This window comes from Rattus norvegicus, chromosome 16 (genome assembly GCF_036323735.1).
Source record: "Rattus norvegicus strain BN/NHsdMcwi chromosome 16, GRCr8, whole genome shotgun sequence".
NCBI classification, from domain to species: Eukaryota; Metazoa; Chordata; class Mammalia; order Rodentia; family Muridae; genus Rattus; species Rattus norvegicus.
In genome coordinates, this window is record NC_086034.1 from 85,189,755 (window position 1) to 85,261,440 (window position 71,686).

Consider the following 71,686-nt stretch of genomic DNA (forward strand, 5'->3'; position numbering starts at 1 on the left):
GTGCCTGCGTAACGCAGAGTCACGTGTTGTTTTGCTCTTAGTTCAGTCACTCGGTGCGCGATGTGTTACTCACTGTGCGGCGGGGACCGCGACAAACCCAGGTCGTCGTTGGTGGCAGCAGCAGCAGCGGCAGCGGCGGCAGCGGCCCCAGTGGCGGCGTGGGCCCCGAGTGTCCGGACGCAGACCGGTGTCGCGCCGTGCAGAACGGTGGCAGCAGGCCGGCCGCGCGCGTTCTAAGCTCGGCCCCGCGGCTCGGGGACCCCGACTCTCGGCCCAGCCAGTCCCCGGGCGCCGCCCGAGAGCCTGGAAGGCAGCGGCCGCGGACAGTCGAAGCGGGGGGTGGCCATCGCCCGCGCCGAACATCCTTCCGAGCGGCGGAGGGCCCTGCGCCACCGAGTGGCGCGCGCCTTCTAGCCCACCTCCTGGGCCCGGGGGACGCGCGCGCGTGGCCGGGCGGCCGGGCGACGGGTGGCGGGGAGCCGCCCCCGCCCGCGCCCCTCGGCCCTCGCCATCCCCTGTTTGCCCAGCCGGGCGGAGAGAGCTGAACCGGTGGTGATGGCTAGCGCGCCCCTGCCTGGGCCCCCCGCGTCGGCGGGCGGGGACGGCCCGAACCTCAATAACAACAACAACAACAACAACAACCACAGCGTGCGCAAGTGCGGCTACCTGCGCAAGCAGAAGCACGGCCACAAGCGCTTCTTCGTGCTGCGCGGCCCGGGCACCGGCGGCGAGGAGGCAGCCGCGGCTGGGGGGTCGCCGCCGCAGCCTCCGCGGCTGGAGTACTATGAGAGCGAGAAGAAGTGGAAGAGCAAGGCGGGCGCGCCGAAGCGAGTGATCGCGCTCGACTGCTGTCTGAACATCAACAAGCGCGCGGACGCCAAGCACAAGTACCTGATCGCCCTCTACACCAAGGACGAGTACTTCGCCGTAGCGGCGGAGAACGAGCAGGAGCAGGAGGGCTGGTACCGCGCACTCACCGACTTGGTCAGCGAAGGCCGCTCTGGCGATGGGGGCTCCGGCACCACGGGCGGCTCTTGCAGCGCCTCTCTCCCGGGGGCCCTGGGCGGCTCGGCGGGCGCCGCTGGCTGCGATGACAACTACGGGCTCGTGACGCCCGCCACGGCAGTCTACCGCGAGGTGTGGCAGGTGAACCTGAAGCCTAAGGGACTGGGCCAGAGCAAGAACCTGACCGGTGTATACCGCCTATGCCTGTCTGCGCGCACCATCGGCTTCGTGAAGCTCAATTGCGAACAGCCGTCGGTGACGCTGCAGCTTATGAACATTCGCCGCTGCGGCCACTCGGACAGCTTCTTCTTCATCGAGGTGGGCCGTTCAGCCGTCACCGGTCCCGGCGAGCTGTGGATGCAAGCCGATGACTCGGTGGTGGCGCAGAACATCCATGAGACCATCCTGGAGGCCATGAAGGCACTCAAGGAGCTCTTCGAGTTCCGGCCTCGCAGCAAGAGTCAGTCGTCTGGGTCGTCTGCCACGCACCCCATCAGCGTACCGGGCGCGCGCCGCCACCACCACCTAGTCAACCTACCCCCTAGCCAGACGGGCCTGGTGCGCCGCTCTCGCACTGATAGCCTGGCGGCCACCCCGCCAGCAGCCAAGTGCACTTCGTGCCGGGTTCGTACAGCCAGCGAGGGTGACGGCGGCGCGGCAGGCGGAGCCGGGACGGCAGGAGGCAGGCCGATGTCGGTGGCAGGGAGCCCCCTGAGTCCCGGGCCGGTGCGCGCGCCCCTTAGCCGCTCGCACACCCTGAGCGCCGGCTGCGGAGGCCGCCCGAGCAAAGTGGCTCTGGCGCCGGCAGGGGGAGCCCTACAACACAGCCGCTCCATGTCCATGCCCGTGGCGCACTCGCCGCCTGCAGCCACCAGCCCAGGCAGCCTGTCCTCCAGCAGTGGGCATGGCTCAGGCTCCTACCCGCTGCCTCCTGGTTCCCACCCGCACCTGCCTCATCCGCTCCATCACCCCCAATGCCAACGTCCGTCCAGCGGAAGTGCCTCCGCCTCGGGCTCCCCCAGCGACCCGGGTTTCATGTCCCTTGACGAGTATGGCTCCAGCCCTGGTGACCTGAGAGCCTTCAGTAGCCACAGGAGCAACACACCTGAGTCCATCGCGGAGACCCCGCCAGCCAGGGACGGCAGTGGGGGCGAGCTCTATGGGTATATGAGCATGGATAGGCCCCTGAGCCACTGTGGCCGCCCTTACCGTAGGGTCTCTGGGGATGGGGCCCAGGATCTGGACAGAGGACTGAGGAAGAGGACTTACTCCCTAACCACGCCTGCCCGGCAGCGGCAGGTTCCTCAGCCTTCCTCTGCCTCTCTAGACGAATACACTCTCATGCGGGCCACCTTCTCTGGCAGTTCAGGTCGCCTCTGCCCATCCCTCCCTGCGTCCTCTCCCAAAGTGGCCTACAACCCTTACCCAGAGGACTATGGAGACATTGAGATTGGTTCTCACAAGAGTTCCAGCAGTAACCTGGGGGCAGATGATGGCTACATGCCCATGACCCCTGGGGCAGCCCTCAGGAGTGGTGGCCCCAATAGCTGCAAGAGCGATGACTACATGCCCATGAGCCCCACCAGCGTGTCTGCCCCTAAGCAGATCCTGCAACCACGTTCGGCAGCGGCCTTGCCCCCCTCTGGAGCAGCCGTGCCAGCACCCCCTTCAGGGGCGGGCAGGACTTTCCCAGTGAACGGAGGCGGCTACAAAGCCAGCTCCCCAGCGGAGAGCTCCCCAGAAGATAGCGGGTACATGCGAATGTGGTGTGGCTCCAAGCTGTCCATGGAGAACCCAGACCCTAAGCTGCTCCCCAATGGGGACTACCTCAACATGTCCCCCAGTGAGGCAGGCACCGCAGGGACCCCACCTGACTTCTTCTCAGCAGCTTTGCGTCCAGGCGGTGAGGCCCTCAAAGGCGTCCCTGGCCACTGCTACAGCTCTTTGCCCCGCTCTTACAAGGCTCCCTGTACTTGCGGTGGTGGAGACAACGACCAGTACGTGCTCATGAGCTCCCCTGTGGGTCGGATTTTGGAAGAGGAGAGACTGGAGCCCCAGGCCACCCCAGGGGCTGGCACATTTGGGGCAGCTGGTGGTAGTCATACCCAGCCTCATCACTCAGCAGTGCCTTCCTCCATGAGACCAAGTGGCATCGTTGGCCGACCTGAGGGCTTCCTGGGCCAGCGCTGTCGGGCAGTGCGGCCCACACGCCTTTCGCTAGAGGGACTGCAGACCCTTCCCAGCATGCAAGAGTACCCTCTACCCACTGAGCCCAAGAGCCCTGGCGAGTACATCAACATTGACTTTGGTGAAGGGGGTACCCGTCTGTCTCCGCCTGCTCCCCCACTACTGGCATCAGCGGCCTCCTCCTCTTCACTGCTCTCAGCCAGTAGTCCTGCTTCATCCCTGGGTTCAGGTACCCCAGGCACCAGCAGTGACAGCCGGCAGCGCTCTCCGCTCTCTGACTATATGAACCTGGACTTCAGTTCTCCCAAGTCCCCTAAGCCTAGCACCCGCAGTGGGGACACAGTGGGCTCCATCGATGGCCTTCTCTCTCCAGAAGCCTCATCCCCATACCCACCGCTGCCCCCGCGTCCTTCTGCTTCCCCTTCCTCCTTACAGCAGCCTCTGCCACCTGCCCCAGGAGACCTATACCGCCTGCCTCCAGCAACAGCTGCCACATCCCAGGGTCCCACTGCTGGCTCCTCAATGTCCTCTGAGCCTGGGGATAATGGTGACTATACCGAGATGGCCTTTGGTGTGGCTGCTACCCCGCCACAACCTATTGCGGCACCCCCGAAGCCAGAAGGTGCCCGAGTGACCAGTCCCACATCAGGCTTGAAGCGGCTAAGTCTCATGGATCAGGTATCTGGGGTAGAGGCCTTCCTTCAAGTCAGCCAGCCCCCTGATCCCCACCGGGGCGCTAAGGTCATCCGTGCAGACCCGCAGGGGGGACGTCGTCGCCACAGTTCAGAGACCTTCTCCTCTACCACCACTGTCACCCCAGTGTCCCCATCCTTTGCTCACAATTCCAAGCGCCACAATTCGGCCTCTGTGGAAAACGTCTCTCTCAGGAAAAGCAGTGAAGGCAACAGCATCCTGGGAGGAAGTGATGAGCCATCCACATCCCCAGGACAGGCACAGCCCTCGGCAGGTGTGCCCCCAGCGCCACAGGCTAGGCCATGGAACCCCGGTCAGCCTGGAGCTTTGATTGGCTGTCCTGGAGGCAGCAGTTCTCCCATGCGCAGAGAGACCTCCGTGGGTTTCCAGAACGGCCTCAACTATATCGCCATCGATGTGAGAGGTGAGCAGGGGTCCTTGGCGCAGTCTCAGCCTCAGCATCCACAGCCAGGAGACAAGAACTCCTGGGGCCGGACCCGTAGCCTTGGGGGGCTCCTCGGTACCGTTGGAGGCTCTGGCACCAGTGGAGTGTGTGGGGGTCCAGGCACTGGAGCCTTACCCTCTGCCAGCACCTACGCAAGCATCGACTTCTTGTCCCATCACTTGAAAGAAGCCACCGTGGTGAAAGGTAAGGTCCTTCGACCTTGAGGATGGGAGGGAGGGTGGAGAATTGGGTGGCTTTGGATGCTACTCCTAGTGCTTGCTTGGTTTAATTGCCAACGTGCTGGCTGGGCCTCCTCCCTCTTGGCTACCGTGTCATTGTTGTCTTTCTCCAAAGAGCTTGGCAGGAACGTTGACTTGGCTTTTGAGTAGAATTGGGTGGGAGACTTTGACCTTGTTTTAGGTCCAGCCATCTCTTGCCTTGGTTCCTGCGGTCCTGCCGTAACCTTCTGTCTCAGTGTAGGTTCTACAGAGTGGAGAATTGTTTCAGATCTTTACAGTTGAAGGTGCAGAAGGTACCGACTACTGGTTCTGTGTGAATGGCCGGTCCCCAGGTCATTGCTGCTCAGGTACAAGGCTCACTTAAACACACCCAAGAGCCCTTCAAAGTGAGCACAAGTCTCTGTGGCTGCTCGACTGTGACAAACCTGTCCATCAGAGGCACCGTAGTTCTCACAGGGGAAATGGTGGTAGTGTGGCTTGGCTTACATACCCTGATGACAGACAACAGTTCTCACCTGTGCATAACTGGGAGCTTCTGGAGGATTTCCTACCTGTGGGTACTAGACAAGTAAACCTGGGGTTTCTGGTGCTGCAGGACCAGGACCTGGAGAAATGGCATGGTTAATAAGTCCCCGAGTAGTGCTGGAGTTGTTGATGTGGATATGCCAGGTAGCAGAGCCAGCCCTGGGAGGTTTGAGAACTCCAGAGCCTTTGGAAGGTCCTCCCAGGTGGAGTAAAGTTGGGGGTTGGCACAGAGACAGGATAGCTCCACTTCCCAGAGCACCCCAGGCACTAATACTCAGCGGCGACTCAGGATCAGAGATTGGAAGAGCGTGTGAAAGATGAATGTTCTGGTCTTTTTCAGGGACAGAGGGTCTGGAGGGTGCCCAGTGCTGTCCCCCGCCCCTTATCAAGTATCCATGAACATAGAGATGAGGTTGCTGTGCAGCTTGCAAAGCTTTCTCAGAAGTGGCTGGGGGTGTGTAGGGAGGCAAGGGAGCTGGGGTGCTCAGTTCTGTTCTTCTTGTCTGTGTTTCCACATGGGGTTGCTAGCAGGATAGACGGCATGCCACAGTGGAGTCAGTGGTGTGGTCTGGAAGCAAGGTCGTGGTCTCAAAGGGACCTGTATACCTTTGGTTGTTAAAGTAAGCAGGCCAGTTGAATGCTATCCACATCGAGACTGTGTTCTAGTATATTTGGAGCCATTAAGTTCTTGGATCCAGGCTTACAGCTTCGGACAAATCCCGGGAAATCGTAGGGTAATGGATGAAAAGCTAATTCTTATTATAATTAAAAGTGGAACCGAGGAAGAGGAGTATCTAGGAATTACCAGTAGTACAGCACTTCAGCAGCTAATTAAATCAACAGGAAGTTGACAGAATGTCTCTTCCGTGGTGAATCTCTCAGCTAAAGGTCACTTCGTCAAGGTCTTATTAAACAGTACAAATTTCTGGTGCTAGGGGGTTGAGGATGGCTGAGCCACAGGCCATATAAACACAACTGTGTGTGACTGAATAGGGGAATTCTATCTGTCTGCCTCACCCCCATACTTATTTAGCAACTTCCATGTCCCTGGTGGAGGAGGGGAGTAAACATGGAGAGTTGAGGCTGGGTGGGTGGTCTCCTACTTTGGGAATGCAGTCTGAAGTCCATGCTTTGAAGTTTGAGGCTGTGGTATAGTCACTGCATTCAGAAAAGGGATTCCCTGGCAGATCAGAAAGAATGCTGACCTGTGGGAGTAAGTTTGTTTAGACACCTGGCTCATCTAGTCCTGCTTAAGGTTTCCCACAAGGATAAAATTCCCACCAGTCTTCGAGATTTGCATGTGTAAAATCTAAATGGCTCTCCGTACAAGCAGACAAGGGAGCATTTTTGGTTAGTTATTCTGAATTCTGTGGGTATCATGTTTAAAAACACTCCTTCCTGAAAGGGGGTATTTTAAAGGGAAAACAGATAACTAAAAATTCATCTGCCGTGCCAAAAGCCACATGTTCAAGGGGAGGCGTACAAGCCAAATTAGATTTCTAGCAAATTGATTTGAGCAGAGAGCAGCCTCAGAGTGGGGGAAGTGCACATGCAATCTCAGCGTGCCGAGCTGGGTCCTTGATGTCTGATGAGCCACAAAGGGCCATCGGGAATCCGAGGGGTTGGACAGCTCTCTGTGAATAGCTCACGTGCAGGTGGACCTTGGTGGCGTGCACAGATTAAAAGTTCTCCGCAGAGCGGTGTGCTTTACAGAAGCCTGAGTTGCTGAAATGCGGACTGTCCTCTCTGTTCGCTTAGGCTTAGCAGTGCTCTGTGCTTCCGTCCCACTCATTCTCCTCGGGCAGACCTCATTGGTTACACAGGCAGGAAGTAACTGAACTCAATCTGGATAGTGTGTAGTACTTCAGTTATATAGACACAATGTCCCGGCAGTGTCCTGTAGTCCACTGCAGTTGAATTGGAAAGGGTGGGGAGGGGTGTCTTAAACTCAGCTGATTAAGAAGCTAGTAAACACCAGGTATGTGTGCGTGTAAAGAAAGTCTGGTTAACCCATTAGAATGGGAACTGAGTATTAATTGGGTTAGCTATACTTTAAAACTACTTCTGGTAAGACTGCACATTATTCTCAATGGATTGATATGGTTCTCCCTCAGAGAGGGATTTTAGAAACCCACGGGGGTTTCTAAAGTGTAAGAGGCCGATTGGATAGCTAAGTACTGTGGAAAACACCTACATTTTAGTTCTCTTTGATCAAAAGTCTATCCACATGTCCAGCTTCTGCAAGACTGGCAAGTGTGTGAGGTGTTTGCAAAGGAGCAGGGGAAGGGAGCTGATTCAGTCTGGGAGGTTCTGCCTTGGGAAGTGCTTCATCCCCGAGCCAGGGCAGCAGCTTTGCCAGCCTCTTATCTCCCAGTGGGTACCACCTGGGCATGGTGCTGTGCAGGGTGGCTCCCAGCTCCTCAGGGAGAAGCAGCCGAGGTGGAGGTGCTGAGGAAAGAAAGCACTCAGGCTTTGGTGAATGAAAGTCACGTGGCCAGTTCTGCTTCCTCTATTGAAAGAAAAGCCTTTAGTGAAGTTGTTCTGGAGAAGAAAGGAGGGTGGGGCCAGGAAGCCGGGGTTCTGGTTGCTAATCTTCTCCAGAGAGCCACATAACCGTGCTGTCTGCCTCGCAGTTGGTCCCTGTCCTTCCCTTGCTGCTCACAAGGAGAGGAAAGAGAGGTGTCCTAAGCCCTTACAGGGGGAGTGCTAAGAAAACAGCAGCTCCATGCTGTCAGGAATGTGGGCAGTGAAGGTGCTTCTGGAAATAAGCACTCTTAAATGAAAAATTAGTAAGTGAAACCCAAACGTGCAGTACGGGGAGACTGGGGAGACTGGAGAACCGCTCACCTTCCTGCCCCATTGTTGGCCGTTGCTCCTTTCTCCAAGGACCACACCTCCTTTCTCTAAGAATTCAGCCAGGTGGGTAGCTCAGCCCTAGAGCAATGGCAGGAGAGCAAAACAAAACAAGAAAAGATTCACACCAGAATTTAAAAAAAAAAAAGTAACAATGTAGAGATTCAAATTACATAGTAGCAGAACAATTAAGAAAAACAGACCTGTCTGCCCTGGCTTCAAAGCACACTTTACATTCCCCTCTGTGATGTCTTCAGGTATTAAAAGCTGTTGACAAGGTGAGGATGTATAATTAGAATATACATTTTAGAAAACTGACTCTTACTGTTGGAAGCTCTAATCTAGCAGCCAAGCCCTTAAACTTCCGATGTTTAATTAGCCAGCATTCTGTTCAGCAGGGATTCAGCTCTGTTTGTTGATTTTACTGGGGGGGGAGGGTCACTCCTGAAGTTTTGATTTCTGTCTGTAGGTTAGGAAAGTGCAGGATTCTTGTTGTTCACTCCTCCCCGCCAAAGAGCAATTTTAATAGCAGCACCTGTGCATAAAGGCGTTCTGTTAGACTCCTACTAACAGCTTTTCTTTGGAAGCATATTCTAAGAGCTAGGTAACTTTGCTATCAGATTTGGCAAGCAGGCCAGCTTTTTGTTTTGGGAGGGGGGGGTGTCTTGGATAGTACAGAATTGAATGTTCTCTGTTCTCCTTGGAAACAAGGGAAAATGTAACTTTATTCTTGTGCCCACATTGCCAAGTAGGTTGAGGGCCATTATGACTCAGAGGGGAAAGGAACCCCAGTTGTGGTAGGGATGGACACTGTGCAAGTCTCTCTAGACTAGCATAGAGTGTATGGTTTAACACAAGATGTGCCGAGCATTTTAATGTTGCCATTTTTAGTACACATTTTCTGCATCTCTACAGCGAATGGCTACAAAGGTTGTGTACCTTATCTAGCTATAGGTGTTTGTGGCAGCAATGCTTCCCAGATATAAACAGAGGACTCTGTATTCATTTTAGTGTTTTGAATGCATCAGTCATGACTACAGGGGGAGGAGGTAGTTGAGGTGGATAGCAAAAGGGAGGGTAGGTGTTTCTGGAGGGAGATGCTGACATCAGTGGCTGCCACTGGTCTCTGAGTGTCTTTTGGTGGTAGTTTCCTAGGCTCATACCGAGGATGGATGCCCTGAAGTAACACATGCAGAAGAAAGTTGGACTAGACAGGGAAGCAGGCTGTACACAGGAGCTGCTTGTTAGGTGCAGAATGTGCTAGACACTTCTGAGCTTGGCAGTCTTACTTCTTAATTTAATTCATTGTGTTAAAATGCTGAAATAGAGTTTGGTTTAAAATGTACAGGCGGTGTGTGGATGACAAAGCAGTTCATTTAATAATTGGAATTTCTTTTCCTGTTAAGCTAGAAAAAAATAGTTTTACCCATAGTTATTTGTCCAAAAGACGTGCTGAAAAAGAGCAGGCAAATTATTTAAGCCCTATTCCACTTTCCTGCGTGTGGCATTTATGCATTGATATTTGCAAAATATTTCTTACTTCTAGTGCTTTTACTGAAATCGGGTCAAACACTTGGACCCATGATATATCTTAAGGATAAGTCATCACATGAACTCTTTAAGTACCAAGCCTTTTAATATTTATTTGAAAAAGTATCAGGTTTTCCAGAAACACATGTTCAGAACTGATATTTGTGTGTATTTCCCATACTGTCTTTTTATTACTTCCTAATTGAGGCTAAATGCTAACATATTTTCTGAACACATTCAATCTTTATAAAATAGTCACTTCAAAAAATATTAGCCCTCTACTCTTTTAATCTACAGAGATTTAGTACAGGTTCTTAGTGATTTGCCATGATATTCAAGCTTTGTTTTGTTTTCTTCAATGCATAAATGTAAGCTCCATAGTTCATCCTAGGCTAAGGTTTTCATTATCTCTTCAAAAACCATTATGTTGACATTAGGGGTGACTCTGCTCTTTTTGCCTGGTCACAGTGCAGTGTTTAATATTTATTACTATAACACACTTTCTCTCCTCACTCTGTGGACTTCACTTGGGCCATCTTCAGGGACCAAAGTATATTAGTGTGTTACCAACAACCCAGAAACGAGCTCAACACAAAATGATGCTCAAAGAATCCTACCCATGGTGTGTTATGGAAATGAAACATATTCTAAGCAAAGCTGAAAGGAAATGTCCCAGGGCAGAAGTGGACGGAATTCAAAGATGTTGCTATGTAGTGCTTCGTTTCTCCACGTATAGTGTCATGTGGCACTTACACATCTTGTGATGTCTGCAGATTCAGCTTTTATAGGTATGAATGTTTTGCCTGTGTTTTATGTGTATACACCAACCATATTTGTGCCTGTTGACCACAGAGGCCAAAAGAAATAGTCAGAGCCTGTGGAACTGGATTTCCAAAGGGTCGATTGTTAGCTGCTTTGCGTGTGCTGGGAACCCAACCCAGGTTCTCAGAGGAGGAGCAAGTGCTTTTCAGAGCTGAGCCATCACTCTAGCCTAGGACTCTGGTGTTTGGGGTTTTGATGAAGTTAAAGAGTCTACAGGTCAGAGGGGCCAGGTGACCTATCCAAGGTCCTTAAGAAAATAGGAGGGGTAGTCTTAGCCTCTTAGGTCCTAAACCAGGCTCTTTACGTTGGATTATTAGCATGGACTCCACCTCAACATTTCCCCTGACCTTGTACTTCTCGTTCCGCTTGTGCGTCAATGAATTTCCACCTTGTTTTCCTCCTTATGATACTCGGAGTAAAATGGGGACAGTTAAGAGGAAGAACGGAAGTGCCTCTTTCTTCTTTTTCTTTCTCCCTCCCCGTCTCCCTTTTTGTATAAGTCCCCTTTTGTCCAAGGATTTTCAAACTTATCTTCTGGTGGTAACTTGGGGTCCAGCCTTGTCCCCGGACCTCTTGAGGTCTCTTGAGTGAAACATTTCTGTGCCTTCAGCAGTCTTTAAGTTTTAGTAAAGAGCACAGGAGATGGTACTTGATATAAAATTTTGCCTCCACATACATTAAGGCCCTTCAGCTCAGCTCAGTGTGGGAACAGGACTGGGTGAGGGTAGAATCACTAAGTGCCTTCGAGGACACAGAGCTGGGAACCACTGATTCCTCCTCAACAATGCGTTTACAGGCTGGTCGGGTTTAATTTGGGCAGAGTAGTTATTAAATACCATCAGGAGAGCATTGGAGAAGGTGGCCCAGAGGCTGGCACACGTCGAGTGATCATCTGAGCAATGTGCCTCTTTCCTGGGGGTCGCTCTCTTCACTGGAACAACTGAACGGGCGCAGCAGCAGCCCCCCACCCCCACCCTCCACTGTTGTGCTGTGTAGGGAACTGCTTGGGTGTAGACAAAGGATGTGTTTGAAGTAGAAAAGCAAAGTGCCCACTGAAAGGATCGCTCACACAAGAAGCAGAGGAGAGTGGGGAATGTTGTAAGGAAGACATTTTTTCTAGAATAGTTCATCGTGACGGCTGAGGCTACCTGGCACTGCTGAAGCCTCCATCCTTTGAGAACAGAGCCAGCCCTGCTGACCTGTGACGCAGGCTGGGTTAAGGTTCTTACCTCCTGTGTCTTTGTCCTATGCATGGAATATCACATACCCTTCACAACCCGTTAGCAGCTTCCAAAGAAATGTGTCATTAACTCAGTTAATGATGAATAGATCAGGAAATTCACCAATTTACAGTCAGCCTCAGGACCGGTTCATAGTCAGTCAGCTGTTGCAGGGTGGTTATCTTCCTAGGACCCAGTATCCCACAGTGTCTTATTGTTCTTAAGGTCCTTAAAAACATTGTGAGCAAGGTTATTTAGCTGGATTTTCACATGATGACAAATGGGTTTCATTCAAGTTGAACTGGCCACGAGCTGCCCCTTTTAGAGTAGCGTGATTATAAAAGTATATTTAGGCAGACACACCAAGAGTTCATTAGATGCTCACAGTTAAAAACCATAGCCTGCCATCATGAACAAGTGCCCACAGCAGGCTGATGGAGAGAAAGACTTCCAGTCAAACTAAACCAAGGCAGCTTCTCCGGGTTCAGGAGAGAGCTGGGTTCAAAGTTCACCATCTTGCCACTGTTGGGCAGTCTAGAAATGGAATATTCCAGAATGGAAGAGTGAACTCTGAGTGCCCTAACGGGCCACTCCTGACATGGAGTCTGTCACAGAAGAAGCAAATGGAGGCCATGTCCTCAAAGCATTGAGAGGGAGAATGGATAGGTGCTTCTTGGAGCCACAGGTCCATCTTGGGGCACTGACTTGGGTTTAGAGAGAGGAAGGATTTGGAAGGACGAGGGTGCTGTGTAATTGAGCGGCCCCTGGTGAGGTGTGGTTCCCTTCATTCTCACCTCAGTTCTGGGTCTTCAGGGTGGTCCACAGTGCTTCTTGCTTGAGGGGACAGCTGGCTTCTGCAGGATGGGCCTGCCCTAGTGTTCAGAGGTGATTGTCTTCATGGGGGTGGGGGCTGCCTTGGGAGGCTCTGCTGTTCCTGGAATCAAAAGTGACTGAGTCTAGAACAGCAACTTATCTCTGTGCCTTCAGCTTTGGAGGAGGATGAGATAGATTAGGCAGAATCAAGTGGCCTCTGAGACTACACACACACACACACACACACACACACACACACACACACACAGAGACACACACACATACACACACATACATATACACACACACACTCACACACAGACACACATACACACACAGACACACACACCACACACACAGACACACACACACATACACACTCACACACACAGACACACACACATATACACACACACAGACACACACACATATAGACACACACATACATATACACACACACTCACACACAGACACACATACACACACAGACACACACACCACACACACAGACACACACACACATACACACTCACACACACACAGACACACACACACATATACACACACACAGACACACACATATACACACACACTCACACACAGACACACAGACACACACAGACACACACACATATACACACACAGACACACATACATATACACACACAGACACACACAGACACACACAGACACACAACCACACACACAGACACACACATACACACACCACACAGACACACATACATATACACACACACACTCACACACAGACACACACACAGACACACATACATATATACACACACATACTCACACACAGACACACACACAGACACACACACACAGACACACATACATACACACACAGAGACACACACACTCACAGACACACATACATATACACACACACACACAGACACACACACACAGACACACATACATATACACACACACACTCACACACAGACACACACACAGACACACATACATATATACACACACATACTCACACACAGACACACACACAGACACACACACACAGACACACATACATACACACACACAGAGACACACACACTCACACAGACACACATACATATACACACACACACACAGACACACACACACACAGACACACAGACACACACACACACACACACACACACACACACACACACACAGGGGCAGGAGGAAGGCTAATATATCGGGCTTTTGCCCTCTTTTTAGTTACTTTGTGGGCTTGTATGAGAAGGCAATGTTTTTTACCAGAGTACCGCTAGATGTATTTAATTAAAAAGTTAGTTGTAAAACCTAGGGACCCCGCGTTCTGGTGTGCTGGGAAGGACCTCTTGCTATCACATGGAAGTCCTTTCTAAGTATGGTGTGTGTGGATTCCCCGAGCAAGGCGTGGGCCTCCCTGCGATTGAGTGCATTCCAGGAAGCCACTTGTCACTGCTGTGACCCTGCTGTCCTCTGCCTTCCTAGTTGTGAGAGAAGCAGGGGCACCTCTTCCCTCCTTCCCCTGGAGTTGCTACTGCCCTACCTTCTGCCATGTTCAGGATCTCAGCTCCCCCTGGCAGATGGGTATGGGCAGTGGATGAAAGGTCTTAGAAATAGACTGAGATGACTCCACTAAAATATAAAACCTTGCAAATGATGGTTTGGAGACTGGGAACATTAAGCAGGATCTGCCATGGCGTGGATTAGAGATCCCAGCTGAGACGCTGGTTTTTGTGTGACAGGGGGAGAAATGGTCTAAGTAGGACTATGTAGTACTGAGCAGGTATGGTGGACTCCTAGGCCTCAGTCCTTAGCAACACCTGGAAAGGAGGGTATAATGGCCACTTCGGATTCTGTTCCAGGTGTGGAGATCTGGCTTGCGTGGGGAAGTGGCTTCCCATGAGTGCAGGGATGAGGCCGAGGATGGCCAGTGTGAGTGCACGGTCTGTCAGTGTGCAGAACACATGACACATGTCTCCAGCCAACAGCATGCATAGCTTTAAAAGCTCGCTGGTGTCTGGAGCCAGTTCAGCCTCCCTCTGCTAAGTCACATTTTAACAAGTTACTACAGAGGCAATGCCTTAGAGAACTGTCCGTTTTGACAAGCTAGGAGTGAGATTCACCCTTCCGTGTCTCACTTCCACAGCTCTTACTCCTTCCAGAAGTCAAAGCACGGCTTGAAGGGAAATTGAGGCGAAGTTATTTCCCAACATTCATGTAGACCACGACTCACATGCGTAAACATGAACAATTCATCATAGCCAGATAGTCTCCTAAGATGAGGTTCTGAAGACACTCCCTTGAAAGAGAGTGCCTTAGTCTCTGCCTCTATCTCTCTTCCAGCCTTTCATAGTTTATTGTCCTCTGACCATGAGATGGGGACCCTTTCTCTGCAGACCTTCATCCTGAGTGGACATGCCCAGTTGCTGCTGGGTGTCCTCCCATGCCCCTCCCAGCTGCTGCAGAGGGCTTGGGAGAAGACAGAATTTCACAGGATGTCTGCTGGCTTCCTGATTGACCTACAGGTCTCTGGCTTCTGGGCCTGAATGACAAGAGCAGGTGACATGTCCTTGCTTTGGGTCTAGCTATCCAAGGGGATTGGGAGGACTGGGAAGGTTGCTTTGTCTTACTGTCCTCAGCCTAGCCTTTCATCCTCTATCACAAGCCTTGGTCCTTACCCCTACCCAGGAGCCTTGGACCTGAGTGCTCTAGTGTGGGTGGCTAGTAGAGGTCCTGCTTGAACTGAAGTAGTCTTTCTGGACATGTAGTACATATGGACTCGAGTGCTTTAGTCACCTGTAAGGTGCGCCTGTACTGCCCAAGTCCGTGTGGATCATGTGTATTTGACTCAACTAGGCGCTGGAGCAGCCCTGTGGTGGCTGAATGCTGTGCCACATTGTGGTATACTTACTGTATGCTTTGGCTTGGTTCTGTCCTGCCCTTGTTTGAGTGGAGCGGGGGCTTATGCAGGCTTCTGGCTTTCAGTGGTCTCGAGTAACCTCCAACTCGAATTCCCCTACTTCGGCAGTACCTTCTCAGATTTCAGCTGGGTGGGTTCTCTTTTTGCTAGGACTTGTTTACCTGTGGTTTTGCTTGCCTCCTAGTGGTCCCTCTGCTGCTAGAAATCATAGGTGTTAGCATTGTTGTTCCTGATGCACCTTAGGAGGGGAAGAGGCAGTGACAGCAGGTACTGTATATCCTACTGCTGTGACTCCCCAAACAGCCTGAGGAGCCTTCCTCAGCAGCTCAGGTGAGCAGGTCCGGAGAAGTCTTTGTAGTTCAAAACATGGCGTGTGGCTGCCTGCCTGCATGACTGAATATACTCAGAAAGGTGAAGGAGTCCGACCACAGAGTGTGAGTCATGCCCCAAGCATGTGCTTTTGATGTAAAAATCAATATTCATGTATGTTTTGTTTATAGACATTATGGTTTCTATACAGAAACTCCTTTGATGGTTTCACTGTGATACTTCTGAGGGTGTGGATGAGGTGGGGAGATACCTGCCTTCGGGAGTGGGTGGAATTGACCTAGCTGAGAAACTACCTGGTTGATGGTGGCCATGGTCCTGTGTCTGACTGACGGCATTGAGTCATCACACCTTCCACACATGCATCTCTCTGAAGCATGGAAAGCTGTGTAGGTTTCAGGGTGCAGGAACAGTTGCAGAGAATGACTTCTATGCCCCCCAGGGAGTGGCAGTGTGAGAGGTGGCTCATGGGTGCAAGCCGGGGCAGAGGCCCTGCCTGCTGAGCTCTCCATTTTAAGTTCCTTGTTGCTATGACGAAACATCTGACAAAAGCAAATCAGTAGGGTTTATTTTGACTCCCAAGTTTGAGAGTACAGTCCATCATGGTGGGAAGGCATAGCAGCAGATGCTGAGACAGAAGGTAACATTGTATCCTCAAAAAGGAAACAGAAAGAGATGAACAGTGTGCCTCAGCTTCTATCATGGTGGGAAGGCATGGCAGCAGGAGCTGACACAGAAGGTAACAATGTATCCTCAAAAAGGAAACAGAAAGAGATGAACAGTGTGCCTCAGCTTCTATCATGGTGGGAAGGCATGGCAGCAGGAGCTGAGACAGAAGGTAACATTGTATCCTCAAAAAGGAAACAGAAAGAGATGAACAGTGTGCCTCAGCTCAACTTCCCTTGTGTTTTACTCAGTCCAAGACTCTAGCCTACAGGATGGTGTCACCCACAGAAGGCTGATGCGTCTTCCCAGCTCTGTTAACCAGAGGTCTGTCCTCTGGGTGATTGAATATAGATCTTAGCAAGTTGATAATCAGTATTAGCCATCGCAGCTCCCAAGCAGATTGGCTATCAGCTGAAGGGAAACACGTGAATCTGCTCAGGATATTTATTCTATGCTCCCATAATTGGACAAGAAAAAAATAGAAGTTTTTATAACTAAAGTTGTAGGCATTTTTATAGTGAACATAAAACATAGTTCTTTACACCAGTGTATAAGTCATCATACAAAAAATGTGCTCAACCCGAGTAAAGAATTGGGCTTCTTAGAGGATATGTGTAATTTTAATGCTAGTTCTTGTACCAACTATACCTATCAGGGTAGAAGGGAAGCCCTTGAAGTCACATTTTCAAATGACCCAAGAAAGATTTGGGCTGATTACGAATTGCAGGTGTGGTGCATATCAGTTTCTCTTTGTGAAGCTGAGTATCAGCAAAGCTTGCATTTAGTAGTGATCAGATGGATTCTGAGCTGTGCTGTGCATTAAGAAGCCAGAGGATCGTTCTAAAGAGTGCTGGCTTCACAGTGAGTCTTATGACTCGCGGGGTCTGTAAGAGGATAGCGTGGCCTTTAGCAGACAGTATTGCATTTCTGAAGTGCGTAAGCTTGCAGATAATTTCCAAGGGTATCAGTTAGTCTCAGGTGCAACACGCAGGTGGAAAATGTGTGGTGCTGTTCTGACAAACCTGCTCCCATCTTCTCCTGGGCTCCTTGTTAAATGTCGGTGGGCTCATCTGCCTTGAAGGGTTGGCAGACTGGTTCTGTGAAAGATTGGACAGTGAAGGTTCCTGCTTGGTTACCATAGCTACCCAACTGTGCTTGAGGTGGAAACAGCTGTGCTATGAGAGTGACAGTGGCTGTGGCCCGGTAAAACTTTACTGGCAGAGAGACGGCTGGCCTCTGCTGTACACTACCATCTGTGAGATGGAGGTATTCTCCTCCCTGAGTATCAGACCACCTTCAGATTTTCGTTCCCATTTGGAGGTTGTTTCTCTTTTCTGCTCCAAGAAGTGACACAAAAGCTGTAAGGTTTGGTTTTGTTATAGTTAGTTGAACTTAGGCTGACTAAGGATCATTGCCCTGAGTGCAGGGGACATAAAGGCCATGAAGGCCATGGTCATGTGCAGTCTAGCAGGCAGGCTGGTTTCCCAAGGCATTATAAACATCACCTAGTCTCCCTCATTAAAAAGGATCAGATATGAGCGTGGTATTTAATGTCCTTTGAAGGGAGTTCTATAAAAAGCCAGTGGAAAAGTTTGCATGATCTCATACATAGAATATTAAAAAAAAAAAAAAAACCAGCAACAACTACAACAAACCCTCAGGTTAAATGTACAGAGAGCTAAATAATACTGGTTGTCAATGTGTCTGGGTGAGGTGTGGGGAGGGAGGAAAAAGAGGGGACAGACACAAAGAAACTAGCACTTAGGGACAGATGGCTCTGTGGAAGTCTGCAAGGTGTGACAAATATTAGGGATTTTTGTTTTGTTAAAAACGAGTAACCTTCATCTGCTCTTGCTACCAAAATGTAAGTAGAGAAGGTGACAGGAGGGAACTGGTTAATCCACTCTGGGTAACCTTTCTATTATGTAAATGTGGCCCTCAAATATGCACAGCACAAAACAAAACAACACAGAACAAATGGTGGGAACCAGAAGAGGAGACTGTTCTTCAGTTGACTGGTCTGATTCCCTTGCTTCCACTGGGTCCCTAAACATCTCTGCTGGAAGCCAGAGGGAGCCTCGCATTAGACAACTATAGGATGGAGCTGCCCCACCCCCACACAACCCCCTGGAAAGACCCTCTTCCTTCTGACTTTTTCCTCTGGTTTTAACCTGGGCTTAAAATGTCCTGGTTTGAGAGAAAGGGTCCCCTAGGATGTAGAAGGCTCTGTAGAATGGGGGTTGGGCTAGAGGGTGATCCCATCCTGCTGAATCTGCACCCGCAGGCAGCCAGGCGTCCCTGTAAGGGAGAAACTAGTTGGATGCCCACATTGGGAAACAGCCATTGGAATATTGGCTTCTAAAAGCCAGAGGTTGAGCTGGCAAGTTCCCATGGTGGAAGCTTTGTGTGTGTAGAGGAAGTTTGAAGTGAGGTGCTTGCTTCACAGGCTGGGAGGCCTCTGAGCACAGTGGCCAGCGATGAGGAGGCTGCCTTCTTTGAAGGCTTGAGCAGGAGCAGAGGGCAAACGCCTCTTACTCCCTCCAGCCCTGAGAAAGCTACATTGTCTCTTCAATCCGCCTGGGATTCATTGTGTCATTAGCATGTTACAACTCGAAGGTAGGGAGTTTGTTTAATAGTAAGCATTCAAAACGAAAGGATCTTAATTGTCAGTGGAAGTGTGAGGGCCATAAAAGGAAGTCAGACTCTCAAGCAGGTTGTCACAGGGAGCTTAATCAAATGTGTTTTCCGTTTGAATTATGTTTTTCCCCCAATTTAGATGAAAGGTTAAGTAACCGTTTTTCTTAGAATCTCTGGGTTTGTTATCACACCCAACCTTACATTTTTTTTTTCAAATGCTTTTAGCAAAGTAAGAAGATATTAAATTATCAGGCATATTTTTCTAGGAATTTCTCTTCCAACTGTAAAGCCTACTTTCCCAACTAGTTCTTTTTTTTTTTTAAACTAAACTGGGCATTGAGATGGGCTTGAAGGATGTGGGGACTTGCCAAAGGGTTCATTTCTTTCTTAATTTGATTTGTTACTAGAGATACAAAATATGTGGCCTCTGGTTTCCTTTTGTCATGCAAATCAACAGTACTAGTAATTCAGAGCCCTGAATATGTTATAAAGTCCACACCTGCTCTTTGCACTGCACAAAGCATCCTGGACTCCGAATGAGTGGGTCTACGTTGGGCTCTTTGTGCGAGAGAAGCCTTGCAGAAGTCTAGAGACAGAACCTGGGCTTCCTGGGGTGGAGCTGCCATAACCCAAGTGTATGCCTGGGATTCTGACCATGTACAAACCTAGGGTCTCATGAGACATCCCAGCAGAAGGGAAGGTATTAGACGGCCTGGCTCAGATGCCCCTGGGTATGTCTGTCTGATTTCTTGTTAATAGGCTCTGGGTTTGGTGCTCAACCTTCTGCAGCGTAGTGGTGTGGCACAGTCTTGCTGCTGGTCCTGTGTACTATGAAGATCTTCTCTCTGGCTTGCAGGGATGTGTCTTCTGTCTCTCCCTCCTTCCCCTGTCCCCTCATCCTTCCCTGGGGTCTGAGCAGAACTTTCAGAAGTGGAAACACAGGCTCATATGTGAAACTTTCTGCTCTTTAAGTGTGAGGGAAAAGATGATCCTCGGGGACTTAGGAGTCCTGGCCTGAGACCGGACCCCACTTGGTATATGGGCGACACACCCATCAGTGGCTGCTGAGCAAGGGATCGAAGGAGTTTCTCAAACTTGCTGATTTGTAGTCACGGCTCTGGCACTTGCTGTGCTGGAGGATCACTCTGCTCTTAGGGAGTTGGGTGTAGAACTGCGGGGAAATGTCAAATCCCATGGCTCAGGTCTCAACATGAGTTACCACCAGATGCAGGACAAGCATTGGTGGGCCTGTCCTGTGTGCAGGGCAGGATCCTTCCCGAGTCCTTCTACCACTGTGACTGGACAGACAGACAGCTCAGGGTTCCCCTTCTTAAGGCTCATGCAGAGCAGAGTGGCCATAAATTAATCATCCCTGTGTTGCCTCTAGTGGATTTGACATAGGTAATGAATAAATAAATGTGTACTGGCATCTCATCCTTAGGAACTATAAATATTTAAGGTTGAGCATGTCAGATTAGTAGTGTTAGAAAATATTTTCCTTCCTTGTATTCAACGTGAACCAGCCCAATGACAGCCTTGAAAGTAAACAGAAAGGCATAGAGCACACACGTCGTAGTTCACAGGCACAGGGCTTGCATATCCTAGTCTGCATCCAGGTCAGTTCTCAGCCCCATCTCCTTCCTTGATAGACAGGGAAGGGCAGGGGCTCTGGTGGGAGCAGAGGCCTATTCTTTGGCATTCACCCCAACCCCCACCCCATCCTCAAACCTGGGCCTGCCTTCAAAATGTGGCCCTCAGGCAAATATTCTGGCTATGGTAGGCCAGGACTCTGGCCAACATGCTCAACATGACTTTGCCACCTGCTCACATTGAAGAAAGGTGTTTTGTACATTGGTATAAAGAGAGCTGACCAAGCTCAGATACCTCTCAGGCCCAGATCCAGGACTTTGAGTTGGCCCACGCACATCTTGCCCCATCATTGAACTGCTGGAGGGCATGAAGGGGCCGGTCCTACAGATCTAAAACTGCAGAATCTCTGTGACCCCAGACAACAACAGAATTTCCCAGAGAAGCCCCAGCGAGGTTCCAATTATCTACAGAGTAGCAGAAGTCAGAGACCTTGTACCAGACCAGTGACTCGTTGCAGTGAACATTTGCAAGCAAAGTGTGTACAAGAGGGTATATACTGTGGGACACACTGTGACACACTACTGCTTCGACGATGAGAGTTTTTTCCTCTGTTGGGGGGATCAGGTATAAGGGGAGAAGGAGATGAGTGGGATTGGGGTTATTATCGACATGAAATTCACAAAGAACTGATAAAAAGGAAAAAAGAAAAGGATAGCCAGCTTCAGCCTTAGGCCTTCCTCGCAAAGAATATGAAAAAATAGAAGCTGCAACAGCAACTTTGTCTAGCCTGTGCTCTCCAGTACTGCTCCAGTTCTAAGTCTCCGTGCAGTTGGGCCCTTCTGTGGTGGGTCCACTGGGGCTTCCAGACTCTCCTTGATTTGTTTCTGCAGCACCGTCTTCCCCAGGATTACTTTCTGTGTATATTTTTAGTTGCCCCCCCGCCCCCCAGGGAGAGTAGAGAGATTGAGGTTCAAGAGTCAAAGATCAGAATTCTGTTGGCTGTTAGAGGTGTGTCTAGCTTTAGAGCTAAGAGATTTGACAGGTTTAAGGATCAGTGTGACCCTGTGGCAGTCATCATAGGGAGTGACTTGTAAGATAAAAAGGAGGGGTCATCATGATGTGGCATTATGTGTGTGTGGCACGCACACACACACACACACACACACACACACACACACACACAGAGGGGGAGGGACTTTAAACATTATAAACAGAAACCTGGGGGCAGAGTCACGCCACTCCTCCACTGAAGGGAGAATCACGTGTAGATGATCACATGATGTCTTCCTGCCACTCGCTGCTCCTCAGGTGCAGCTTTTGGCACTGAGGGTGTCGGAGGCACTCGAGGTGCTGGGAGCTGTGTGGTAGCAGAAGTGTGGCTATAGGAACTTTTAAAGTTGGGAGGGGGGCAGTTATTTGAGACAGAGCCTCACCTTGTAGCCATGGCTGACCCAGAGCTCACTGGGCAGACCAAGCTGACCTCAACCCACAGAGATCTGCCTTCTTCTGCCTCGTGAGTGCTGGGATAAAGGTGTGGACCACCACACCCAGCTAGGTGTGTGTATTTTTTAAGAAGAGTGGACTCCGGGCACCCCTTCCCTGGAGGGGTCAGAGGTTACAGCGGTAGTGCAGCCTTCGGCCAATGGGGAGAGCTGTAGTTGTCATATTCTTTCATGCTGGGGAGACATGCCTATGAAGGCAAGAACCCTCGCCTAAACCTCTGCGATTTCTTTTTTCTGGAGCTTTTGGCAAAGTGTGTGTGTGTGTGTGTGTGTGTGTGTGTGTGTGTGTGTCTGTATGTGTAGACTTTTTTTTCCTCTGTGTGTGTACCCTGCCGCCCCAACTCTAGGACGGCCATCTTGAGTTTGCATCTCCAAGTGCCTCATGTTAGAAGAAAGGCCCAAACCCTGATTGCAGGTTCATGGATTAGGGGAGATTCCCGGGTCACCGTGGTCCCTGCAGCATGGCTCACCAGTTTTCTGCTCTCCTTTTCAGAGTAAAGTGCTGCGGGCTCCTTCGCCACCTCGTCGAAGACTCTGAATCCATTCTGAGGAGATGCTTAGCATGTTTCCAACCAACGCTGCTCACTTTCCTTCCAACGGGAGCAATTCTACATTTTGAGACTTCTGTGAATTGTATTAGATAAGGAACCAAGAGGCAGGGCTTGCCTCTCCGCTGTCCCCACACACCTGTCCTCATTGCCCGGTTTGCGTTGCATTTCATTTCCTTTGTAAACTAACGGGCTGATGGAGTACACTCCGGGAGATTGGACGTTTCCGGCCTCGTCAGCCTTCATAAGTCCTGGCCATTGCTGTCATTTCTCCTGTTACTTTGATTTTGGCAAAGCGGATTAATCCCTCAGCATGCAAGGAAATGCTGTAATACACATGGAAGTGGTCAAATCTGGTATTTACTGGCTTACAGTCAAAACTACCACAGTCCTACCTCAGTTCAGGGTGAAGCCGGATTGTTCGGCAGGGTACAGGGCAGCTCTGCCCCAGGATCACATGCTGACCTCCGTCTCTCTGTTAAGTAGATGTGGACTCCAGTCCAGGTACCTAAAACGTTTACCTACGCACAGAGCCTGGTGTGGGACTGACAATTGTCCATGAGATTGGACTCAAAGATGGATTAATCCTGATAATTCCTAAATGTGACTGGAGCAGCCTCCTTTTAGAGATCATCAGCCGTATTTGGGGGTCTGGGTGGGGAAGGGTGGATCTTTCTTTGTATCTTTTAACAGGCTTGTTGACTCCTCTCTGTAGATGTTCATGTAAGTACTTCAGATTGCAAAAGCCTTTTCTCCCCTCCACAAGCCTCCTGTCTCTGAATCTTAGCTCGCATTCCTCAAACCAAAAACTCATCATAGGCATGCTCACAGCTCAAGTTTGGCTTGGGTTTTTGTTTTTTTAAATATATTATCTCTGACACAATGTTACTTCATTGGCCAACAAGGTTGCCCTGAACAGGAGGGGAGGCATTCCAGCAGTTGTACTATGAAGGGCAAAAGAAGAAAGCCATCTCTCTCCCCTACACTTGCTCCTCAACCGTTCTTGACAGAGACTGGTTCTGTTGTCAGTGTTCTGGAAATGTCAGTGTTGTGGAATTGTTTCCTATGTCACCTAGAAGGGCTGAGCTTGCCGGCAGAACCGCCATGACCTTGCTGCTCCGTCACAGGGCTGGAGGCCCTGCCTCCCTGACCCCTAACTTCCCAGTGCCTGTCTCCATAGTCCTGTAGAGGCTACACTAACTCTTGGAAATGTGAGTTGCTGGCTTATTTTTTAATCGTTGTTTTGTTTTTATTTGGGAGAATATATATATATATATATAAATATATAGATATATATCACTATAGAGTAATGCATTGGTAAGGTAAGAAGGGGCTTTTAGAGGACGACCAAAAAAATTCCATGTCTTAAAAAAATATATTTAATGGCAATGCAGCTGTCTTCCTGCTTCCATTGCTGAGCTTGTAGAAGAAGGTTGTATTGTAAGACACAGTTGAATGTAAATTGACCCCCACCCTGCGAGAACTCTCAAGGTTTCCCTTCCTGCAGCTACACATCCTAGCGGTCCACAGGCCACACAGCACTAGGGCGGAAGTCTGTTCGGGTGTGTGCTATACTTAGAGATGTTAAAGGGTCTCCTGAAACCTTACACAGTGTTGACGAGGAACCTGCACTGTGTTTGCTGTGTAACTGAATCCCCCAGGGACAGTAGGGCCGATCTGCTGACTGCAGCACACTGAGGCAGATGTGACACACCCTCCATGCTGGGAACGGTCACCACAGGACACAGATGCCACGTGTCCCTGATGCAGCTGACATGAGCAAAAAAGAGAAATGGAGAATACACTAAACTCCCCCTCCCCCATCCTGTACATTTCAAGAAGAGCAGGCATATGCAATATTTACGTCCTTAATTTAGTTTACAGAATGGAACCAAAATGTGTAAGTGTTACGTTTGCCACACTTCATGCTGTATATTGGGTCTTTGTACATTTTGCTTGACTTAATCTTAAATTTAAACTATTTTTTGCTATATAAACTTTAACAGTTATTAAACAGTGTTTTCTTTGGGTACATGTTTCCTGGATATCAAGATGTTAAATATATTTCTCGCTATTGTGTTTCAAAAAGAGACTCACCCTCCCTGTTGTCTTCCGCTGTGCGTGCTGTATATAGGGGTCACATGATGCCGCTGAAGACAAGAATAAACTGGAGTAGTTTAGTATGCTGTGTTTAGTCTGTATTGACCGTGGATGCCCTCCTTAATAGCCATATGCAATAAAATAAAATACATTATTTATGAAATGAATGCAGATTGGAGGATATTTTTCCTGCATAGATAACCAGTTTAACTTAGAGCAGGTCTCATCCTGGATTCTAGCATTAACAAGCACTGTGGGTTTTTTGTTTGTTTGTTTGGTTGGTTGGTTGGTTGGTTGGTTTGGTTTTGGTTTTGGTTTTTAAGACAGCATAGCCTGGGTATCCTGGAACACACCCTGGAGACCAGGCTGCCCTCAAACTCATAGAGGTCCACTTGCCTTTGCCTCTCCAGTTCTGGGGTTAAAGCGATTAGGTCACCACACTTGGGCCCACTTGGATGTCTTTTGACTTTGATTTTATTCTAAACTGAAAATGCCTCTCTGTCATAAAACTCAGTTTCTAACAAAAGCAATTTAAGGGGGAAAAGTGTTTATTTTGCCTCACAGGTACAGGGTCGGGTCTGCCATGACAAGAAGGTCAGAGCAGGAGGTTGAAGCCACAGGTCATAGCACAACTGGCCTCAGCCCACGCTCATGTTCTCCCCCAAACCCCCCTCTCATTTTATTTTGTTTTTTTGTTTGTTTGTTTGTTTGCTTTTTATTTTTTTTAATTGCGTGTGTGCGTGTGCCCCCATATGCCATAGTCCACTTCTGGGGATCAAGTTTTCTCCTTCCACTGTGTAGGTCCCAGAAATAGAACCCAGTTTGCCAAACTTGCTAGCAGGAGACTTTTACCCACTGAGCCATTTTGCAAGTCCCACTTTCTCTTATTAATACAGTCCAGGTTACCAGCCAGGGAATTGTGCCACCCATGGTGGACAGGTCTTCCGACCCCATTAACCTAATCAAGATAACCGCCCACAGAGATACTCAGAGGCCTGTCTCCCATGAGTTTCTAGATTCTGTCAAGTTAACAAAACTATATTAAGAGGGAAAATACTAAGACCTCGTGGTGGGCTGTGTGCTGTTCTAAGTATTATATTAATTACTTCCTAACTCACCAGCCTTTCTGTTTCATGGATGAAAAGTCAGGTCAGGGGGGAGGGAGGGAGAGAAGGGGGGGAGGGAGGGAGGAAGGGAGGGAGGGAGAGAGAGAGAGAGGCAGAGACACAGAGACACAGAGACAGAGAAGTAAGTTAATTGCCTAAGGCCATTCCCAGCAGCAAGTTTCAAAGTCTGCTGCTCAGGTCACTGTGTTCCCTCCAGACACATGAAGACACAGTGTAACAACTATCATACCTGAGGTGCAACTTAGGAGCAGAAGCTACTGAAATGATGCTCATTGATTTTATCAGAGGCAGTTTTGCCCCTGCCGGGATTGACTTTGTATCTGTGTATGTCCTCTTAGCTCTATTTATCTCTAGCAGTTAGTTATTAAGGTATAAACAAACCTTTCCAAAGGAAACTATTCACTTATATTAGAGTACACAGATGGGAATCAGATTCCGTGCCACAAGGCACATGCCCTGTCCTCAAGAACTGGGGAGACATTACCCATCACTTTTCCTGTACCAAATCTGCTTAGGTTTCTTGTTCTTGTTCTTGTTAGTATTTTGTCCTTTCTGTTTAAATCTATGGTTCTCAGCCTTCCTAATGCTGCAACCCTTTAAAACAGTTCCTCATTGTGGTGACCCCCCAACCATAAAATTACTTCTGTTGTTACCTTATAACTGTAATTTCGCTACAGTGATATGCAGGATATCGGATATGACCTCTGTGAAAGGGTCATAAAACCCACAAGTTGAGGACCACTGGTTTAAATGCTTGAAAATTTCTGCCTTTGGTTTGTTTTATTTTTGTTTTGTGGTGTGTGTGTGTTGCAGGGTGGGGGGGATTGGGTGGGTTTGTTTTGTTTGTTTGTGTTTGTTTTGTCTGGAGATGGATTCTCCTGCCTCAGCATCCCTAGTGCTGTGGTGCTGGGCATGTGCACCACATTCAGCTCTCTGTCTTTGCTATTGTGGCTCACCCAGCATGAACCTCAATCCTCAGCATGGTGTAACCGACTCAGAAGACTTGGAATTCCACAGAGTGCAGCATCCTTCCTGATGTGAAGGGACATCCTTTCATCTATGAATTTGTTTTTAATGTTTTGGATTCCCTGCCTTAGGGACCATTTACCCCATTTCCACAGGCTTTGTCTTGACACACCCATCCGTCCACATCTCTCTTGACATCTCTTTGTGTTTACTAGATTCCTAACCTGTCCTCTGTTAGCAGTGCCTGTCGGCCAGGCCTGCCGCTCCTTACCGTTGCCACTGTATTTATAAATGGTATACAACGTTGGTGCCCGTCCTAGCTTTAACTGTCAACTTGACACAGCTCAGAGTCACCTGAGAGAGGACTCTTAATTGAAAGATTGCATCAGCATGTGGGCAAGTCTCTGGGGAATGGTATTGGTTTTAAACTGATGTAGGAGGGCCAAGCTGGTTGTGGGTAACAGGATTCCCTGGACAGGTAGTCTGTGTGAGAAGCTAAGTCTAAGTCTGCAAGCCTCCGTGGTTTCTGCTTCAGGATCCTGCAGCAATGGGCTGTGTGGCCTGGGATTGTGAGCCATACCCTTTCATCCCCTAAGTTGCTTTGGTCTCAGCAACAGGATGAAACCGGAACAGTCTGGATTCTCACTCCGTTCCCTTAGGACTGTTTGCTTTTTATTTATTTTAACTAACTCGATTTAAGTGTCTGTTGTAAATTTAAGGAATACAGGACCTGGCACATACGAGCTGAGATTTCTACCACTCAACTACATCTCTAACCCTAATGAAGTGACTGGGTTAAACTGATACAATATAACCCCTCCCTTTCCTGTCTTCAGACTCAACCTTCGCCTCTCACCCCAGGGCCCAGTGGTAGTAAACTAGCTTTTTATGTTAATACCACCAGATCCGAATCCCTTTATAACTCTGTGCTTTGCATAAAGATCATTTAACAACTGTACCGCTGCCCTGGTGTGAGTCAGGATGGGCAGGAAAGGCTGCAGCAGTGTGCAACCTCTGACCCGGGACGCTTAACTTAGAACAGCACCCCCAGTGGGTGCTACCCATGGGAGAACGTTCTGCTTCACGGTGTTCCCAGAGTCCTGTGTGAAAGGAAGACACCATTATTAGCTACACGCTCCCTACAGTGAGTGGGAATTGTGATAAATTGACTGCCATGACTCATGACTTTCGGTCGGATGGGACCCCTGTCATTTCTGCTTGGTTTTCATTGGCCAGTGTTGAGCCCATGGAGACAGCTTCAAAGGCAGTAGAAGCAAATACTGTGTGCCCAGAGGAGGAAAACTGGGCTGTTCCCAGGCAGATGGTTTTAATGTCCACACTGCCGATGGTCTTCAATGCAGAGCTCGTGACTCACTGTTGGTTCCGGCATTCCATCTCTATCTTCTGGGTGTGAGAGCCCTTGGGGGAGAAGGGACGGGGCGCACACAGCAACTGGCAACATCATGTCCCTGTCCCATGGTCACTGTGTCACAAGGTCACTGTGCCAGAGACACTGCCACCCACGACCACCTCACGCTTGAAAAACCTTACAATTCCAAAACCAAAGTAAAGAGAGGTTCAACCTATCCAGTGTCCTGCTGGTGACCAGGGGCTCAGAACGGAAAGCATTCCAGGTCTTCCTCACGGTCACCCTGGATGGAGCACAGTCTGTGCCACACTGGGTTTCGACTCCGCTACTTTGTGTTCTGCTGCGGCACTCATACACTCAACAGCTTTTCTCTTTTCCTCCCTTCCTTCCTTTCATGTTTTGATATCAGGTCTCCTGTAGCACATGCCGTCTGCAGACTCACAGCACATTTCTGTTGTGCTTGAGGGTGGAGCCTTAGGCCTTCTCCGTGCCTACTGTGAACACTCTAGCAACTGCGCCATATCTCCACGCACTCGTATCTCATCTGTTGGCTTTGGAGGAGCATGACCTCACTCGGGGAATAAAGCCCTAAGTAAACATGGCCGAGTCCCGGTGACCCACTAGTGTCTTACATGTGTGGGACTCCCCCTTGACTACGTATAACTGAAAAGGCAAAATAATAATGATTCTGGCAGTTACAGCTGGATGGACTTGTGTGGTGTGACTCATTAAAACTGTGTGATCTTACGCCCTGGGACATCTCTCCCCCTTCTTCTTTTTTTTTTTTTTTTTTTTTTCTTCCTTTATTGGCGCAGGGTTTTTCTGTGTATCCCTGGCTATCCTGAAACTCGTTCTGTAGACCAAGCTGGGCCCTGGAACTCAGAGATTCACTTGCCTCTGTCTCCCTAGTGCTGGGATTAGAGGCATGTGCTACCACTGCCTTGGCGACGTTTCTCTTTTTCTATGAGGTCACAAGATTCACACGGCCACCTTAGTTAATGAAAAATTCACAAGAATCTGAAGTCTTTCAGGCTCTCCCACTGAAGGGAAGGAAGTGTGTTATGGGCCGCTGGCTGCAAATGGTGGTTGCCTTTAGATGCAAACAGGGTGAGTTTTGATGCTTGGTCTGCATCGGGCTCCCCCTCCCCCTCCCCCTTGTACAGAGTGGGTGGTAGAGCTGGGGTCCTGCGTTCTGGGCCGTGAGTCAAGGAACAGCGCTTGAGTAGAGGACAGAGACCACAGTAAGCCTGCTTGTCTGCTGTGCGCCTGAGAGGAAGGAAAGCATCATTGAGTGGGGCAGGAAGTGCCAAGGCCCTGAGGTAGGGACATGCTCGACAAATCAAAGAGGCAGGAAGGAGGTCAAGGACCAAGCTTCTGCTCTACCCCACCACTCTTCACAGCTGTCCAGTCTGAGCCTCCAAGTTCCGGTGAGAAGCAATTACGGACATAACTGGTTTGCCCTCCATGGGAGGAGTGCTCTCTGCTTTGTAACTCGGTGAGGATGAGGGGTGCTAGAGGAGGAAAGTCAATCCTAAGCAGAAAATAGGAGACATTTCCTGGGAGGGTTTTTCTTTGGAAGTGGGTCTCTCTTGTGGCTGAGGGCAGGCCACAGATGGACTCTGGCCTTTGAGTAGACAATGTGTTCCTTCCTCGGCAAAGCATACGTGTGGCATCTGGATCCTGTATACAGGTGGAGGGCCAGGCATCGGTGAGATCCTGGGACGGGCTTTCTCTGCTCTTCTGCTTGGTAAAGGGTTCGGTTACATTGACCCAGCACTGCTGGGTCAGAGACTGTGTAAGGCAGGAGCTGTCTGCCCCTCACCAAGGACAGCGTAGGAACTCGGGTCCCTCTAGGGCTGACCTGCTGAGCCTGAGCTTCAGCCTTGGTGCCTCAGGTACTGTGAGTGGCTAGCCGGGTCTTTGTGGCAGGATGCCACGTGTGAGCCCGTCACTGCGGATCTCTTGATGTCCTTGAGAGGAAAGGAGCTGGACCCAGGCTAATGGGATCTGATGCTGATGGAGCCACACCCCGATGCTGCCAATGTTCAGATGACCAGGCTGCATTCTTGTTACCTCCGGATGCAGATGTCACCAGTTTAGTCATCTGTCCCATTTCTGGAAAGGTCCATAATGCCTGAAGAAGGAGAAACCCCTTCGTAGTGAATGCTGAACACACACATGCTCCCTCAAGTCAGGAGGAAGTGAGGCTTCCCCTGCCAGCTTCTCTCCACCCCCCACCCTATCCCCCTTGCTTGATTCTGCAAACCTGAGACCTACCCCAGAGCTGTGGCACTGCAGTGGGTGAGCAGAGATTTAAGTGGCTGATGCCATTGTTCCCTCTTCACAAACCTCTTGTTTTTATAAGAATAAACTTACTCGGCCCTTTTGCTCCCGGGAAGGGGAAAACTTCAGAAGGGTCTGTTCTTGATGTCAGTGGGGACAGAACCATCTCCCGGGTACACACCCAGCTACAGGCTTGCTATGCGTGACTCCTGGGTGAAACCCATCGCTTTATTTCGCCTCCACCACTGGTCCTTGGGTGGTCCTTGCCCAAGTCATCCATCACTGGCTCTCTGTCCCCTGTCCTGCCCTCTCAGCCAGGCCTGGGCAGAGTCTGGCCTTGCTGTTGGTCACGTGCGGGGTTCGCTGCCATGGCTTCTCCAGGCCCACGGAGGGCAGCCTCGTGGATGCTCCTGGGCTTTCCAGGATCAGCTTAGAGTTGTTCCTGCCTGCAGCAGCTTGCTGGCCGGTGGCCAGGGTTTTGTTTACTGCTCTCAGAGCAGACATTCTCCTTCCTCCCGCCTGGGCCATTTTCTGAAGACATTAAGCTCTTGGCTCACTGTCCTCGCCTCCTGCTTCCGGCTGCGCTGCCTGGCACAACCACGTCCTGTCAAGTGGCTGAGCCAGCTCTGAGTTCCTCTGTCCTCCCAGCATAGCGGGGGCCCACGGCAAGGCCCGCTTCGGGTCCTCTGGCCAGGGCCCTTTCCCTTTATGTTGCTCTCCTCCTGAGAGTTATTAAAATGGGTACATTCCCCAAGGTTTTGAAGACAGGGTAGGCACATTGTAGCTTCTCCCTGGCAGTCAAAAGTTCAAATAATGACTTGAGTGTGAGTCCAGTGTGTGTCTGCCATCTTGTGTGGAGTCAGCTGGTGCCTGGGTTTGCCTTCCACAGTCTAAGTCCCAGCCTCTTCTGGAAGTGAACTTAACCCCCAGGCACCCCAGGCAGGCCAGCGAAAGACAAGGGCAGCTGACAAGGACTTTAGACTTCTTGCCTGGCATTCTCCTAGGACAGGACAACAAGCTTCCAGGATCAGGAGGGGACCCTCTCTTCCTGCTTCACCCTGCTCTGTACTCACATCCCCATCGCTCCACAGAAAGTTACCTGGAGGGAGCCAGGCGCCGCTGACAACCAGGCTCAAGCCTGAGTCAATAGCCACACCTGAGGCAGAGAGTCCGCAGGGAAGCAGCTTCCAGCCAGCTCCCTTCAAGAGCCTCCACTCGTGGATGTTTATCCGGTGACTCAGTCAGGATCCGGGGCCAGATGGTTAGCTTCTTGACTGTTTAAGGAAAGCTCCCACCCTAAAGGGGCCTCACGCTGCTGCTTCTACTCCGAAGCTCCAGCCTTTCGTTAAAGTGTTTTTACCAGCTATCTTGGGGGAGGAAAAAAGGAACGTTTCCTTTTTATTCAAGGACAGGTACAGATTCGTCAGACTTTTAATTGCAACATGGCCCATACTACAAGTTAATGAAGAACGAATGGAAGGAAGCCTATCAGTCTCTCTGTCTGTCTGTCTCTGTCCATCTCTCTCTCTGTCTCTGTCTCTCTCTCTGTGTGTGTATATGTGTGGTGTGTGTGCATGCGCATATGGTGTGTGTGTGTTTGTTTGTGTGTGTGCGCACGCGCACGTGTGCACTGACGGGTGCACCTATAGTGGTCAATTACTAAAGGTTATTTTTTGAGACAGAATCTTTTATTGAACTTGGGGCTCACAATTCAGCTGGGCTGGTTTGCCAGCATGCCCCAAGGATCTGTCTGCATGTCTCTGCTCCCCCAGTGCTGGGGTGACTGGCAATATGACCGCACCCCATTTTTATGTGGGTGTTGGTGACTCACTCTTTTAAGATTTTCCTGAGCGAGCCATCTCCCTAACCCCCTCTGTATTGCTTTGTAGACAATAAAAAACTCCTTTTTATTTGTAAAATACCACTCTGTAAATGAAGGAAGCTAGGAAGAACCATCTATATGGAACTCAGTGATCAGTGAACTTCTATATGGTCAGGGAAGGATAGATTAGGGACATCAACCATACAGGGACTGAAGGAGAGACACTAGGCGTCAACCCAGGCTGGTGTGTCTTTGGGCAGAAAGATGTATCACTAACTTCTCAGGCTATGTTACCTGCAGACTGAGTTCCCTTAGCCTATCTTTAATCAAGATGGCGTCGTCAGAAATCAGGCTGCGGCCGCTCCCAATCTGCCAGTCTCTTCCCCCAGAACCTCACAGATGCTAGACAGGTACTCCATCACTAAACCATCAGCCTAGGCTGGCCTTGAACTCATGATCCTCCTGCCTCAGCCTCCGAGGTAGTTGGGCTTTTCTTTATATCGCTTGCCAAAGCCTAATGGATGAGTAGTGAAATGAAGGTAAGCAGGGTGAGACAAGGTTCCTTTTGTGGCAAACGCAAACTTTGACCTCTCTCCCACGTAAATGAACCCCCAGGGACTGATGCTAGATTGATCTGATGCCTCTGCCATGATCACCCATCCACCCGAGGTAGAGAGGTCTTCTGTCGGAGTCACTGATTTTAGGATAAGTGATGAGCATTCAAATGATCCTATAAGAAATCCTGAAGGCCCTTCGCTAATTGGGTTGCTCTGTGAGAAGGTGGGGGGGGAGGGCAGAATCATCCCCTATATTCTAAACTTCGGGGTCTCCCCATCCCATCACTATATACTGCTCCCTGAGATGCTCCCTCTTGCAGAGAACAGATCCTGCCGTGCATCCACCCATGGCGATGCCCCATCATCCCTACGCAGCCTCTCTGGGAAGCTAGGGCACACACCCGTTCCAGTAGCCCCGAGACTTGCTGTGTGGCCAACAGGCTGTGGAGACAGTGAGAGGGTCCGTGCCAGCTAGGGTTACCCTTTAATCCAACTTCCTTTTCCACAGGACACTAGGGCCCTGCTCCTCTCTTCGCTGCGGTAGCTATCAGACCAGCTGTGACAGTCTGTTGACTGTGTCCTGAGGACTATGCTAGCTCATCCCAGCTCTCCCTGATCAGACCTCTGCTTGGCACTGCAGTCTCCATGACAACCTATAGCCGTCTCTCTCGTGCTCTCCATCCCTGGTCTCCCTGCTTCCACCAGGATGTTCGCCCTGCCCTCGGGATGACCCTCTGCCTTCAGAGCTGGGCTCTTATCCGTGCCCTCCTGTCATGGGCCAGCATGCTATAGAGCTGAGCCTATCTTCTCCATGGCCTACTAGCCCTCTTGAGACTCCTTAGCAAGGTGTCCTGGGCTAGCTCCCTCATTAGCACACCCTTCCCCCTTAGAAATTTCCTTCATCCCCCAGGCATTTAATGGAGTCACCAAGTCACCAACTAGGATTATTGCAGGTGATCCTGAAATGGTTCTCTGGAAAACCTCCTAACTCATTCCCAGTGGAAACCCCAGCCCCGCCTCTGGCTCTTAGACTCCTTTGCCGTTTTCCTTCTGTTGAGCAGCTGTCGCTTGCTGAATATCCTGGATGTTTGCCTGGCTACCTTTATTGCCTCCTTCCTATCAGAGTTTGACCTGAGTGGTTGGATAAGCTTTGTTCATTTCTGTGTGTGTGCACACAGTAGGCGCTCACTGAATACCGGCCAGCTTCGTGTTACGTTTATTGGGGGCGTTTATTTTCCCAGCAGGTATCACAGTGGGTCGTCTTGGAGTTGGGGAGTCCCATGGACCCCAGGATGGCAGGATAGACAGCTGATCTGTCTTTCCTCACAGCCTTTAGCTATTCTCTTCCATAGAGTCAAACCCTCTGCCGTACAGGACCCCAGGATGGCAGGATAGACAGCTGATCTGTCTTTCCTCGCAGCCTTTAGCTATTCTCTTCCATAGAGTCAAACCCTCTGTTAGAGAATTCAGTTAACTCAGTTCATGACATTATTTTTTTCCCTGTGATCACTTAATCCTGCTCAGTCTCAAACTTCGTGTCCAAGCAGACAGGAGTGCTGAGGGAGGGCTGCCCTGGACATCCTGTTGTTCTTCTGGGGCTCAGTGCTGGGGAGGGGTATGCTGGGGCCCAGGGAAGGGCTTGGGGCCTCACTGGGAGGTCTGCAGGGCTCTGGCTATGGTGCATTCCTCACAGTTTGATTGCCTCCAGCAGTCAGCTTGGTTGGGGGGTGAGGGGAATGGAGAGTGTGTGAGTGTGTGTGTGTGTGTGTGTGTGTGTGTGTGTGTGTGTGTGTGTGAAGCTGAGGCTCTGTGTGGACACGTGATCTCTCAGCTCCCCCAACCATTGTAAGCTGCATTCTGGGCTTTCGCATACTTTCTCTAATTGAGTGAGTCTGCAAAGGCCATAGGACAGACAACACACAGGACTTAGACATGTAACAGACACATTCCCCAGGCGGGCTGGTATGTGGTAAACAGGAGGCCACCTTTCCCTATATCTCTGTTCTCTCATTATGGCAAATTCAGATTATAATCAACCCCTTCGTGTATCCACAGGTAAATACCAGTCAGAAAACAGGGCCTTCTCATTTCACGTCCCAGGAAATTCTGAACTTGATTCTGTTGAGCGTGGGTTACTCCTAGGGTCTTAGGTGTTTGCCCCGCTAGCTTTATTGATTCCTTTTCCTATCAGAATTTGACCTGAGTGGTTGGCTCAGTTTTGTTCACTCTTGCTTCTGCCCAGAGTAAGCACTCACTGAACACTGCTAGCCTCATGGGATGAAACAGTTGGGCGTCTCCTTTCCAGCAGGTTTAACAGTCTTCAGTCTTAGGGCTGGAGACCTCAGAATGACTCGAGGCCCATTGCCCATTGCAGTACAGACCTTTTTCCCCACAAGTTGGAGCTCCATTGTGTACATTTTAGACCAATCTGTTTTTTGGCATATGAAGTCAGCTTGCCTTGTAGCAGATTACCAGTCATTTCTATGCCATTGTACTCTATAGTTTGAACTTAGGTTTTGTTATTTATTCTTTGCTGCCTTTTCTCTTTTCTTCTTCTTTTTATATTGTCTCCTTTTTTATTTTTATTTATTTATTTTCTTTTTGAGACTAGCTGTTATTTCATGGCTCAGGCTAGCCTGGAACTTAGTACATAGCCCAGCCAGCTTCAACTGTCTTAGCCTCCCAAGTGCTGGGATCTCAGGTACAAGCCATTACTCCCAGCTTGCCCTTAGTTTTATAGAGAATGGACTCTCTGTAACAGTAAATAAATGTTTGTTTAAGACAACCCAAGGGGCGGGTGACATTGTACGAATCGTGATCCCAACACCCAAGTCACAGATGCGTTTATTATGTGGACCTCAAAGGAGGAGTAATCGGAGTAATCGTGGGAGAGATGGGTTACATCCTTATCACCACAGCGAAACTTCCATCACCAAAAAAACGTAAGCCCAGTTTCCAACCGGGACAGAGTTTGATGGTTACTCAGGCAGCGGTGTGACTGCACACCTCGCTTGGCCAGATCTTTTGTGCTCTTCAAGTACGGAGCCTACTGAGACCCCCTCCAAAACCAGGAGACAAAACAAAAGCCACGCATCCCTGCACCGTGAGTCCTACGCACACTCCCAAGCGCTGCTGAAGAAGATGAGAAAAAGAGAGACGGAGGAAGACCTAGGTTTATGAATGAGCCGTTCCTTGGGAGGTGGTGGGGGGCGAGATGGCGGGGGCATGTCCCCTGCTCAGCTATCTGTGTCATGCACCCCTAGAGGGGAGGCCGCAGTCGAGCCTGAGACAGTTCGTAGGGGCGAGGCGTCTGCACTAATGAGGAACTCAGGGTGAGCCGCACGCACGCACGCACGTACGCACGCACGCACGCACGCACGCACGGCTGGAAGCCACAGACAGCTAGTGTGCCCATGCGGAGGAATCTCGCCGGCCTGCAGGCGATCCTGAAGAAAACACTTTAATTAATATGTAAAACAGCAGTGGGAAGAAAAGCCAGGTTAATTTCCAAACCACATCAGTGAGGGCACATTTGGGTTAGGAAACCTTGGAGACTTAGAGGCAGGCCCCCTTGTTTGAAACCACAGAGGTGCTTTTGTCTGTGTGAGAGCAGCTCCCTAAAAGGCCCTTTTATCTGCCCCCCACAGTGCATTCCTTTCTTTGTACTTAAAAACATCCCCTTGACCGGACCACGGGCTGTTGTCTTTCATTTGCAATGTGCCCTCTGTTCTGCTGGGGACTTGTGGGCCAGGGTAATTTCTCCTCATTTCTTGCTGCTCGCCCATCTCTAAGTCATCTTTTTTCTTGGTGCCTGTAGGCTTTTGTTTCCACACACACCCCCTCCCCCCAATTCTCCTGCCCGTGTTTAGCCTGAGCCTTCAGCTTACCTCTGGGCAGGGGTCCAGAATGACTTGAGCTGAAGGCATGAAACGCATACAGTGCCCCATACCGGTGACTTCCTGAGAGCCTGGAGTCCTCAGATTCAAATGGAGGACCCAGACAGACAAACCAGGCTTTCTCACTCTGGCCTGAGAACCACTACACTGTGCTGGGAATGAGTTCCTCCAAAAGTATGCCTTCCTGTGGGAGTTTCCTGGCTCCTTCTCGGGCAGCACGTTTGAGATCCCGACATGCAGAATAGACTGCGCTCATCTCCACCCGTCTCCGTTGCTTCTCTCAAATCCCTGGTACCTACCAGCTCACCCATTCTCTCGAAGCCCTAAGAAAGGCAGGAAACTCCCCAGGTCACACATTCCTGGGAGAATCACACATCCTGGGGGATTTCTGGGGTGGACTGCTAACCTGGCATATTTAAGGCCTTGCAAATGGTTCGACAGATATGCAGACGTCTTCACACTTTTTCAGAGGTTTCTATCCAGGAACTGTCTGTCCCTCAGATCCATTTTACTCTGACCCCTATGCCATAGCTTGTTGGCCACTGGTTCCGGCCCAGAGAGAAGCTGTGAGCTCCTAGTTGCTAGCTCCTGTCTTCTCTATTGTGGTGGCCAGAGATGTCCCCCCATCTATCCCTAAAGCCCTAGTAACTTTAGAAATTGCAAACACTGGTGTGGAGATCAGATCTCTTTGAGCTCTGCATCTCTTGCTGACTTGAGTGCACCTTCCGAACCCTTTCCACCCACTTTCCGATGCATTTGAAAGTGAAGCAGGCATTTAAGGACCGTCCATCAAAGCAGCTCCCATCAAATGCTTGCATTCTTGTGGTGGGAGAATTGGGGCCCCTGGTGTGTGCGTTCCTGCTGAGAAGGCTCTCACCATCTACCCTTGTCGATGGTCTGTACCCAAGCTTCACTTTGGTCTCAGTCTCCAGGATGACGTGACATCAAAACTTGCCTCCTCTGGTGCACGCTTCTACTGATATGGAAGGAAGGTGAGCGCAGCAAGTGTGGGGTGGGTATGCTCAAAGAACTTCATATACTCACGGGGCTACGTAATCCAGTCCAATAAAATCAATAGAATATAGAGTTTGATAAACAAAAGAGAACATTCCTTGCTCTCTTAACTGGTCATTGCAGTTCTCCCAGAGTTCTCCGCTCCAGGACTCCTCAGAACTCCGTTAGAGAGCACTCCTGCAGAGGCTTATACTGAGGCCTTAGGGTGGGGGTGTCTGGGGAGGACGTCCTCCATTTCCAGCATCCTTTGTTGCTTCCCCAGACGTTCGAGGGCTCAGCAACCCGGAGGCCGTGACAACCACAGCTCCTGTTCAAAGGTCTGTGCTAACAGAGATTCTTCAATTTTTTTTTTAATGGAAAGCTTCAATGAAGCTAGTGAAGTCAATGATGAACTGTACAGATCAGGAGACCAAAGATTTGTAAGGCTTCCTCTTGGACAACATGGTGGATACAGGACGCATGGAGCCGGGAAGGGTTCATCCGGGGACGGCAGTGTCCAACTTACCTGTACTTCCGTGCCTCACCCACAGGGTGCAGGTTCCCGTTTCCTCAGACCTAACCTGGACTTCTCCACCAAGAAACTCTGTGAACGTGAAGTCGTCGACGTTTTTCTAAAGGGGATTACTTTTAAATTCTCTCTCCCTCTAACACGCAGTGAGATTTTGGCAGCTAGAAAAGACTCATTCCCTAGCTATCACCATGGGTGATTTTCCCAAACTACTGCTTTGGGCCAGGGGCCATCACCCAGTCTACAGCCCCTGTGAGCACAGAGGAGGCCTCAGGCAATCCTGCCTGAAGCACCTCTGGGTTTTGGCATTAAATTCATGCTTGAATTTGAGTAAAGAGCTTTTCTGTTTTCCTTAGGAGCAGCCAGCAATCATCTAAGCTAGGGAGAAAGGATCCATTCACCCCATCTGCCCCATACTGCTTTCTGTATCTGGGATGGGTCACTGCCTTAGCAAGCAGGCGACTTTGCCTGAAGATTAAAACCCTGTGCTCCGAGTCTTAGGGAGCTCCTGTGTCTGAGGGGGAACTCATTCATACCCCTTAATGCAGACATCCAGGATGCTCGCGCTAAGGGTTTATTAAAGCTTAATGCAATCACAGTCTTTCTGGCTCTATGTGATCTCCCTCCATTAGTAGCTTGCTGCCTGCATCTTGCCCACAGCCAAGTGTGTCAACCCAACGAATCAGGGAAGCAATGCTCTGACTTGAGCAATTAAATCAGAGCAGACACTTGAGAGTGAAAGCCGAGGCAAACACAGGCTCTCCTTTCTGCTTGGGAACAGCTAGATCTTCAACACTGGGTCTGTGAACAAAGCCAGCTGATGCTGGATCTGCTCCCGGGGCAGGTGAAGCCTAAGCTGACGGGCACAGCCCATCCTGGCCATCCTCTCTCTCCCTTGTTTATCAGGTGGGTCTGACCTGGGAGGGTCTCGGAGGAATGCCTGGGTGAGGACCAAAGGAAAATCTGGGGGACAGAGGACATCTGGTGGATTGAGTCTATTAATGGCCATTGTGCAAAGTGAGTTAAAGCCTACCTGAAAAGGTGGGAGTGGAGTACATTCCTGTCTGTGCTTTGATCACCAACAGAACATCTGTCTGTCTGCCTGTCTGTTTGTCTGTCTGTCTCTCTGAGACAGGGTCTTTCCACATAGCCATGGCTGTCCTGGAATTTACTATGTATACCAGATTGGCCTCAAACTCACAGAGATCCACCTGCCTCTGCCCCACCCCCCCAAGGTGTGCACCGCTATATTCAACTTTCCCTCTCTCTTTCTCTCTCTTTTTCTCTCACTCTTTCTCTTTCCTTTTTCTCATTCTTTCTTTCTCTTTTTCTTTATCTTTCTCTCCTCCCTCTCTCTCTCCCTCTCCCTCTCCTCCTCCCCCCACTCTGGAATAAGGTGAGCTCCCTTTCTTTTTCCTGATGACCACATGGTTCCACATTTTGAAGCACCTACAAAACGACTTGGGTGTGGTCAGACTCAGGCTGGAGGAATCAGGATCGCCATCCAGCAATGTAGGACTATGGAGCTGGGGGCGTGGCTCTGCTGGTAACGCACCTGCCATACCCACAAAGTCCTGGGCTCAGTCTCCAGCATCCATGTGTAAAAATCTGGGCACAGCAGCATGAGTTTACAGTCCTAGTGCAGAGAAAGTGCACACAGGTGGTTGCCTGGAACACAACGTCCAACTAGCCTTATCGAATTGGGAGTTCCAGGCTCACTGAGAAACCGTCTCAAAGGTGAGGTGCACAAGCGGGTGAGGCACTTGCCGCCAAGTCTAATGACCTGACTTCAAGCTTTAGGACCCGAATGGTGGAAGGAGAGAATCTAATCCCACAACGTGTCTCCCTGATCACTATACATGAATTCCTCCCGTGCAAAACAAGTGAATAGATAAAAAGAACTACAAGGACCCGAGTGGATCTGAAAGGCCGCTCGCAAGACCACAGGTGGATGGATAGTCTAGTGTTCCCTGTGTCCACAGTTCAGCATCCGGAGAGAAGCTGAGAAGCGCAGGCCCTCTGGTAAGCTCTGGAGGGTTCCATTCACAAACTGCTTGGATTTAGGCTATAGTCTGTGTCCGAGGCCCAGTCTGACAGGGACCAGAGATGTGCAGAGGGGTGATTTTTCTTCCCGACTCTCTTATCAGCCAGACGACTCGTCCATGTGGCATCTGCTGGTTTTTGCAGCCTTTCGCTATTCTCGGTTCTGAAGAGAGAGAGAGAGAGAGAGAGAGAGAGAGAGAGAGAGAGAGAGAGAGAGCGCTTTCTGCTGTGGAAAAATCAATGTGCTTGTCTCTGACATAGATCTTCCACATTGCAGGGATAGATGCCCAAGTGATGCTTGCATTGATCACCCTGATTCTATCTCCGCTTGACAGAGAGACCTGAGGTTAAATAAGATTATACAGCTTACTTAGGCAATTGTTTTCATAACAAACTTGATGATTTCGGAAGGAGGAGAAGGAAAGCCCTTACGTCCCTCCCTCCCCCAAACTAGGACGGTTTCCTGGCATTTTTGAATCCAAGGTTCTGTTTGTAGTTTCAACAGTAAAAGGTTTCAATGTGGCTCTATTTTGGAGCTCACCAAATTAGCGTTTTTTGTTTATTCCTACTTTTATCTGAGATTCTGTTTGGCTTGAGTCCCGCTGTCCATGCATGTTTGTGAACAGGAAGGAGTGTGTCCGTCGGAGCCTGTCACTAACAGGAGAAGCTGGACTGGCAGACTGCCTTGTACCCCTTTCCTCTGCATTGCCTGGGAGGTAAAGAACTGCTGTAGCTCCAGCCTCGGGGTCCAGAAAGAGTCCTTGGGACAATCAGCCAGGGGATGGCCGCTGGCATGGTACATCAAGGAGTTTGACTCCCTCCGGTGTCCTGCCCTTACAGGGTGCTGAAGGATCCAGAGGAGGCAAGCCTGTTTTGCATGCTTGTGTCTCTGTTGAACACTGAGGTACACTCCCAAGTCTCTGCAGTGAGAACTTTCACCTCAGCTTTACCTGTGAGAAAGGTAACACCAGGGAAGCACTCGCCTCTGAGAATCCTGTCCTGAGTAAGCTGGGGTTAATCTGAAGGCTTTCTGGTTCCCCAAGTGTAGCCTGGAAACATACAGGTGCTTGAAACATGTAAACCGTAAACTTCAGTGTTTTAACAGTACAAACGTCAGCCTGAACCATCGTTGTATAATTATAAAAATCCCACGTAAGTATAAATACCTTAATGCGGCAGCAGACAGCAGTTTCCTTTATCTAAATGCCGGCTTATTACAGGTCAGCTGCACTTTCCTCAAACACAGTCATTACGGAGCGAGAGCCTGTCATTTTTTTTTTTTTTTTAAGCAGACTCTCTTACCCTCCACACGCCTGGCTTTTTCTGGACTGGCACACACTGTGGAGACACTGTGTTGTTTTTCTGTACCCCAGGCCTACAGTGTACAGATGGACAGGTGGACAGACAGACTGACAGACGGACACGGCACTCAGAGGGACCCTTGATTTCCTGTCTCTGGGAGCAATAGAAAACAAAGACAACGCAAACCGTGACAAGCTCACGGCTCACGTCGTGTCAGCTCGAAGTGCAGCTGGGCATAATGAGGAAATCAAGGCAGGAGGAGCAGCTTGTAGCAGCTGGGCACACTGTAGCCACCATCAAGAAGGAGAATGAGCCCAGGCTTCCTTCCCCTCAGCTCCCATTCCGTGTTTTATACAACCCATATCCCGTGCCCCGGGAATGAATGGTCCTGCCTACGGTTGATGGGTCCTCCCACATCAGTGGGCAAGACGATGACAGCGAAGGGAATCCCCCACAGGTATGCTTAGAGACCCATCCTCGGGTGATTTCAGATTTTCCCAAGCTGATAGTTAACACACCGTCACACACAGACACCCCTCTGCCAGCCAGCTAAAGCCTTAAGGTCAGCGAAGAGTCATCACAGCCCATAGTCTACACAGGCAACAAGACAGGCGTTGACTCACTGCCTCCTTGGACCTGCACCAGTGATCTGTGCAGGCAGCCGAGGCATGCTGTCAGAGGAAGATGTGGAGATGATAGGCCAGGCAGTGGCCTCAGCTGCCCGGGTCACTTTCTTCTGGGCCCAGGCTCCCTTGGTTCCTGTGTATCTCTCTTTTTTTTTTTCCCAGAGGGAGGGAGGTGGCACGTTTTCAAATGGAGTCTGAGTAGGAGCTCAGTGCCTTGCACATTCAAGGTAGGTGCTCTGCCAGTGTGCCAGACACCCCATCCCGATCTCACTTTTCAACAGAGGAATGTGTCTGTCTGTCTGTCTTTTTATTTCCTTTTTTTCTTCCTCCCTTCCCCCTCCCTCCCCCCTCCCCCTCCCCCTTCCTCTCCCTCCTCCTTTCTTTTTTTCCATTGTTGGGATTCTGTGCATATACTCCTAATCTTTCCTCCCACTCTTATCTCACGGTATTACTAAGTCACCTTCCTTAGCCGGGTCTTAATATATCACCACAGTGACTCCTACAGTGGAGGGAACAATTCCTTTGAACCCTGAGACAGGTGAATGACCTTTTGAAACACACACACAGACACACACACACACAAACACACACACAAACACACACACAAACACACACACAAACACACACACACAAACACACATACACAAACACATACACAAACACACACACAAACACACACAGACACACACACACAGACACACACACAAACACACACAGAGACACACACAGACACACACACAAACACACAAACACACACAAACACACACACAGACACACACACACAAACACACACACAAACACACAGACACAAACACACATACACAAACACATACACAAACACACACACAAACACACACACAAACACACAGACACAAACACACACAAACACACACACACACACAGACACACACACACAAACACACAAACACACACACAAACACACACACAGACACACACACAGACACACACACACACACACACACACACACGCAGTGGTGCAGTGCAGCCAGGTACATCAAATGATTGACAGCTGAGTAGAAAGTGGTTTTCTCAGTCGAGGTCACCTGTCAGAGGAAGGCTCGCCTTCACCTGGGAGTCTTGAACATCCTAAGTGTCTGCCACCGCTAATATTGAGGCTGTGTGTATGGGTGAGTAGTCACTGCTGCGGTATTTAAAGAGCCTTGTTCTTTTCTTTTCTTTTATTTTATTTTCCTTTCTGGAATAGAGGACCAAGAGAACAGAGTTTTACAGACTGAAAACGAGAAGCAAACAGAACAGCGCCTCATTCTTCAGAGTAAACAGAGCAAAGGCCAGCCGGTGGCAGATGCAGCCTAGAGCTGGCTCTGTGCAGACAAAGCGCAGATTATGAAAACAAGACTCTATCCACTGAAACCATTGTCTTTAATTACCGACCCAGGAGCTCCGTTTAACGCTTCCGTCCTGCACAAATGTTTCGGGAGAATGATGCTCATAAGTGGGAGTCGGAAAACAAGATTGTTCCGTGGACTGGGTGGGGGTGGGGTGGGGTGAGGAAGCTGGGTACAGATTTGTACACCCTTCTCTTGGTCCGCTTGGACAGTTCTTCCTTTAGAGCCCTGCAGAGGCCCCTCCTCTTGGCCTCCCCCACATCAGTACTTGATCACTTCTTCCGTGGTTTTAAAAATCCACACAGTCATCTTACTGCCGCTGCTGCACAGGCCACCGACGTCAGCTTCTTCTCTTACGCTAACATTGGGGACAGGAAGTGGGCTCTGCCCAGGACTCAAGTTTGGAAGATCAAATAGCAACAGCAAACGTGGACTCTGTGGCCGGGTGCTCCGTCCGTCCCCCTCTCTTCCCACAGCCCGAGCATACGATGTGAATGACTAAATTGTGAATGACTGATGAACAGATGTGGAAATGGGCCCAAATGGTTGCATTTGGGTTTTAAAAGAGCTAGCCAAAGTCTGTCCTTGAGCCAACCAACTAGTGGAAGGAGAACAGGCCATCTGTGAGATGGCTCCTGAGAAACACTTGCAGCCGCATGCTAGCACTAGCCTTCCCCTGGGCTCATTGGTGCTTGAGAACCAAGAGGTCCTTCCTGGGGCTGCTGGACTACTCAAATCTAGCCCTGGTGAGCATGCGCACGGAATCCTCAGGTCTAACTCTATGTCTAACAAGCTGTGAGGTTCCGTTAAAGATGGAGTAAGGTCTTGCAGGGCTGCTGCTTGTCTTCCCTCGAGACCACCACTGGCCCTCGGAACCCTGGGGCGAGTCTCCTTTCACAGGTTCTAAACAGAACCCAGCACATATCTCAACAACCCAGTGGGGTGCTGAGACCGCGGGGCGCTGAGCTACCATAGAAGGTGCCAGGTTCCTGGAACTCTAACGATGAATTCTTGCTTTGGACCCCACCCGGGGTTTTTTTTTAAAGGTGATACAAGGCACTGAATAGTTTCTAAGAAACGGTAACGGCCCTGTCTGTGGGTAAATGTTAATGGAGAGTTGTTCATTTGATGTGGTGTTTGTAATACTAGTGACCATTTCTAAGAATAAGACGGACTTTGGATGCACTCTTCTGCCGTGGTGGTTAGCACTGCGATTGGATCTCCACCATAGTGGTCATGGTATGAGGTTGGGATCATAGACATCTGAGACATATTTGGTACAGAAATTTTTCCTGATAACTAGACGGTCATCTCTTTCTTTATTCTTTTGATACACATCTCTTTCTCTCTCTCTCTCTCTCTCTCTCTCTCTCTCTCTCTCTCTCTCTCTCATACACACACACACACACACACACACACACACACACACTGAGGTTTCCTCTCCCTCCTCACCTCTTCCCCTATTCACTCCCAAGGATCACAGATAATGACTACGAATGTATGTGGCTACATGTATGTGACATGATTTGTGTGTGGTACTTTGTGAGTATATACACCGCACACCCACTGATATCTCATTTCTTTAAACACATATTTCTTTTCATCTCAATAAAATATCTGTCTAAAAAGATGTGTTTAGGCTGCTGATCCCAGAGATTTCTCCCTGGGAAAACAGACAAACAAGAGCCTCTCCGGCCCACAGTGCCATTTAACTCCTGCATTCTCAAGCCCGACTCCTTAAACTGTGCATCATGAATCAAACACAAATGGAAACATGGCCCTTGCAAACAGGGGACAAAGCAAAAAGCTTTGAACAAGCAACACCCAGACGGTAATTCACGATTATCCAAGTCACAAGTCTGAGGTGATTCTCACAATCCCTACCCCTGTATCCACTTCACTGAAGCCTTGGATCTAAGGATCCTGCATGTGTGTCTTGTGTAGTAAATGACATCACACCATACAAGGCCAGCAAATGCTCCTGAAATACCTCAGTTCAGATGCAGTTCTACCCCATGCTGTGAGTTATATGCTTTGACTGTGTTTTCTGTTTTTAAACAAACATAACGTTTTAATTATGGGAAGTGAATGCTTTTTATATCTTCCTGCTGTCATGTAAGTATTGGGTTGGTAGACCTTTGGATTGGATTGGATTAGAATATTTGATTTTTTTTAAACATAATTTCTGTTTATGTTGTTGACTTGAGTTTCATGAAGAAATTTGCTCAGTGAATTTTGGCGTGAGATTAGGGCAGATTTTCTAGTAATTGTTAGGTGGTCCTAACGTACCTCTCCCTTATCATGTTACACATTTATGAGAAATAGTGTTGGGAGCATTGTTGTTTGCAAACAGGAAGTATCCATGAACTCAGAAAAGCTTCTAAATGCTTTATGTGTCTGGGCGTAGTGACCACAACTTTAATCCCAGCACTTGGGAGATTGAGGCAACAAGATCTCTATGAATTTGAGGCCAGCCTGGTCTACATAGCAAGTTCCAAGCCAGATGGACCTACACAGTGAGACCCTGTCAAATATTCAGCCAACTTTTAATTCTTTATGTGAAAACAAACAGGCAAATCCGTCTCGTTATTACGAAAATGTGCTTTCTCACCTTTAATAAACGGTAAGAGGTAACAAAGACTTGCGTTGGAACAGATCCCACTATGACTTCTTGTTAGTGTTTGATTTTCACACCCACCTTTATACAACTCTGTATCTGAGGTCACACTGACGTTTACCAGATGAAAAGAGGTTGCAGTCGGGGTGTCATATGTCATGGTGCAGACGGCAACACCTCCTGTATGTGCATGTAGCGTGTGGCATGTAGTGTAGATCATGAAACCATAAAAGAGACCATGAGAAGGGGACAGGAGGTCTCACACAGGGGGGGAGTGACATGGATGTAGGAGAGATGTTGCCAGGAGGAAGATGGGGCCAGGAGAGGGAACAGAAGGGAGATCATCCACAAAGATAAAGTGTGCATGGAAATCCCACAAGGCAAGCACCACTGTGTGTGGTGACTTAAAGGGCCCGGTTTCTAAAACAAGGCAAGAGCCATAGCTCATCTGTGCCCTGTCTGTAACTCAGGCTGAACTTAGCAACACAGTCCTGGGACAAGGAGCCTGGGGAGAGTCATGGCCATCCCCTCTCCCCTCCCACCAAGCTTTCTTCACTCTCTCTGCTGGCCTGGAGCCCTTTTCCATTAATCAGTCCAGTCCTCATCTGTTCCCGGGACCTGGAGTGGCCCAGAGGAATTCCAAGAATTCCTTTAAAGAGAGAACACGAGATTTCCTGGTAACTCACAGGGGCCCTGCATACTCAGCCAGGATTGAGTTAGGAGCTGTGTGTGCACAGGATTCAAAGGGCATTCTTGAGCCTTACCCAGGAGTTATAACTTAGCTTTTCCAGTGGTTGTGTATTAAGTGGCATATGACTTCTTAAGAAAAGGTTGGGCCTTCAAAGTAAAGTTAATTTTCTCTAGTAAAAACAAAATGTCAATGTTTCTAAGTATTCGAAGCTATCCACTCTGCCTTTATCTTCCTTCAGTCTCTCCCATGCTCCTGTCAACTAGGTTGCAGGATAACCTAACAGCAGAGCGGGGGTTTCTCTGTGTCCATCTCCCAGGAGGCCTCATCCAAGAGGCCCCTAGGAGAGGAGAAGCTGGACTGGGTTCCTGTGTGGCCCGCTTTGGTGTCTACATGCCTTCGACCACATCCATAGGGAGAGAGAAGTCCTCTCTCTAGCCCTTGGCCCTGCCCCTGACTGACAGCTTGTAATTAAAAGTGTTCAGAAGCTTGGAGCCCTCCACAGGACAAGGGTAGACCTGACATTTGAATGTGCCTGGAATATGTGGGCTGTGAGCTGTGTGCCTCACGCTCCCTCTGCCCTCTGGCCTGAGTGCCTACTCTGGTAGGCCTTGCCATGAAGGTGAAGTAATTTGTTGTGGTCCGGGTGGTAGGAGGGGTGGTAACCTGACTTCCGGTAGGTGGCTGTGCCCTGCTGCACCCCCTCATTCTGTCGTAGGCCCTTGCTTTGTTCCACTCCTGTGCAGGTCATAGCATTACAGCTTCTTCCTGGGTCCCTCACTCCCATCTGTTGCTCCCCCTGGATGTTTGGAGGTCTACCAGACCTTTACACTACAATTGCTGGATAGTGTAATCCCTAAAAGACTCAGGTATTCCTCCCCTCCCCCGCATCAGCTCGTGCCTTCTTGTCTTTGTGTGGCTTCTCATTGTTCATTACATTCAAGGCAACAATGCAAAACTTCTTACTTCCAGAGATCCCTGGTGAATGTCCTCTGCTCTAGAAAGTACAGCCACAACCGTATTACTATTTTCAGAAACTGTGCTGCGGATTGACTGATTTGTCTTCTCAAAGTTCATGTGCTGAATTGAAGCCTCCCTCCCCCAACCCCCAGTACTGTATTTAGGAGACAGGATCTTCTGGGTTAAAGAGCCTTGCCCAGAAGCTAATTCAATAAGATGGGGGCCCTTACTGAAAGAGGGAAGCTTTTACAGGAGCAGATATACAGAGGGAAGACAAAAAGGAAGGGAAGCAGCCAGTGATGGATCCTCAGCGCTCAGAAGGAGACCGAACTCCTGACACCCCAAGCTTAGATCTCCGCAGATCCTTGAGCTGTAATAGAACCCAGTCTGCAGTAGCTCTTCCGGTGGTTTCTGAAGTTATTCCGAAGAGCGCAATAAACAGGGCAATAAATAGCAAAGTACCCCTGTGCTATCTGCCCTTAAAAGCAGAATGCTTTGACTAGCATCTGAGTTAGCCCCCCACACACACACACACTTCATGGGATCTATAGATTGGAGCTGGGGACTGACCCTGCCCAGGATGAGCACCACTACTGAGACACCAGGGTCTCTCGCGCTTGCTCTCATTGGTGTGTTACTCTCTTCCTGTCCAGCTCCTTGAAATACCAACCATCTGGATCCCAGCCCTGCGTGTCCCCACTGTGAATTGTCCTTGTGTCTCAAATGTCAGCAGCATCGTCACCACAACGTAAGCTCTCCAAGTCTCTCCGGTCTCCAAAAGCACAAAGGGTGCCGAAGGGAGAAGGTGATCTCTTGAGGCAAGCCAGGGCCTCAGATCGGAAACGCACATACGGCTGTTACTTCTGGCAGCCAGAGGAGTGCAATCTGAACAAAGCCAGCCTGGTGCTGTGTGCAGTCCTTTCATGAATAGATCTCTGTTCCCAGTGCACAGCCGAGTGTGGCTTAAGCGCCAGCCTGGCTCCCTGTGCTGTGGGTCAGGGGTGGTGGCAGCAGATTAGTGGGGGCTGGTTCCCAAGGACTGTGTGAGAACGGGACATTTTAGCTCCCCCCCCCCCCGCACGCCTTCATCCCTCAGTAGGTAGCTAAGGGTTTTTCCATTTGGCAGACCGTGTTGGTAAGTATCTGTAGACACTATACTGTAGCAATGTACTGTAGCAATCTTAACTTGGTAACAGAGGTAGGATCCTGTAGACAATGTAGCAATGGCTTCCCCTTCTGATCCTCCAGTGGTCTTTAGGAGTGGGTTTTCCTGAGCTACCGTCTCTTTTAGCTGATATGCACTGTTTTTCCTGAGGATCCACCTGTTGTGTGTACAGATCACCATACTAATTTATTAGGGAAACCACAATAGGTGTTTAATGTTTTTAAATGATCAAAGAAAGCCACCCCGCCCCGCACCCCTTCCCCTGTTGTTCTGGAAAGTAAAAGGTCTCGCCAAGTCTGATCTTCAGGCCAGCGATTGTTCAAAACCCTTCCACCGCTCTTGTGTATCTGTGGGATTCTGTCGGGAGAGATGAGTAAACATCCGTAGGCCTGCACGGTGAACAGCGTGGTCATGTGACTCCCTATTTAGAAGTGTTCCAGCATAAGAACGTGGAGCCCCCTCCCCCACCCCACTTTTTCCTGCCAACGGCCTGGCTTTACTGTGCATACCCCTCACTTACACTATTGTACTTTCCCAATAGTTTCAGGTGAGAAACTGAAGCTGCCCCAGACCTCAGTGGGCAGAGGGAGAGAGAGCTGCACGGACTGGGACTACCTGATGGAGGGCGGTGAATGCTACAGGAGGCATCACCCCTAGCCTAAGGGCCACCTCTTTACCCACCAATGCTCCTTTTCACGTTGCTCAACCTGGATCCTCAGGATTTAAGACCAGACGGGATTCACAGCCTCCTGGCCAGTTGATAGTTTTTACAAGAGACAGACTTCCAGTTGAGGGGACACATGGACTTGTCCAAGGCCACACTGACGCTGTGGACTTGGGTGTTACCAGCAGAAGCCAAATGCCAGCAGCATTTATAGTAGGCAGCAGTGCTGTACCTGTCGGTTAGAATAGTATTGCCGTGTGAAAGACATTTTCTGTCCTTATCATTCGACCCCTGAGAGCCTAGGTCAGAGCCTGGAGCCCAGGGGTTGAGTGAGTGTCCTTAAAGCACCCGGGGAAAAACGTCTTTTGTCTTCAGGATCACTTTAAAGTGATTTAATACTCACTTGAGCAGACAAATACCCTCAGCCCTTGAACTGTGTGGTGGCCGCGGTGGGGATGGTGTTTGCTTTCCTTCAGGTGCCTCCATCTAAAGACTGCAAAGGGTTGCGGCGAGGAATATTAGAACCAACGGGGAGATGGAGCTCCAGAATCCTCATGAGTCTTCTCTCCGGGATGCAGGCCTTGGCATCGTCCGAGGGGAGCCATGGTGAGATGGTATGAATCCGGGGCCTGTTAACGAAATCTTCACTCAACAGCTCTTGGGGATGATACTTCGGGCCACTAGGTCCCCCAGTACAGGCATAATCCAGTCACAGATCCGAAGAGATCAATCGAGCTTCGCAAAGCTTGTTCAGCTGTCCTGCCTCTGGGAGAAGGCATGAGATCCCACCACCCATAGTGGGTGTGGTCGTCTGCAGAGCCAGTGCCACACGACTGTGGTCTGGGGAGAGTTTGAAAAAGGCAAATGGATGGAACTGGAAAATATCATCCTGAGTGAGGTAACCCAATCATAAACACACATGGTATGCACTCATTGATAAGTGGATATTAGCCCAAATGCTCAAATTACCCTAAATGCACAGAACACATGAAACTCAAGAAGGATGACCAAAATGTGAATGCTTCACTCCTTCTTTAAAAGGGGAACAAGAATAACCTTGGGAGGGAATAGGGAGGCAAAGTTTAGAACAGAGACTGAAGGAACACCCCTTCAGAGCCTGCCCCACATGTAGCCCATACATATACAGCCACCCAATTAGACAAGATGGATGAAGCAAAGAAGTGCAGGCTGACAGGAACCAGATATAGGTCTCTTCTGCGAGACACAGCCAGAATACAGCAAATACAGAGGCGAATGCCAGCAGCAAACCACTGAACTGAGAATGGGACCCCCGTTGAAGGAATCAGAGAAAGGACTGAAAGAGCTTGAAGGGGCTTGAGACCCCATATGAACAACAATGCCAAGCAACCAGAGCTTCTAGGGACTAAGCCACTACCCAAAGACTACACATGGACTGACCCTGGGCTCCAACCGCATAGGTAGCAATGAATAGCCTAGTAAGAGCACCAGTGGAAGGGGAAGCCCTTGGTCCTGCCAAGACTGAACCCTCAGTGAATGTGATTGTTGTGGGGAGGGTGGTAATGGGGGGAGGGTGGGAAGGGGAACACCCATATAGAAGAGGAGGAGGAGGGGCTAGGGAGATGTTGGCCTGGAAAAGGGGAAAGGGAATAACAATTGAAATGTAAATAAGAAATACCCAATTTAATAAAGATGGAGGGAAAAAAAAGAAACACTTTAAAATTCAAAAATAAAAAAAAGAAGAAAAGAAAGAAAAAAGAAAAAGAAAGAAAACCTGGGTCATTAAAAATAACCAAACAGTAAAACCCAAGTCCAGAGCATGCAGCTTAGCTCACTTGCACAGCACAGGGGCATCATTAGTCTCTCAGCTTAGGGAGGAGACCCTGAGATAACACCACGCAGTGTGACACCGGGGCCTTGAGTGTCTGGGGTCCTTAGAGCCACACCCAGCAATAAGCAGGGTTTGAAGGTGACACAGACAGACCTCGAAGATGTCCTATACTGTGCTCAGAGTAGCAAGAGGTCCCTGTCCCTGTTCACTCTGTCTTCCTTTCAGTGTTAAAGAATTTGAGGAATCCTCTGCGTGGAGATTGTGAGCTGCCCTCCCTCCGCTCTGCCTCCTGCGTTGATTAAAATAACCCATTTATGGTTTTGAAATTCCGATTTCATCTACACAAACACGGCTCTGTGGTCTACCGAAAGTGTTCTAAGGACAAAGCTGCCACTTTTCAGCTATACATAGGCACTCATTGTTTTGTTTGTTTTTCCAAGCTAGCGGAAACTGTTTCCCAGATGATGTGGGAGCCCTGTCCTGAGGAATGGAGCAGACCTCTCCAGCAGACCTCATGCCCTGGCTCCTGTGGACCCTGCTGTAGCCCGCCGGGCCGCATCTCAAACTCTCCACCTCGGTCTCCCACCTAGTCCTCTGCCTGGGCCTGCTAATCTCTCCCAAAGTGTTCGCTGATAATTTAAAGTGTGAGAACTCCCAGGAGGACTGCATTTCCAAAGGGGCCTCTGAGATAGAAAATGCTCCCATGAAAGGAGATGGAGGAGAGAGGGGAGGCTGTTATTTTTTATCCTGCTCACAAGCTGAGTTTCAGGCCATTTCATTCCCATCCAGTTATGGCCCCCACCCACCCACAAAACCCGCCCGCCATGGACACTGTGGCTCCTTCCATCCTGAAGGTTCTCGGTACTATTCCTTCCCTGGGGCGTACAGAATCCATCACGGTCATTCCAGCCTGAAATCTGGTTTATCCACTTGTGTCTCAGCTACAAAAGACCTGATTTCATCTAAAACAGAATCTTGGAGCCGGGCTGACGCCACCCTGATAAACACGAGCGTGGGAAAGACAACCGTGGGCTCTGTGACTGCCCATGAGGGTAGGCTTCGCTTTCAGAAACAGAAGCCCACTTCTTAGGCTTTGAGCTTAAAATACTATTACAACATCCGTCACGTGTTCGCTCAGATATTTGGCCACGCTTTGGGAGGATCCTCCTGCACACCCGGCTTTCCTCCCAGCGGGTTTACTCTGCCGGAATCTGCGTCAGTGGCACCTTTGCAACAGATCACTCTACGTGCATATGTGTGTGCTATGTCAATGTTGTGAGGACAATAGCGCCCAGTGATTGTTCAAAAGTTCCTGGGACAATTTCTCAAGTCATCTGACACAGCACATTGCACATGCACCTAGGAATAGAGACACAGCAGCTCCAGTCAGGGAGGTTTCTCTTCCCTGTGTCATCTTACTTCAGTATTTATGACATCTCAGTCAGGGTGTCAGCACACCACGTAGGGAGCAAGCTCTTTACGGGATCCTCTTGCTTTCAGGGTGGTGATGTCCGGCTTGGACTTGGCCAACACCACAGGCAACCCACGTGATGACCGTGTTCTCTCGAAGGAAGCTTTGCCCCATGTTTGAGCTAAAGAAGATAGACCTAAAAGGCCCTCGAGTAGGACTACGGACTACCCCAAGCGAGGGACACACAGCAGCTAATGTCCGACAGTCCCTGCTAATTCTTGGTATTCATCCCTATCCCTAGGGGAGAGTCTGTTTGATAGGAAGCAGAAGTGGTATCAAGTCCTCTTGAACTTGAAGAACTTTGGTGAATGATTGATGGTTACTAGGCTTTCTTTCATGGTCATCCTCAGCAGCAGCAGCTGCAACCGCATTTCCATCATCACCACCTGTGTTATTATCACGTCATCATCATCCTTGTCATCATTATCATTATGATCCTCACCACCACCCTCACCATCCTCACCACCACCCTCACCATCCTCACCACCACCACCATCACCATCATCCTTACTACCACCATCACCATCACTATCACCATCATCATCTTCTTCACCACCACCATACTCACCACCACCACCATCCTTACCACCACCCTTACCATCCTCACCACCACCACCATCACCATCATCCTTACTACCACCATCACCACCACTATCACCATCATCATCTTCTTCACCACCACCACCATACTCACCACCACCAACACCACCATCACCACCACTATCACCATCATCATCTTCTTCACCACCACCATCCTCACCACCACCATCACCACCATCACCACCACCATCTATCTCTCCTGCTAGGGATTAAACTGTCTTGATATTTTCTTTTTATTAATTACCATCGGATTGGTTTTGAATCAGGGTCTTGTAGAGCCTGACACTTGTCTTGTAGAGCAGCCTCTAACTCTTGACCTGCTTCTGACTCTCCAGTGTCCACCAAGTGTCCACCAAATGGTGACATTTCTTCTCTTCCCATTTTTATTTCTTCTGTCTTTTCCACCTGAAGAATACATTGTGCTGCAGGCTGGGGCACTTCTGTTTCCCAGAAGCAAGAAGGAGGCACCTGTTTGGTGCCGTGTTTTACTGTTGGTGAAAGGAGGGCAGGGGTGCCTATGGCAGTTTAGGGGGTTACACCCCAAGTTGCCTGCCCACATTCACAAGCCTTTTGGGACCCCAACTCCCCCATTTCTGGACCATTGTCTTCTAAGCCAACTTTGAGGAACGTGTTCATTTCCCAGTGGATATTGGGCTTCCAATTTAAAACCAATTTTAATGAGCAGCTAACCACACACAGAAGCAAATGGCATAAAAGACACGCCATTACCCACTGTTGGCAATAACCAGCTCTCTTCTCTGCCTGTCCCACTTGGTGTGTTATCTCCTACTCAGGGTTAAAGTAGGTAAGTGAAGTGCCTGGGAGAACAGGCCAGTCTTGATGTGTGTGTGTGTGTGTGTGTGTGTGTGTGTGTGTGTGTGTGAGAGAGAGAGAGAGAGAGAGAGAGAGAGAGAGAGAGAGAGAGAGCTCTGTAGAAGGGCTTGTTTTCTAACCAGTAAGACTTCAAGTAGCTCCTCGAAGCAGTACCATCTGCAGTATGTCCCCCAATTCCCACTCTTTGTCTCGCTTTTAAGCTGAATGACTTCATGTGTGTATTGGCAAGATGTCAGATGTCTTTATGCACACAGAAAAAATGTAGCCCACTCTCTGGAAGTCATAATCTCCAGATGGCTATCACTGTGGGATAAATGGTGCCTGTTCAGCAGTGGTTGGTAGTCACAACTGGTCACTCTGGGGTCACCTGAGGCAAGTCACCAGCCAATTATATGAGGTTATAATTTACCCTCCTTTCCTCCTCTTTTCTTTTGTTTGGAGACTAGGTTTCCCTACCTATCTCAGGGTGGCCTTGAACTTAGGATCCTCGGCCTCCATATCGCACATGCTGGGATCACAGGTTGGTTCCTGAAGCCCAGTTCGTTCACTGACTTATTAAGCCCATATTGAACAGTGACCCTATCAGGCACTGTGGAGGGCACAAGGCCAGTGGGGTCCCTCTTTCCCAGTCTGTGAAGAATGAGTCAGGTCACGTGATGGCGTGTGATGGTTCCTTTCACACGTTGGCACGCTGCAATTGCAATGACCCAAGCTGGGAGCTCACCTGAGGGGTTGCCTCGAGTGCTCTCACTGAGGTGGGAAGACCCCTGTCTTAGCTGCTTCTCTAATGCTATGATAAAACACCTTGGCTAAGGCAATTTACAGAAAACGGTTTATTTGGGCTTACAGTTCCAGAGGAATGAGAGTCCATCACCATGAAGGCGAGGGAAACCTGGAAGCAGGCAGGGAAGCAGGTGGGCAGACATGGCAGTAGGACGGTCCACGAGCAGATTGATCACACCTGGAACCACGGACAGCAAACACCAAAGTATCAACTGAGAATAGCGTGAGGGTTTTAAAACCCCAAAGCCAGCTCCTAGGGACAGGCTTCTTCAGCAAGGCCACAAGTCATGAGCGTAGAATCATTTGTATTATCTTGAAGAACAGCTACTTTTCTTTAACCACCAAGCCATTTCTCCAGTCCCTTAAAAAAACCACGTCTTTAAGACTTCAAATGCTAGTGTTCCAAGGCCCTGACTGGTGTCTGAGGCAATGGTTTTTTTTTGTTTTTTTTTTTTTTTTTTTAAATCTTATCAACCAGAGATTTTGAGGTAGGAAGTTCCAATCTCAGTATTCTGTTACCGAGGATGAGGAGACCGGGTATAGCATTCAAGCTCGCCGTGCTGTGCTGCACTGAGAGAGACAGAGAAAGCATGACCTGGTGTCTTTGGGGTCAGCCCTCCACTAGATACCTGAAGACAGAACCTGCAGAATTCAGTCAAGATGAGGTGGAGAGCAACTGAGGCAGGCAGTGGAGGAAACACAAGGTCTCTAATGAGCCTGTGCTGACAGCAAACTCCCAGCTGAGGCGTGGAGGGCAGTCCTCTCAGACTGCTGGAAGCCAAACTCCCCGCTAGGTCCCAGGCACCCAGCCAACCTCTTCCGGCTATGTTTCCTCATCTGTGAAATGGGGTGTGTGGCCTGCCGCGCTTCCCGGTGCGCGAGGCTCTGGCATGAATGCCTGGCAGGCTGCCAGCAGCGTGCATTTGCTGTTATTTTTATACAAGCGAATTTGATAACAAGCTAATTACCGAGAGTCAGCTTCCTGTGAAATCTTACTTGTCAAGTTCTGCCCTTGATTCCGTTTATTCATTTACTCAGGATAAAATACACATTCTAACTAGCTGTTTCTCCTTCAGGTGTTCATGAATATTCATCAAGAGCCTGCCACCTAAGGACAGGGGCTGGTGCCACCTGCAGAGCAGCCTCCCTGCCTGACTCTGTGGTGTAGTGTGTGTGTGTGTGTGTGTGTGTGTGTGGTGTGTATGTATGTATGTATGTGTGTGTATGCATGTGTACATATGTGTGTGGTAAATAATGTGTACACATGCACATGTATATGTGTGTGCATGTATGTGTGTGTGCAGATGTATGTGTATGTATTATGTATATGTATGTGTGGTGTGCATGTATACGTGTATGGACTGCCTAGTGTGCATGTGTGGTGTATACTGTGTGTGTGTGGTGGATGTTGTGCATGCAGTGTGCGTGGCACATTTTGTGTATGTAGTGTGTGTGTATGTGGTATATGTGTGAATATGGTGTATATGTGGTGTGTGTGTACATGTATGTGTGTGTATGGTGTATATGTGGTATATGATGTGTGTGTATATGTATGTGTGTGTGGTATACGGTGTGTGTGAACATGTATGTGTGTGTATGGTGTATATGTGGTATATGGTGTGTGTGAACATGTATGTGTGTGTATGGTGTGTGTGTATGGTATATGGTGTGTGTGAACATGTATGTGTGTGTATGGTGTGTGTGTGTTGGTATATGGTGTGTGTGAACATGTGTGTATGTGGCATGTTGTGTTATCTTGAACATCATTCTCACCAACCAAGGAGGGAAGAGTAGCTGGGTAACAGTGAGGAGAAATCTACAGTGAAGCTGAAGGGCACAGGGCTCACTTGCTGTGCTGCTGTGGGTTCTGTTCTGCTGGCTGCGCTGGGTTCAGTAGCCGACACTCACAGACTGGCCTCTTTCTCTGGAGAGCAGGGAAGGACAGGTCCTGCTTGTGGCTTCCATGTGGGAAGGATGCTACAGTCCACCAGCATGGCTCCCATGGTGTTCTCTTCCCAGGGCCCATAGGACGTGCTGACGTAAGTGTTGTCTTTATACTAAATCCCCTATTTTCTTAAAACTGTGCAGTTTCCATTCACATCCCAAGAGGACTGCTGCCTCCTCTTCGGGTTCTAACGAGGGTTTCTGTGGCAGCTGCCAGGCACCCCGCCCCATTTCTCCTGTGACAAGAAGTACGTGTCTTTGCATCAGGTTGCATCAGATGATGTCAAAAGGCTGGAGGAAAACAAAGGGCTTACCCAGGGGAGTGAGGCCGTAGAGACCTCTGAGGAGACCCAGGGAGCCCAGGCTGAGTTTCTAGCAGGCACTGCCTCCCACATTGTAGGCAGTGGCCGCTTATTTCCCCGTCTAACAATGCTTTGGATGTGCCTCAGTAAGCAGAGGTCCTGTGTAGCATGCACGGATCCCGTTTCCATCCCCAGCACTGAGATGTCACTCTAAAGTCAGCACAAGGGAGGTGGAGGCAGGGGGGGTTAGAAGGTCAAGCCTGTCCTCTGCTGTGTAGCACCTCCTAAACTAGCCTGGGCTTCATGGAATCTATCTCAAAATAAACCAACAAAACAAGCAAGCAAGCAAACCAACCTGGACCAGCTGTGGTAGAGATGGGCAGAGCCAGCTGAGAGCCTCTTTGGAGGGGCGGCTGCAGCTTGGCAGGCTTCGGAAGGTTCAAGATCCTGGCCTCGCCCGCACTGGGTCCAGGTCATGGCTCTCTGTTGCCTCTGCCCACTACTTACAACTCTTGCCTTTTCTCTGTATTCCGCAGCCCCGGGTACATCCTGATCCTCCATCTCTGGGTGTCTGTGGGTGTTTTTCTCTTGCTTAAATGACAGCTCCTGTTCATTGACCAGGCAGAGTCCTGGGGTCCTTCAGAGCTATTTTCCTTGGAGAACATTTCTCTCTCTCTCTCTCTCTCTCTCTCTCTCTCTCTCTCTCTCTGGTGAAGCATGGGACCTGGGGATGTCATCAGACCATCACGCTGAGTGGTTTTCCCTTTGTCGTCATATACTTTGATCACGTGCGGATGTTATCACCATGCTTTTCAACTCCTGGGGCACGGTTACCCCCTCTCAGCCTCAGTAACTACCTGCGGAGGTGGGGTGGCGAAGGGTGCAGAAAAAGTTTACTCCTCTAGAAAACACCAGGCTTCTGACGTGCTGGCTAGGATCAGGACTTCTAGAAGCATCCAGGCCCAAAGGGAAGGCTCTGTAGACAAATAAGGCCTTCCTTCAGACAGAGCCACGACTAGGCAAGATGGAGTTGATCACAGAGCTCTGTGCTAGAAGGCAGTCGATGACACCGACAGAAGAAGCAGGTAGATTGTGAGGGCCCACTGAACTGGGACCAGAGCTCAGAGCAGGGAGGTAAAGCATCATTCCCAGAGTAGCCAGGGAGGACTGAGTGTGAGGAGGGAGGCCTTGCAGAGGTCCTTGGGTAGAGAGGGAGGCTCTGGTTTGCCATGCTCCCTCCATCCCCTTTTTTTCTTTTGGCTTTTTGAGACAGGGTTTCTCTGTGTAGCCCTGGCTGTCCTGGAACCTACTTTGTAGATCAGGCTCTCCTCAAACTCAGAGGTCTACCTGCCTCTGCCTCTGCCTCTGCCTCTGCCTCTGCCTCTGCCTCTGCCTCTGCCTCTGCCTCTGCCTCTGCCTCTGCCTCTGCCTCTGCCTCTGCCTCTGCCTCTGCCTCTGCCTCTGCCTCTGCCTCTGCCTCTGCCTCTGCCTCTGCCTCTGCCTCTGCCTCTGCCCTGCCCCTGCCCCTGCCCCTGCCCCTGCCCCTGCCCCTGCCCCTGCCCCTGCCCCTGCCCCTGCCCCTGCCCCTGCCCCTGCCCCTGCCTCTGCCTCTGCCTCTGCCTCTGCCTCTGCCTCTGCCTCATCTCCAGCGTGCTGGGATTAAAGTCATGTACACCACCGCCTAGTTACTCATGCTTTCTGTGAAGGACTTTGAACACACTTGGGTAAGAAAGTTGCCTCTATTCCCACTCCAAGGGCTGGTCCAGCTCACACAGACAGCACCTGCACAGTGCTGTCCCACAGGTTCATGGGGTGATAAAGCACCCAGAAGGCATCCCAGAGGCATCCTAAAGTCAAAAGTTGCCTGGCTTTGAAACTTAGTGAAAGTCAGGGACAATTTCGGGGAATCCGTTGGCCAAATTCAGGGGTATTGGCTGGAGATTGCTGGGGAAGACAAGGGCAGAGTCAATGGAAGCAGCCATTACCAGCCACTAACTTCAGTGCAAAGGAGGCAGCCCATTGAGTAGACATATTGGGGCTAGGATTCCCCTGGTAGGAGGAGTATAATAGGCTGGGGTCTGACAGAGTCAGGGTATGCTTGTAGTTATTGTTAGCCATGGCCACTGCATTCAGATCTGTGTTTGACTCTTGCACCCAGAACAAAGTAAGGGGCAGCAGAGTAAGGGCAGCAAAGTAAGGGGCAGCAGAGACGTTATTCAGGTTCTGTGGTCTCAGTAGCTCGTTGCACCAACCTGGTTTACTGTTGTGATAGTAGAGTAAGTTCAAGCTATTTAAGCCGTGAGCCTGGTGACCCCATTGACAGAGGCTCAACTGCTGTGGTCTAAGGTCAGGCTGGACACCATGATGGGACGCCCATGGCACAGTGAAACAGATCCCCCCATAGCAGACAAAAGAAGGGGTCTAACCTAGGGGAAAAACACCTCCATAACCCACTTCTGCTAGCTAAGGCCAATCTCTTACTCTCTTACCTCCCAATAAAACCATTGTATTATGAATTGATCATGGAGTCCTTGAGTCCAATCACCTCTCAATGAGTCAGCCCACCAGCCCATGGGCCTCTTGAGGGGGCAAGTCCCAGTTAAGCCACAACTGTGACAGTCCTTTCACCGTCCATCTCTGTGGCTGCCACAGTACCCTCCACACAATGGAAGGTGAACACATTCCTGGAATAGGGGTCGCTACCTAAACCTTAATCTGGGGCAGGAAGCTTATAGGGGGTGTAAACTCATGTTAACAACAGTGAATGATGCCCAGAAGGGAAAACAAATACAAAACAGAATAACTAAGATTGCTCACTGCCACATGCAATAAATATAAAGAGATTACATTTCCTTATCAAAATGAAAAAAACTCTCATTTTACCTTGATACGGACACACCCAGGCAAGGGAAAGTAAATGAAAACAGAAGGCAAATTGGAAAGAAAAGTCAATGTTAATGTCAGTTGGAATAGAATGTAAAGGGGAAAAGGCAAGGATTAAACTGGATTACTCTGTGTTGAATTTAAGAGGGACAGTTTGAAATAACATAATGCCAAGTAGGCATGTTTAAGGACAATATGACAAAGCACAGAATATTTCACAGAAAACGGCCAGGCAGAGATTAAGATGTTGGCAAAGAACAATCTGAATAGGATATTTTTTTAAAAGTTGTTTTAAATATATATATATATGTATATATATATATATTTAATTTTATGTGAGTACACTGTCACTCTCTTCAAACATGCTAAAAGAGGGCATCAGATCCCATTACAGATGGTTGTGAGCCACCATGTAGTTGCTGATTTGAATTCAGGTCCTCTGTAAGAGCAGTCAGTGCTCTTAACCTCTGAGCCATCTCTCCAGGCCTGTTCTTTTTAATGTTCATTTTAATTTTTGTAATTGTATATAGACATGAGCATACAACAGCATTTGTATGGGGATGGGGTCTCAGGACATTTGTAGAAGTCGGTTTTCTCCAGCCATCTGAGTTCTGGAGATTGAGCTCAGACCATCAGGGTTGGGAGCAAGCAGTTTTACCCACTGAGCCATCTCACCGGCCCGTCTAGGTTTTTGCTATATATTAAGCAGATGTATTTTAAAGAGAATCGAATGGTGTAATTATCATGTTTTGTATACTGGGAATTTGCTAAAAACAAAACCAAACAAACAGACAAAAACCCTGCTCTCCTCAAATGCCTGTGGTCTAGTTACATTGTTATAATGTCAGGAATAGCACACCAAGATAAACCCCAAGGCCACGCAAGCTTCCTGACAAGGCACAACAGTCCTAACTAGAGAATGCAGCCACCCCCCCCCCCGGAAATTAAAAATACTCCACACTGTGCAATAATGGAGACATTGAATGCGATTGAAGAGTGTTTTTGGAGGATGAGGATATTGGAATGCAGGGACGTAACAGGATGGCTGCCACGGGAACCTTCACGAGTCTCAAATGAGAGGTCACAAGTAAAGCGTCGGCCCACTAAGAAGCAGAAAGCCTCAGGGCAACAGCCTAAGAGCAAAGAGTTAACAAAGGGGGCAGACAACTGCTTGCTGTGCAAGCAGGGGGACCCAAGTTCAGATTCCAAGTACTCGAAAAAAAGCTGGGATAATCATGTGTGCCTGTAACTCCAGTGCTGGAGAGACAGAGATAGCTGGGTGGGCCTGGGACCTCCTGACCCAGTCAGTCAGTCAGTCTAGTTCCAGGGTGCTCCAGGCTGAGCGAGAGATCTGTCTGAGAAGCTGGAAAGAGATAGAGAAAGACACCTGCCAATGACCTTTAACCTTCACATGCATGAGCAAGGAGGAGGGCACTTGAACACTTCTGTGCACAAACACACAGATGCTACACACACACACACACACACACACACACACACACACACAAGGTTAGGGAGAGGAACCGGGCAGGGGGAGGCAGGCTAATAAAGGCCATAGTTGAAATCATATGAGCGAACCAAACCTTGAAAATCTGTAGTTTAGTCAAAGCCTGAACCTTAGAGATGAACACAGACAGTGGAGCCTGTGCGTTTCCTTAGCATTATGGGTTGGTGGGGAGGGTATGTACCAGAGCAGGCCAAAGGCAGAAGTATTTCTAGGCCACAGGTCCTGGGGTCTGCTTTGCCCCCACCTGTGGAAGGGCTCCAGGAAGGGCCCTCAGCCTGCACACCTCCCGGCCCTTCAGTAAACATCTACAAGCAAAGGGCTTGTAACGGATTTTAAAAAGGATTCTTTGTTAAGTGGAATGCATACCTCTGTATGTATTTAAGGGCAAGATGACATTGTGGGTCTCTGTTTAGCATGCCTGACGTCCACGGAGGTGAATGCATCTGAAGGACAGATTACTAAGAAGACGTAAGAAACAGGAGAGGTCCTGCATGGCAGTGCACACCTTTAATCTCAGCGCTTGGGAGGCAGAGGCAGGGGCAGGTAGGTTGTCTGAGTTCTAGGCCAACCAACTCAGTCAACAGAGTGAGTTTCAGGATAGTCAAGATTATATAGAGAGACCCTGTCTAGAGAGGAAACAAAACGAAACAGGAAAAAAAAAAACAAAAACAAAAATTAAAAAAAACAACAAAACAAAAACAACCAACCGAGCAACGCCAAGAAAACAGCAGAGCATTTGAGATGCAAAGGTCATGGAAGGTTATCAAAGTAAAGTTCTGGTGGAGACAGCAGGCTACTGAATCAGGTAGGCTGGCTGATGGCTTTTGGGGCTCATGTTTCTGCCTTTCTCACGGAGGTAATACAATCCCTCAACTTCTACTTTTTAACTTATTTCATTTTACTTTATTATTTTGGTTTTTCCAGACATGGTTTCTCCATCTAGCCTCGACTAACCTGGAACTCACTCTGAAGACCAGGCTGTCCTCAAACTCAGAGCTCTGCCTGCCCCTGCCTCCTGAGTGCTGGGATTAATTTAATTTATGATCCTTGTTTAAAACAAAAGGAGAGTGGAGGGCTTTTTTTCCCCTGGTCTGAGGCTCACTGTTTTAAATTCTTTAATTTATGTCTCTTTGCCCTTCCCCCCAACTCCCCTTCTACTGCCCAGCTGGCTTTGGCTGAATGAGGCTACTCAGTTGTTTTAATGCTATTGTTTGAAGGTGGTGCACATGCTGGGGTGGGGGTGGGGGGGCTGTGTCCCCTTCTTGTCAGCTCACGCACAGGAAGCCTGTTCCATTCTCTTTAAAACAGGGCAAGGAGTTAACCTATGGCCTAACAACTGCCTGCGATTTGTGGCCCAGTGTCTCAAGGCAGGAGTTTGAGACATGGTTTACATATGGAGGGCTTCACAGAGAAATCTCTCAGAGAGAGAGAGAGAGAGAGAGAGAGAGAGAGAGAGAGAGAGAGAGAGAGAGAGAGAGAGAGAGAGAGGGAGAGAGACAGAGAGACAGAGAGAGAGAGAGAGAGAGAGAGAGAGAGAGAGAGAGAGAGAGAGAGAGAACCCTTCAAGTCTCCCTGCCTTGCTGACCCCAGGGACCACACAGGCGAGCGACCATTTCACTTCCCGGTCTGGGCTGACCTTTAGCCTGCCTTTAGTCATCTGTCTGATCCTCTCTAACCTCCCCATCCTCCGTGGTGTTTGATCTGTTGCATGCTGACCCTCTTGGTATGCCTCAGAGGACCCTTTTTTTTTTTTTTTAAAGCCTATTCCTTTGTCTGGTTTGTTTTGCTTTTAAGCATGGATTTTTACTTCTGTTCACCACAGAGGAGGAGGCCACTCTTCAGCGGAACCCGTGCTAGCAAAGTTTTATTTTGCTTGCTCCTCTTGGCTTTTGCTGTTTTTCCTTCTCCCTTCTCTTCCCTTCTCCTCCCCTCGTCCCTGACTGTAGCTGCTTTTCTTTATGGGTGCAATTTCCTCAGCTATCTTTCTGGCTCAAATGGGGTGTTTGATTTTTATTTGTTTCCTCCTGGGCCGGCCCTTTCACTTGCTCCTCGCAGTCACTATCAGCTTGGCGAGTTCCTCTGTCTGGGATGGCCCTTGCTTCGGTTTTTATGAATGGAGGGCCGGGCTGCTTTGCGCAGGGCTGGTGCCGTTTCTCTGCCGCGTACACATCTGTTTCCTGTGCAGCCTCTTCCTTGAATGGCAACTGCTGCGGCTCAGCAGTGGGCGAGGCAGCAGGAAGGCCTGGGCCACCTCCCCACCCCTGCCTGGGCCAGTTGCCAAGCCTGGGAAGGTTTTCCCAGGAGCTGATAAGTGCATTACAGAGGCTTCCTGGCTTTCTTGGTTCAGGGCGGCCTCATGGCCTCAGTAAAGGTTCACAACAGCCCAGGCCAAGAGAGAGCTTCCTCGCTGTGTGGCGCAGAGGCAGTGAAATGCAACTCCCCGCAGTCACCTTGTGATTGGCGGTTTAGCTGCTGTCTGCAGAACCCATTCATGAAAATTGAAAGGGAAACAGTTTTTCCCCCCATCTCTAAATCTCTGAAACACCACCGAAGGGCGTTTTGTGTGCTGGCTTTGTGTACGGTTTGGGACTGATATGTCCCTCAGGTTCAGCTGCCAGCCCTTGCGATTTGGGGTAGATGACTGGATCTTTAGGGCTGTGGCCTTACTGGTGGCCTCATAGCTTGGTGGCACCGTTGAGAGGTCACGAACAGGAGGTGGGTTCTTCTTGGAGGAAATGGGTAGCCCGCTTATCTCTGGCCCTCTCTCCGTGCTCACTGGCCACCATGGATTGAGCATCTCTACCCTGCCCCATACTTCTGTTATGATGCTCTCACCCCAGGAGTGACAGAGCCCAAGGACCATAGACTGAAACCAGGAGAAAGTAAATCCAGTAAACTTGTCCTTCTTTTTCATTTGCCCTCCCCCCCCCCACATTGGTGTGTGCGCACGCGCATGTGTGTATGTGTGTGTGCACACGCGTGTGTGCGCGTGTGTGCGCATGCATGTGCGTGTGTTTGAACTACACGTGCATATGTAGAAGCTGGAGATTAATGTTGGGGGGCATCCTTGATCATACTGCTACCTCTTTACTGAGGCAGGGTCTCCCAATCAAACCCAGAGCCTGCACATGTCTGCTATTGGGAGCCAGCTTGCTCTGGGTACTCAGTTCCTCCCCCTTCCCAGGCCAAACTTACAGCAGGCCACCACACCTATCTTGTCATTCTCTGGGAACACGTACTCTAGCCACTAAACCATCTCCGCAGCCCCGAACTGTCCCTTCTTCTGTTCACCAGGCGACTTGTCACAGTAAAGAAAAGTGACTACCACACCTTGGGATTGGATTGGACCCCTCTGCTGCCGTCTTCTATCCACACTGTTTTCCTTGTGATGTGTGCTGTTTAATACGGCACCTGCTGAAAATGTGCTTTGCTGAGATAGAGCCTCATGGGCAGAATGCAGGACAACCCAGTACCACTGAGGGGCACATCCAGGGCATGAGCTCCAAGCGAGTGCAGCTGTCTACGAAGGATGTGTTTCCCTGGGCACTCATGGCGGCTTTGGGTGTACAGCAGCGCCCAGGGAGTGTGTTTGTTTGTTTGTGGGAGTCGCCCCAAGCATGCAGCATGGACCCCAAACTCTGTGTCTGGTTCTCCTTCCTCTTCAGCTGACTGTGAAGGGCTACTCTGTTTATAGGAAGCTCACGAGCCCCGCTGGGCAGTTCATCTCCTTCAAGAAACAGAATCTGGGTTTCATCTTGGGAAGACATTCTCAGAGTTTCCACTTCGCTTCCATTCCACACTTTGCCACCTTTCTAGCAACGACTCCATTTATATATTTTATTTTAAAAATAAAACTTGGAGAATAAGTAAAATGGCTCTGTCTGCTCAGAATCCCTGTTGATTTTTGGGCTCAAGCTGTCGAGGGTGGGGCACATCAAGTTAATTTGTAGCATTTTGTTTGATGGGCTGTGGTGGATTAAGTTCCATACATTATTCTCTTGTTTTCTGTTTTGATCGACTTGAATCCCCAAACACAACACACACACACACACACACACACACACACACACACACACACACACACTCAAGAGCCAAACTGCCATGTTTTTTTGCATAATTAGTATGAGAACTTGAAGCTGGAAATGAGCTGATTATACTCTATGCTCAGGACTCAGTGAGACAGGGGGCAAGAAAATGACTGAACCAGACACACAGAACAGCTCCCATAAGATACATTGATTCCTAAGTAAAAATGGAAGTGAACAGGGCAGAATCATCCACTTACTGGGGCCAATAGCTATGCATATGAAAGGCATGCACTCCTTGTCGAGGCCAGCAGGGCCTGATGGTCTCAAAGGAGAAAAACCTGGCACACCTGTTGGGAAAAGGGAGCGACCTGAAAGAGAAGCCTCTTAGAATATTACCATAGGTCCCAAGGAGAAAGGGGCCATTAGGACGGTGCTCTGTCTCAGCCTCTGAGGATAATCTGCCAACAGTTCTACATCTTCTCAGGTGTGCCTTTCTGAGAAATGGAATCTACTATGGAATGGTACCTCCCCCCTTCTCCTAGTACAGAACCCACAGTCTTCCTTTCTTATCTGTGATGTTTTGGGACTTAGAGTTTCCGACACTTCCTCCTTTTGGGTTCCAGGATTCAGCTGTGTGATGTGTCAAGTCTAAGAGGGGGTGTGGAGGGAGTGTGTCTAAACTTCCAGATGCCTCCTAGGTAGGTGCCAGGGCAACCTGAGCTCACATAGGCCTGGCCTTGGTGGGCAGCTGTGTCAGTTCCCGGCCAGATCCCCTTCCGTAGTGCCTGCCTCTCCCTTCCATATCGCCCATGCTTGACCCTGTGCACTCACCCCTACCCTTTATTCTCCTTCTCTCCCTTTCCCCCTTACCCTGCCTGGTACTACCCTCCCTGCCTGCCTGCCAGCCTCAGATGCTCCCACTACATTTAGAGAAATACCCCAATCCCTGGTAAGAAAGCTGGAGAGGTCCCTGGCTGTAGCTGCAGATGCATGGGCTGTCTGGAATGAGTTCCCATGACACCGTTAGGACCCAGTCTGCTCTCTCTTCCAGAAACAAGAGTCCCTGCATCTCCCAAGTTGGACTCATGGGCTCTGACTTCTTGAGTCTTTATCTTTCCTGTGCCACTTCTGTTCCGGCTTCGTTGCTTGTAGCAAGTACCTTGCCTTATCCAAAAATGGGCTTCATTCTCTACTCGGCGTTTCAAGCTTCAGTTCTAGACAGTTTATCGTTTTTTACTAAATTCCTCTCTGAGGTCTTCATGTATCTTTGGATCAATCAAGGAGCAAGTCTCCTCCTGCACTTGCGGTAGCCGCTTTCTCTCATTCTTGAGATTTACTCTAAGAAGATGCACTGTGAGCTTAGGACCAAGGCACATGACCAAGACCCACTTTTGGGGAAAAGACAACGTCAGCCACGTGATTGGATTGGGTAAAGGCTGTTGAAATGCACATGGGATTAACAAAAACTATGTGCTCTTGCTCTCAGGCTGCGGGGAGCCTGTATGAGTTGTCCCGGTGGAAGGAAATCCTGTGTATAACATATAACCCATATCCCAGTGAGCTAGTAGCCAATGTTTAGAGAAAGAAGAGGGGGAGAAGTCTGTCTGAGAACCCAACTTAGGGCCTTGGAGCTCGTTCAAGCAGAGCTTTTAGTTCTGCTGGATGTGGAGAGAAACCTAGGCATCTAAGTGAGTAGGTTGAAAGCCACTCTTAATGAACAGAAAAACGAACTGGATTCATTATCTCCTGACTTACTTGTGTTAGGACCGGGTGGTTTCCTGCAGCGAGCAGACCTACGTAAGGGAAGTGAGTAGATAAAATAAGCTCATAGGCAGCAAGAAGGTTTGCTGTGGGTTCCAACAACGGGTTGTGCTCCCAGCTCCAGTTGGACAGTGCTCCCTGCGGTCTGCCATCTTGGTTCCTCAGCAGAGAAGTGAGAATCTGGCCTGGGCTACTATACAGGTCTTGGCAGTAGACAAAATCCTGCCTCTGGGGTCCCTTGTAAGCTGTGTGACTCATTGAATGCTGCTAGCTGGATACATTCCAGAGTTTTCATGATGGTAGTGGACCCTCAAGGCTTCCTCTTGCTCTCCATGAGTCTAGGAACCTGCCTTACCCTATCTGTTCTCTGGCTGTCCATCTCTGCTCTCTTTTTTCTTTAGATAGTCTTCTTGCCCTCAGTTCAAACCCAATCTACATTCCCCTCTCCTGGCTTACATGCAGTTCATCAAACACCAACTATCAAATTGTTATTGTTACAAGCTCAGATGTCTTTCTGGAGAGCCATCTACTCAACCCCCCCAGGACCCGTTGTTCCAGCATCTTGCCTCTCACTCCAGACCGTTCTCTACAATCGATCCCCCGTGATAGAATTCTGATTTCATTCCTTCCGAAGCCACTCCCCTCTAATCCATCTTCTCTCGGTGATGGAGCAATCCCGCCTGTCCAAACCCAAATCTAATCACAGTTTCTCCTGGTTACAACTCTCTGCTCTCCTCATTGTGCCAGGGTTGATTTGAAAGCTCTCTATGTCGGGGCTTTGAAGCCCAGCTTCTTCAGCCACACAGGAAGGTGTCATGCATGCCTCTCAGTCTGGATACATGTACATGGCTGTACTCTTCCCCAGTCAGGGTTCTAGACAATTCCACCATCCCAAGCTCCCTCGTGCCACCTTTAATGGTACATCCCCTGCACAGTCCTGCTCTTACCAACCACAGATCTAGGGATGGACACTGTAGGTTTGTCTTCCCACTGATGTCATTGTAAGGTACAGGGCTTTTAAGACTGGCTAAGACTGGATTACCTTATTTTTACTTACTATAGTGCTTTTCAGAGTCCTCTAAACCGTGGCTGTGAGCTCACCCCCTTTCATGGCTGAGTTGTACTCAATGGCCACAAGGTCTGAGGCTTGTTCATTCATTCACCTGTGGAGAGATGCTTTGGTTGTTCAAGCATGGGGCAGTTATGACTAGAGTTGACTCACACATTCCAGAGTGGGTTCTCCTCTGGCGACCTGGTTCTATTTCCCTAGGGCAAGCAAACACCCAGGTGCTGTGCGCTGAGGTTTCACAAAATATTATGTCTTGTGGTTTATTCTGAGGCTCATTTACAAAAAACAAAACAAAACAAAACAAAAAACCCTGATATTTTATTTATTCATTTACTTGCCTATTTTATTTATTTATTTATTTATTTATTTATTTATTTATTTATTTATTTTGCTAGGCTGGCATTCAAGCCTAGGAACTAATGCATGTTAGGCAAGCTCTGAACCTCTGGGTTAGACTCCTTGCCCCTGTTTTGACTTATAATCCCAGACAACATCTTCAAGACCAGCCACTGACATTTCCTATCCAGCAGGCTCTGGGATAGGCTATAGATTTTGCACTGTGGCAATCAGTTCAAAGCATCTCGAAATACATTTAACTATAGCATTAAATAGTATGCAAACCACAAATGTCTTTAAGAACTTTATGTTTTATTAATTCACTTGTTTAGTGTGCCTGTGTGTGTGTGTGTGTGTGTGTGTGTGTGCACGTGTGCGCGTGCAATGGAACACCCACGGAGGGCAGGGGGACAACTTACATAAGCCAGTTCTCCTTTATCTTGCACATCCCAATGTTTGAACCCAGGCTGAGGTTGAAAGTGCCTTTACCTGCCGGCTGTATCACCAGCCTCCTCACGGACATCAGAGAATTAGCATAGTGTGATAAAAGATGACTACAATTATAAGGCTCTCAAGTTTCCTTCCTCTGTTCTGTCAACAAAATGATGTAGCAGAATGGTCCCTAAAAGCAGATAAGACAGGGTTCTAGGTATGACTTCATCCTGCCTCTCTGTGATGCAGGATGGACGGTGCAAAAGACCCAGCCTCTGGCTCTCTTGAGTTTGTGAGTGAAAACTTGCATGTCATGCCTGTGTTGCCAGCATGAGGGTGTGTTTCTATACTCTGAAGGGAGCATGAGGGTGGACCAGGGCAGGGATGGCAGTTTTTTTTATGTAGGAGTCAGTTAATATCAGCCCTCAGCCACATTGCTCTGTCCTGCTCTGGGCAGCACACCTGCAGAAGTGCACTGTGGGGGCATAGAAAGGGCTTCCTATTGCCAGCGCTTCCTCAGAAGGATGTGTAGTCAATTCCATGGGAAGCATTGTTAAGCACTGAGTACAGAGAGGCCCCGGCCCTGAGCTTTCTTGTGTTTTCATTTTGGGTCTCGATGGGCAGTGCGAGGATTTTTGTAGTTTCACAAAACACAGAGAACTGATTAGAAGTCACAGTTTATATGACCAGTCTCTGTAGTCTTTTGTGTTTGCTGTTGAACCATCCTGAGGTGGTAGGACATAGCTTCACACGGAGCTTGACTTTGATGTGGGTGGTGCAGTGCCTACTCTCTGCCCTCCCCGTGGGGGAGTGCATTGACTGGGGATCCTGACCTGAAGGTCACTAAATCAGGTCAATGGTTCATGACCTGCACTTAGGAAAACAGGCCCATTGGCCAAGTTAGGCAAGAATGACGAATAACGGGGGCGTCTGTCAGAACACACAGTGTTTTCTGAATTCTCAGTGCGCACGTGAGCATCTGTGTCCCTAAGGATGCCATACTTAGTGACAAGTAACTACTGGTGGAGAAGAAGCTTCTTCTGAAAAGACAAAACTTTTGTGTGAATACGGTCTGGTCACTGTGCTTTAAACTTCTGCGTATGTGGGACAATTGTGAAAAAGCAAAGAGTAAAAACAATCCTGAAAGGTTTTGCATCTAGGTCGCTTCCCAAGTGATTCCTCCGTAATCTACATTATCCCAACAGCATCAAGAAAAAGGCAGTAAAGACGTTACTGATGTGAAAAGGAAAGAAAAGGTCTCCAGACAGAGGCTTACCCTTTAGCAAAGTCTCTCTCTGAGGGACATGGAACAGGAGTTTGGGCCATCGGAGGTTAGGCCTCCGTGATCCCTCAGGAGCATGAGCTATGTCAACCCGACACAAGCTGGAGTCATTTGGGTAGAGGAATCCCTACGTTGAGAGAATCCCCCACTGAACTGTCCTGTGAGCAGACCTGTGGTTCATTTTCATCATTAATGATTGATGGTGGAAGACCCAGCCGTCCGGGCTACCATCCTGCCCAGGAGTCCTGGGCTCTGTAAGGCAGCAGGCTGAACAAGCCATGGGAAGAAAGCCAGTAATTAGCATTCCTCCATGGACTCTGATTCAACTCTTGCCTCCTCCAAGTTCCTGCCCTGACTTCCCTGGGTGATGGACTACAAGCTATAAGGTAGAATAAACCTTTTTCCCTCCCTCTATCATAGCAATAGAAGCCCTAAAACACACACACACACACACACACACACACACACACACACACACACACACACACAGCTCACTCGCTCGCACTGCACCGTACCGCAAAGCACCGCAACGCAACACAATGCACGTGCGCATACGCGGTTCTAAGTTTTCATCATCCCTCCCCCGACGTCTGAGTCCCTCTTGCATGGGTGGTGGTTGCTCTACCCTCATCTGTGAACTAGGGTAAAGGCAGGGACGATTTGCCTTTTACAGTCTATTTTTCAGTTCCTCTTCCTTTTTGTTTCCAACGGCGGCTGATTTGCATCTTATATCCTTGCACCTTAGCTCTTGTAACTTGTCAAGATACAAACTGGGCTGTGTGTGAAACGAAAAAATCAGGTCCCCCCCCCCCCACACACACACCCTGCAGGCTTAGACTGGGCGGTACTGATGAGGCCAGGAAGGAAGCCTTGGCTTGTACCATTTTCCTTCCCAAAAGGGACCTGGGAAGCCACAATGGGCCAGGTTATATAACTCCAACCTGATCGTAGGCCCTGTTCTCCTGAGGTGAGGGCCCAGAGAGGATACCCCTCTCATTCACGCACAGGTTAGGGTGCTCTGAGTGAGTAATGGAATGTCATTGCACAA

The 71,686-nt window shown here is 49.3% G+C and overlaps 1 protein-coding gene and 1 long non-coding RNA gene across 2 annotated transcripts; both read left to right on the forward strand.

Annotated features, from left to right (window-relative positions):
- The first annotated feature begins 555 nt into the window (after positions 1 to 555).
- Positions 556 to 24,789, forward strand: Irs2 (insulin receptor substrate 2). Its single transcript, NM_001168633.1, has 2 exons — positions 556 to 4,534; positions 22,468 to 24,789. Exons 1-2 carry the CDS (start codon positions 556 to 558, stop codon positions 22,470 to 22,472), a joined length of 3,984 nt encoding a protein of 1,327 aa, NP_001162104.1. The 3' UTR covers positions 22,473 to 24,789.
- A 1,778-nt stretch (positions 24,790 to 26,567) lies between these two features.
- On the forward strand, positions 26,568 to 57,537 carry LOC102554173 (uncharacterized). Its single transcript, XR_010058502.1, has 2 exons — positions 26,568 to 42,362; positions 43,361 to 57,537. It is a non-coding gene; the product is annotated as an uncharacterized LOC102554173 (long non-coding RNA).
- The last annotated feature ends 14,149 nt before the right edge of the window (positions 57,538 to 71,686 follow it).

Bases quoted from the DNA above. Each gene is read 5' to 3' on its own strand.
- Irs2 (NM_001168633.1), top strand. From the start codon at position 556: ATGGCTAGCGCGCCCCTGCCTGGGCCCCCCGCGTCGGCGGGCGGGGAC.